The 69,672-nt window shown below is 43.4% G+C and overlaps 5 protein-coding genes and 1 long non-coding RNA gene across 7 annotated transcripts in view; 1 reads left to right on the forward strand and 5 right to left on the reverse strand.

The window, feature by feature from the left end:
• Positions 1–9,333: 9,333 nt before the first annotated feature.
• Positions 9,334–11,363, forward strand: LOC132572752 (uncharacterized). Its single transcript, XR_009555458.1, has 2 exons — positions 9,334–9,436; positions 10,818–11,363. It is a non-coding gene; the product is annotated as an uncharacterized LOC132572752 (long non-coding RNA).
• A 192-nt stretch (positions 11,364–11,555) lies between these two features.
• B4GALT7 (beta-1,4-galactosyltransferase 7) lies at positions 11,556–25,820 on the reverse strand. Its single transcript, XM_060240138.1, has 6 exons — positions 25,449–25,820; positions 23,390–23,740; positions 15,414–15,639; positions 15,036–15,119; positions 14,444–14,548; positions 11,556–12,550 (listed from the first exon to the last, which is right to left on the reverse strand). The coding sequence occupies exons 1-6, from the start codon at positions 25,493–25,495 to the stop codon at positions 12,395–12,397; spliced, it is 969 nt and encodes a 322-aa protein (XP_060096121.1). The 5' UTR covers positions 25,496–25,820; the 3' UTR covers positions 11,556–12,394.
• A 200-nt stretch (positions 25,821–26,020) lies between these two features.
• On the reverse strand, positions 26,021–36,129 carry TMED9 (transmembrane p24 trafficking protein 9). Its single transcript, XM_060240141.1, has 5 exons — positions 35,920–36,129; positions 35,529–35,629; positions 29,611–29,736; positions 29,332–29,478; positions 26,021–28,637 (listed from the first exon to the last, which is right to left on the reverse strand). Exons 1-5 carry the CDS (start codon positions 36,068–36,070, stop codon positions 28,488–28,490), a joined length of 675 nt encoding a protein of 224 aa, XP_060096124.1. The 5' UTR covers positions 36,071–36,129; the 3' UTR covers positions 26,021–28,487.
• Positions 36,130–38,515: 2,386 nt separating this feature from the next.
• LMAN2 (lectin, mannose binding 2) lies at positions 38,516–48,745 on the reverse strand. Its single transcript, XM_060240142.1, has 8 exons — positions 48,445–48,745; positions 47,402–47,520; positions 47,119–47,236; positions 45,822–45,901; positions 45,473–45,634; positions 45,090–45,204; positions 41,211–41,330; positions 38,516–39,469 (listed from the first exon to the last, which is right to left on the reverse strand). Exons 1-8 carry the CDS (start codon positions 48,590–48,592, stop codon positions 39,309–39,311), a joined length of 1,023 nt encoding a protein of 340 aa, XP_060096125.1. The 5' UTR covers positions 48,593–48,745; the 3' UTR covers positions 38,516–39,308.
• Positions 48,746–52,856: 4,111 nt separating this feature from the next.
• LOC132571506 (ADP-ribosylation factor-like protein 3) lies at positions 52,857–57,442 on the reverse strand. Its single transcript, XM_060238306.1, has 6 exons — positions 57,402–57,442; positions 56,723–56,866; positions 55,541–55,657; positions 55,095–55,145; positions 53,800–53,985; positions 52,857–53,397 (listed from the first exon to the last, which is right to left on the reverse strand). The coding sequence occupies exons 1-6, from the start codon at positions 57,417–57,419 to the stop codon at positions 53,347–53,349; spliced, it is 567 nt and encodes a 188-aa protein (XP_060094289.1). The 5' UTR covers positions 57,420–57,442; the 3' UTR covers positions 52,857–53,346.
• Positions 57,443–64,456: 7,014 nt separating this feature from the next.
• LOC132571507 (uncharacterized WD repeat-containing protein alr2800-like) overlaps positions 64,457–69,672 on the reverse strand; it is a 20,174-nt gene continuing 14,958 nt past the window's right edge. Inside the window, exons 10-17 of one of the 2 annotated variants that reach the window (XM_060238308.1) lie at positions 68,857–68,965; positions 67,030–67,108; positions 66,770–66,864; positions 66,420–66,544; positions 66,014–66,194; positions 65,461–65,573; positions 65,276–65,369; positions 64,457–64,656 (exon numbers count right to left, since the gene is read on the reverse strand). In XM_060238308.1, coding sequence (XP_060094291.1) covers positions 64,594–64,656; positions 65,276–65,369; positions 65,461–65,573; positions 66,014–66,194; positions 66,420–66,544; positions 66,770–66,864; positions 67,030–67,108; positions 68,857–68,965 — 859 coding nt within the window. In that variant the 3' untranslated portion in view covers positions 64,457–64,593. The remainder of the gene's footprint in view (positions 64,657–65,275; positions 65,370–65,460; positions 65,574–66,013; positions 66,195–66,419; positions 66,545–66,769; positions 66,865–67,029; positions 67,109–68,856; positions 68,966–69,672) is intronic. The other variant, XM_060238309.1, reaches the window with a different exon arrangement.

A 69,672-nucleotide genomic window follows, 5' to 3' on the forward strand; every position in this document is an offset into this window, starting at 1 on the left:
GAAGTCTGTTTTGTGGAATTCAATTTTTAACATAAGAAAATAGTTGGTCATATCAGAACCAAGCTAAACTTTTTATGGCTTTCAGGCACACTAGAATTCCTCCTGCCAGATCTGCCATGTGCCTTCCAGAAGCCTAATTTTCCAAAGGACCTATTCCTTGGTAGACGTACGTCCAAACTGGGCTCTTCAAGCCATTTCCCTGCCTTACCATTTCATTATGCTAATGATACGACAGCGAAAGCCTCTGAGTCAGTCTTGCTCCCTTCTAGCTGCATTCTGGTTTTTGTTACTTTCCATTCCTTCCCCAGCTGTCACAGGCTCATAAAGCTGGGATTGGGGGCGTGTTGTTAGGGAGTCTCTTGGCTGGGCATAATGGTTATACCTGGGAGAGATGCCAATGGTACCACAGTTCAGTTCAAAACAGGAAAACGGGCAAAGCACCTTCTGGCTTAATAATTACAAGCTGTGCTCCTAACACATGCTTTGTACTGGGTGTGTTCTCTTCCAGCTACACACACTTCAACCCTGTCCTGAATGTTACAAGACCATCCTTGCTCTTGAAGCCCAGACATCATCTTCTCTATGCGCTAGACATTTATTCCCTTGGACATACACCATGCAAGACCTCTCTTCAAACATTGCAGCCAGTAGATTGCTTTCTAACCCTCATACATACACACATTAAAGGTTTGTTTGTTTTTTTCGTGGGGAAACAAAGTTCTGGAACCTCTTCATGAAAACAAATGTATCAAAAAATGTTTAAAACTTAATGAAGGGCACATGTGTGTTTCTCCGTCTTTTCCCTCTTGAGAGGTCTGGCACCTCTTTTCCCAGAAAAAAAGCCCCGCACTCATTCAGCAATTTCATTCTTATCTATGTCATTTATTTTATGTATGTTGCCCACCAATAGCATATATACACCCTTCCATACATAGAAACAAGCCTTCTCAAATGTATACCCATTATTACTCTTCTCAGCTGTCATCAATCTTCTTACACCTCTAATAAATTTATATGTCCATGGATACATAATCCACTGTTCCACCCATAGTCTTTTTCCTCATGCTTTCTTACAGTCTCTGGAACTATCCAGTTTTAATCAGTAGATGCTAGCTCTTCCTCCCAGCTCATAATTGTATGGTTTTTATAGGGCTGGCTGTTCAGTATGTTTGGAAACACAATTTTCATTACATAGATAAACACACCCTCTCTGGACTGAAGACACCCTACTCTGGAATATATGTGTATCAAGAGAGAGTGCACTGTACTTAGTTTTGTCTGCTGTGTGATGCTTTGTCTAAACGGCAAATGTTTGTAGAGGAAAGGGCATATACTGTATATATATTCAGACATACACATAATAATATTTCCTGTTATATTGAATTTCTCTAGCAGTAATTGTAGGAGAAAACAGGTGTTATTCTTTCATTCATCTCTTATAAGTGCATGAAGAGCAAGTATGAACAAAATCAAACCGCATAGGAATGTCTGCTATCTCCAGCAATTCAGACTGGAATGATTTGGGGACCAGCAGGCATTTCCTAAATCCCAGTGTTCTGTTTATTTAATTGTTAGCACATCCTTTCTCAAAGAGGGATGTACATGGTTCTTCCTTCCTGCAACCATGTAAGTTAAGTTAGGCCAGGTGTTTGAATGTCCCAGGATCACCGACTGAGCTTCATGGCAGGAGGAGAATTTGAACCAGAATCTCCCCAGTCCTAAGGAGGTTTCACACATGTTGAGTGATGTATTTTCAATCCATTTTCAGTTCACTTTGCAACTGTTTTTTTACTGTGTGAAATGGCAAAATCCACTTGCAAACAATTGCTAAAGTGCATTGAAAGTTAATGTTTAGTATGTGTGAAAACACCCCTAATCTTACACTCTAGCTACAACATTGCATTCTGGTAATAATGTGTCTCTATTTGGGCTACTAGAGAAAAAGGGGTCATAGGTTTCTCCCATATCGTTCTACATTGTCAGGAACAGCCATTGTGTATTAGTTACATATTTCTGTTCTATTCGCCTCCAATGTGCAAAGTAATTGACATAAAGGCTTTTTGAAGGCTATAGATGGTGCAGAATGAACAGACAGGTTGCCAAGACCATATTATAAAACTGAATTCTACACTGGTTTTCTGTAGCTTAGATGCAAGACCAGATTAACAATTAAGCCAAGTAGGCACTGGCCTATGGGCCCTCACATCTTAAGGGCCCCGGGTCAGCTCCCCCCCCCCAGTTTTCCCCCTGCTTGCAGCCCTCAGAGCCTACATGTGCAGCCACCAACTGAGCTGCTCTTTGCCCAGTGTGCCTGCTGAAGCTGCTGCTAGCGTCATCACCAAGTTTGCCACTCTCTGCCTCTCTCTTGCAGCTTTGTCAAAATGTTTTTGAGAAGGTGCTTGCAGGCTGCAGTGCGGGCAATTGATGGAGGGGCAGGCACTCCAACTTTAGGACAATTTGCAAGGAGCCCTCCAAGATTTTGAATGCCTAGGGGCCTCCACAGGGTTTAATCCAGCACTGTTCAGATTTAATCTTTATAATGCTAGCCAAGCTTGGATCCAACATATCTCAAAAGCAGCTTCCTTCCCAGTGCTGCTCAAGTATGAAACTAGTATATTTATCTGGACTGAAAATCCTTAAGGAAAGAATGGATCATGATATGATGATACTACAACAGGGATGGCCAAACTGTGGCTCAGGAGCCACATATGGATCTTTTACACATATTTTGTGGCTCTCAAAGTCCCCACTGCCCTGTTGACAGGCTTGGAGAATGCATTTATCTTTCCATGTCAAGCCAGCTGGCAGCTTGGAAAATGCATTTAATGTTAAAGTTGCTTTCTGTCCACCACTCTCGCCCCATCTATTTTCCTTCCTTCCTTCCTTCTGAACATCAGATGTTCATGTCTTGAGAGGCTCTCAAGCATCTGACATTTATTCTATGTGGCTCTTACATTAAGCAAGTTTGGCCACCCCTGCTATACAACATAGTAAATCATGGACAACTCAGTTAGTTCTGGGAAATATGATTTCAAGATTCAGTTTTATTTAGTAGCTGAAGGAGGAAAAATGTAGCTGAAGGGTAAAAATGTTTGTAGCTTACAATGGATACAGAGAAGACAGGAGAGGACAAGTCTTTAAGAAGTGTGGTTTTGCAGAACATAATCTGATCACATATTTTAAGTTTTTTATTTTTATTTTTTGAAAGGCAGAACATGCTCTTAGCCAAATGTCCTGCACAGAGCATTACCAATTGATGGCACAATTGGTGGAACAATTTGAAATAGCTACTTGAACTCATTCGTTGAGATGAGTTGCGGAAAACTGCAGGTTACCTGTTAGACAAGTTGCTTCAGCTAGGCAAATTCTGAGCAAGATATTACCAGATCAGTAGGATAACTGTGGCAAATCCTTAAAGAGATAGGAGTACCAGCCCACCTCACATGTCTCCTGAGAAACCTGTATAAGGATCAAGAAGCAACAGTCAGAACGGAATATGGAACAACTAATTGGTTTAGAATAGGAAAAGGAGTTCGACAAGGATGTATATTGTCACCCTGTTTATTTAATTTATGTGCAGAGTACATCATGTGGAATGCTGGCCTGGATGAAGCAGAAACCGGAATTAAGATTGCCAGGAAAAACATCAACAACCTCAGATATGCAGATGATACCACTCTAAAGGCAGAAAGTGAGGAGGACCTAAAGAACTTCTTGTTGAGGATGAAAGAGAGCACAAAAGTAGGCTTGAAACTCAGCATCAAGAAAACTATGGCATCCGGCCCCATCACTCCTTGGCAAATAGAAGGGAAAGACATGGAAGTAGTGACAGACTTCACATTTCTGGTATCCAGGATCACTGCAGATGTTGACTGTAGCCATGAAATTCAAAGACGTTTGCTCCTTGGTAGGACAGCTATGGCGAACCTGGGCAGTATAATAAACAAGCAGAGACATCACCCTGCCAACAAAAGTCCATATAGTCAAAGCGATGATATTCCCAGTAGTAATGTATGGCTGTGAGAGCTGGACCATAAGGAAGGCCGAGTGCAGAAGAATAGATGCTTTTGAGCTATGGTGCTGGAGAAGAATCTTGAGAGTCCCTTGAACTGCAAGAAGATCAAATCAGTCAGTCCTAAGGGAAATCAACCCAGACTGTTCCCTGGAAGATCAGATGCTGAAACTGAAGCTCAAATACTTTGGCCACCAAATGAGAAGGGAGCACTCACTGGAGAAGATCCTGATTATAATATAGTGGGTTCTATACAGTAATGAGGCGAAGTGGTAGTGAACATAGCTCTTTTATTGAATACAGCATGGTATAGCGCTGCCTACAAAGACTAACTGCTAGGGCCGCGGGGACCCTCTATATATACACACCCAAAGTTCCTGCGCTGCCTGTGACTGGACCATTCTGACCAGCCGGGTGCTCTTGATTGGAGCAAGGCAGCAGGATTTGGATCCTGCTGCCTATTGTTCCCAAGTCCCCAAGCTCTGTCCTTCAGGCTCCAGTGAGTCAGGCAAGAACTCCATCTTATAGATACAATTCTAAGCACATATACAACACTGATGCTGGGAAAGACAGAGGGCAAAAGAAAGGGACGACGAAAGATGAGATGGCTGAACAGTGTTACTGATGTAACAAACACAAATTTGAGCAGACTTTGGAGGATGGTGGAAGACAGGAGGGGCCTGGCATGACTTTGTCCATGGAATCGCAAAGAGTTGGACTTGACTGTGCGACTGAACAACAACAGGATAGAAAGACTTCTTATGACCCAAGTATAATCATGGAGGTTCTTGATACATTATATTAAAAGTTTTATATATGGAAAACAAAATGACGAATGTTAGCAATCGTTGCAGTTCTGTCATGTTTCAGAGACTGTAGCTTGCCATCAAGGAGTCAATGCAGATTCCAGTAGCATAATGTATTTTTGTGTAGTAATTTCAGTTTTTAGCCATGACAGAGAAAATAGTAGTTATTACACTTCCAAGAAACAAGTCACTCTTCTTTAACAAAAACAAAAAACACTCGTTTGCTCCTTTCCCATTCCAAGGCACTTTTTATTTAGCTCCTATGGCTGAATCGAGAAAAAATGTTCTGTAATCTTATCCTTTCATTGAAAAGAGATTCTAATAATAATACAACAGCTCCTAGAGTGCACTTCTGTAGTTTATTGTGAATGTTGCCTTCGGAATTTTAAATTTTAGTTCCGTAAGATTTTTTCTTCCACCCCAAAGAGCCAATAGCCTTTCCCCTCCCGCCGGCTTCTAAATGTTCTCGAAACTGCAGCGCCTCCTAGAGTAACAAGTGATTTTTCTCCTCCAGTTGCTGTTTTACTGACAGTACTCGCGTTCAGCTATTGGTAAACGTCCTGGCCCCCAAAGTGTGAGTATGGCTCATCTGTCTGTTACGATTCAGTCTCATTGACATTACTTTAATTTTTGGCACTCTAGCTGGATATAACGCGTGTGTAAATACTCCGCTAACTAATCTGCAGGCTTCTTTCGTTTAACAATCCCCGACTGCACCTGACTGCAATGAAAAAAAAAGGATTCTAGGAGAGGAGGAGCTAAGAATAACTCCGCCCATCCTATCACCCGCGAGTACCGTTCCACACTATATACGCACTCTGTTGCTGAGGTATAAGATCGTGTTGTGTGAGAGCGGCCTACATGGATCTCAACGGAAATGAGGGATCCATAAAATCCTTCCCTAATATGACTGGGTAAAAGCTCGCCCTCTCTTGTGGAATAGCTAACTTGGACCTCTCTGCCCTTTCCTCCACCTCAAATAACCCCTCTATTCATTCTTATTAACATTTCCGTCCCTTCCCAGCCTTCTAAAGAACTCTAGGCTTCCCATATTTTTACCAGAATCCGTGAAATACCTTTGTATTGCTGCCAGTCAAAATAACACAAAAGACTGACAGCTTGTATAAACCCCTCATCTGATGCTGCAAAAATTAAGATGTTGAGGGAAAGGGCTGGAGGAACAGGGGAGGGGGAGAAGACTGACCAGCCCTGAAATTCACAGCTGAGCAGGAATGTGAGTGTGGATCTCCCTACTCAACTCGCAACACTATACTGGCTCTCCCACACTTCAGCCCCATGTTGCCAACCTCCAGGTAGGGCCTGAGGTTCTTTGGGAGTTGCAACTGATTTCCAGGCTACAGAGACCACTTCCCCTGAATAAAATGGCTGCTTTGGAAGATGGACTCTATGACATTATAACCTCACTGAAGTCCATACCTACCCGCCCCCCAACACTGCTGTCCCTAGGGTCAACCCCCAAATCTCTGAGAATTTTCCAACTCAGGGATGGCACTCTTAACAGCCAGCAAGAGCTGGATTTGTGCAAACTAAATAAACTACAGTTTAGGGCCTCAATTATGACTTTAAAAAAATATGACAGCAATCCTAAACCAAATTACTGCAGTCTGAAGTGAATGAATTTAGACAAGAGTAACACCATATAGGATTGCACTGTAAATGATTGATTTTGGAGCAGTAATTCTATAGGGCCTCTGTGCATAGGCCAGGCCTCAGCATGTCTCCGTCCATTCCTGCAGTCACCCTTCCTGCTGCTCTGCTCCTTTTTGTTTTCTCAAGAGAGACTTTCACATTGCTTCTGAATCTCATGTGCTGGGTGATTCACTTTAAGTCTCACTGAGAAAGGTGGACTATGTGACATAAATAAAAATAACACTTCTGTACCACCATCTCCTTTTCCTCCTATAGGCTACATGAGTTCTTCAGAGCATGATTGTGAGAAGAAATTAAAGTGCTGGGGGCATAGCGTTTGACCAGGCCCCGCCCCATCCATTCCAGGCCTTCTGTAGTCAATGTCTCTCTCCTGCCACTGAGGGTTCTAAATCCTGCCTGCCAACTTAAGTTTATATATCAGTTCTGTGGCTGCAGATGCTGCCAGGAAGAACTGGCCATGTCTTAGCCAGTTTTTTGCTGTCCATTTCATCCACAGAATAATGCTTACATCATACACTACATTAAATACTGAACACACCAACCAGTAATAATATTTCTCTCCCCAGAGAGATGGAGGATAGAGAAAATGAGCAGGAATGGCATCCTACTCACCTGCGTGTGACTGTCCTGCGGGCCTCCTCCCTGTGCTCAAAGCAAACTTCTAGCAATTCCTATGTTGTGATCCAGCTACAAAAGCAAAAGTTCAGGACCTCCATTGCATCACACAGCCTAAGTACCGAGTGGCATGAGGAATGTTTACAGCAGCTGCCCAGTGTGCTGGATGACTCAGAAGAGCACAGCCTCATCCTTACTGTCATGCACCAGTCCTTGCATCATTTCAGCCAGTTCCTGGGCAGAGTCTCCTTGCCTCTGGCCCAACTTTTCCAGGACAAAACACAGAGAAAAAATGAGTGAGCATAGTCAACCAGCCAGCACCACACTCATCCTGTTAAGAGTTAAGCTGTGGTCACCTATCCAAGCTGCAGGGCAGTGGAATATGGGAGAATGCAGCATAAAGGGATAACTTTATGTTATCTTTGCCTTAGCAAAGTGGCAGCAAAAATTAACAGGGGCACCGTAAAGCCAATGGACACAATGTCAGTGGTAACATACATTCTCACATGCTAAGATCTTAGAAGGAACCCCACATCTGCAAACAAAAAATAATACATACCTATTAAGATGGTATAAAAATGTACCTACTTGTGGCTTCAGCACTTTTCTTACTTTGCAACAGTATCTGGAATTTCTGTCAGGGACTGGGATACCAGTAGGCAGTAGAAGGAAATGTTCCAGGCCAGAATTCATGAGGAAGTATTCTGTCTTCCCAGCTGGCAGTGCCTCCTAGACTGAGGTCTGTTCTTTTAATTTACTGGGAATATTTAACACAAGTCACTACCAATGTTCCCTCTAAGCTGAGTTAGTGTGAGCTGGCTCACAGCTTTTTAGCCTCCAGCTCACACATTTTTGTCTTAGCTCAGGAGAAGCAGCTCCAAAACAAACTGATTTATGCACTAGCTCACAAAGAATTTTTGCTCACAAGCCTCCACAGCTTAGAGGGAGTATTGTTTAGTACTAGTAATTAAGTAATGCAAAAGTATTAGTATCTGCCCAAGTGCGGAATCCTGCAAGTTCCATCAACAGCAAAGCACCAGCCCCACTACTTTTGCCATTTGCACTGGGCAGGCAGCTGTTGTAGTGAATATCCTTGTACTAAGTTGTATCTTAACAGTGGTAGCTATCAACCAAGTAAGTAGATGGTCATCTGTAGGATCTTGCCAAATGATGGCAAGAACTTTTATCAAACATCTTCCCCTATTCAGAACTCTACAGGTGTGGTCAAATTGTTTTCAGCATTCAGCTGGACTCTGCAGATGATCAGTTAAACAACATTGTTTCATTCACACAATAGTCAGTTGCTAGCTGATAAATCAACATCAGCTTTCTTCCAGAGCATACGGTATCAAGAGGCTGAAATGTGATCCACCAAGAGTCAGGAAACATTCTGCAGGGGTAGCTGACAGGAGTTGACTACATGTGGCAGGGACCATTATTTTATGTCTAAGGTGGTTTGTGCTGCAATCTCGCCATGGGAAGAAAGAGAAGATGAGAGGTCAGTTCCAGCTGAACATTCAGTTCCAGCAGATCTCACCAAGCAACAAGACATCACTCAATTCTCATGGGACCTCATCTCTCTTCGCCAGATTCTGTGGCAGCAGAAAGGGCAGAAAGTACAAGGCATACAAAGAAACTCAGTCCCACTGGTATGTGGACAGCGCAAACACATTGCCAAGCCTTTTTCTTTAGGAAAGCCTATAGCTATGAGAACCCAGAAGCACTTAGGCTGCGTATCATGTGTCATATAAATTAATTTTGTTTTATCCACATGAATAAAACTTCATGAGACCTACATTGGTCAAAACAGATGTTCAGTTTATAAATTGTTCTCTTCCACTTCCTAACACATATCCCAGGCTAAAAAAGCATTCCTAGTATCACATTTGAACAGTCCTGGCCTGAGTCCAAAATACCTGTAGTCCTGGACTTAATGCAGTGCCAAGCTTCCCTTCCCACTAGAACCAAAAATGCTACTCAAGAGAGTACTACGGAACAATTTTCTAGAAAGCAGCCTCCCATGTAAGTAAAAGAGGAGTATGACTCCCTTTCTCACTTAGTTCAGGGAAACAGTTCTTTAATGAGGAAAATGAAGTAACCTAGACCATGATGTCTTGCTATACAGTGCAGCACTCAGTTGAAGCAGCAGTGATTCTATTTAAGGGTTGGTGTTTGAACAGCAGCATGTTTATCTCTGCTGTGCTATCCTCATGTGCTTTCTTTCCATAGACAAACAATGAAGATTCATCTTCTTCCAGCATGAATACTGAACTAGAGACCTCAGCAACGAAGTCTGGACCCAAGTTGGGGAGCGCCTTGACCATAGTAGCAGGTGAATTGCAACGCCTCTCTACACAATTACAGCTCCTTCCAAAGACCTCATTGACTAAAATCAGTTGAAAAAACCCTTCCTGTTGCTAATTTCTCCACGTGCGCGCGCGCGCGCGCACACACACACACACTTGAGCTCTTTCTGGTTTCATCCAGTTTTAAGGAACAGCAACTTTAGGTAGCTGCTCAGTGCCAAGAATGGTAACAGAGTTGTCAAACCCACCTATTAATTTCACATGCCCTTTTCCAGCATTCAAACAGGCAGCAGGCACCCATGTTCAGTAGCTGCTTAATTAGATTGTCATGCAATCCAACAAAGAACCCGGTAACTGAGGAGTTTAAAGCTTTTGGCCAGCCTCCTGCATTGGCTCCCACCAGCCTCTACCTGCTGTAGTAGTTTCCTCATAGCTGAACAATGAGATCAGAAAGATCACACTACCAGAGGGATGTGGTCGGCAGCTGGCAGGGGCTTGGGAAGAGTATTGCTCTGCTCCCTTGTGTTATTGTCTCATTCAGGTCTGTACCTACTTTTTGGTAGCTCTGTACATACGAGGAAGTCTAAGCAGTACTGTCCTGTGGTTGTACTATGCCTTGTTGTTTTCCAAACTCTCCATTTGCCCTGATCCTTGTATTCATAGGTAAGTATAATCGAAATATCTAACAGCCAAGAGCTAGCTCCCATACAGATAGGAAATCCACACAATGGGGCCAGCCATAGTTAAAACCTAGGCGTTTGCAAAGCTGAGGAAATGCCCCAAGAGCCTTTGGGGTTAGTGGGAAGAAGGGAAGTCAAAGCTGGAGCCAGGAAGGGGAGAAATGATTTTCTTCTCTCCTGCAACTCCTCATGGCACCTTTCCCCCATTATGCCCCCCCCAAAAAAAATCCCAAGGTTTTTGTTAAGGAACCTTCAATTTGGCAATCAGTAACATGCAGAGTAGCTACTTAAGTGTACAGTTTGAATAGCTGAAAAAACTGAAAGATCTGAATAGTGAGTAGACCAACAGGGAAAGATTAGGTTGAGAATGGGAGTCAGTAAGACCCAGAGACCTAGAAGCCAGGAGAAACAGGACATAACATTAGAAACAACACTGAAAATTACATTTGAATGCCACATATTCAACCATCTTGTATGATTTTCAAAAGTTTCTTTGTTCTTCAACATCAGGTTAAAAACTTGGGTTTAGTTTCCACATTCTACTGTGTACCAGAACAGGCCCCCAGGGACATCTCTGCCTTATGAGAATCTTTTTTCATGGGTTCTACAGAGCAGTAGCTGCTAAGACAATCCTCCCCCACAGTGGGGAAAGTCTTAAGTGGAAACTGCTTTGGGGGGGTCTAGGAAGTCACAACTGTGTATCCCTTGTGACTTTACTATCTTACAGCAGCTGTTGCTGGGAGAAAACCCACATCCACAACACAGCTGCAGAAGCTCGCATACGACTACAAGGAGCTTTAATCCGAAGCTATGCATTTGACAGCCTCTTCACCTTATGTAAGTCAATCAGAGCATCCGAGTACCTGGAACAGTTTGGTAGCATCTTTACCCAGCCTCCCAAGAAAAAATCGAAGCCACTGAAAGGAGAGAGGAGTCCAGAGGCAGCTGGTATTGCTATGGAGCCTTGGCAAGCATCTCTTCCTCCTCTGCATGCTGCAGGACCCAGTAAAATAACATCACAGGCACAGACCCTCCACCTTTCTGCAGTTAGCCTTCATCAGACCACCGGTTCCCCAAGTGCCACCTCTATGACCAGCCGCTTCCGTAGATGCCAGCTACAACTACATAGGAGCGGTCACTCCTGCCTTAGATGTTTTAGCTTTGGTTCCTGATATTGGAGTTTCAGCTCTGTCTCCAAACTCTCTTCCTGAAAAAGACTTATTGAAGTAGGAAGCTATGTACAAATTTATTATATTCAAACAATCTCTCTCTGTATGTTTATGTCTGCAACTGGTTTCTTTGGTGTTAAGGAGCTTCTGGCAAGATCAAGGGTTAATCATGGATCAGAAGACAGGTTTAACTTTGGATTTCAGAACGCTGCATTATTAGAAAAGGAAAACCAAGAGACTATGACACTTTATGTGACAATGCCAGCCTGCATACACTGACACATATTCCACTAATGTTGTCTTTTCAGTGTTCATTTGCTTTAATGCCCTTGTTGCAATAAGCCAACAGCCTTTACACAATTGAAGAGCCCAAATCCAAGTTCCTTTGTCACAGTGGGCTTCAGTAAGGGGGAAGGCATTTCCGCTCTTGGGAGGCAGGGTGTAAGACATCAAGAAGTGGTTCTGCAGGGGTGTAGGGAAGTTTCATGGCAGGAACCTAAGCAGAGTTTTGGCACACCAGAGAAGGGGAGTTTCACAGCAGAAACCTATGCAGATTTTGGCACACGAGAGAAGCAACCTTCTAGCGAGCTAACCAGATACAGATTCTCTAAGAGTTGTCACCCTTAGGTATCAGCCTGAGCAAAAAGGTGTTCAAAACAAGTTTTCAGCCTTTGTTCCCCCCCCACCCCCCACCCTGCCATTACTACCAAGGAACGGAAGCCCTGGCTGGCAGAGGCAGGATGATTCAGTCACAGTCCTGCTGCTTAGTCTTCAGTTTATTAAAGTGTAAGTAAACAAGTGAATTCTTCCAGCAAGGACTATACTGTCTTCGGGTAAGCTGAGGCAGCATCCTTCTAAATGGCAGACTGCACAGCGACTCAGCTGATTTATGCTCACCATCAACTCCACAGTCAGTATCACCTTACACTAGCCACACAGGACAGGCAATGCCCTGCATATGCCTGTCACCTGATGTGACTCCTCAGCCTTCTTTTTAACCATCTGATCCACAGGCATCAATGCCCTGCTGTTAGTTCCTGGGGTGGGGGGAACCTGTCTTCTGTGGGTTCAGCTGCAATCCTGGCAACCAGCTGCTGCTGCAGTAACATAGTAGGCAGTCTGTGCAGTGAGTGTCTCAGCCAAAGGCACACCAGGGTGTCTCACTGGAGTCACATTCAAGCAAGATGTTGAGGACTGTGGAGGGAGCTCCTGCCACACTCAACAGAGTACGTGATTCCACTCTGTACTGCAGGTTGGTCAGGCCTCCAGTACGATCCACCTTGAACTGCTCCTGAATGGAAACAAAAGTGCCATTATTATTCACAGAAATCTGGAGTAGATGGAAGGATGCCATTATAAAAATGCTAAAGGGAAAGGCTAAGAAAAATGCCAGAAGGAAAGTGTCATAAAGAACAGAAGCACAGGCTCAGAGCACAGGTATGGCATGTGGAGAAGGTTTACAGTTATCATAATCAAGGGCCCTAGAATTCTGCATTAAAAATCCATATTGGAGTTAGTTGTGCAAATCAAGTTTACATAAATTCACACTAATCAAATGAATGCATGAACTGGTTTTTGCAGGGCCTTTAGCAAACTTAGGACCTTTAGCACCTTTGTTGATGGTGTCTGAGGAATAACGGAAGAAATTGTACTGGGACTATTGCACTGAGTTAACATGTTCTGGCTATTGGAATCTCCTTGTAGACTTACCTTATAGCAGGGGGAACTGCTGTAATTTTTTTCATAACCAGAAGGATAAAAAACGGGGAAAGGAAGCAGAGATTCCTAGGATTCTACTTCTAGTTCTGGATCCCATGTTAAATGCCACTGTCCATGGATTGGATCCAATTACCTTTTTGATTGATGAAAAAGGGAAGAGGGAGAACCCCCACAGATCATTAAAAAAAGGTTATGCTGAAGACTATGGAACCTGCATAAACACAAGGCACGTGGGACAGGGTCTGTAGTAAAGAAGGAATTGACTGAGAGTAAGTAGAAAAACTGGTTGTGTGATACAGTCCAGAACCCCCGCTTCAAAATACTAAATAGGCAAATGCCTTCAACATATAAAGAAATCTGTATATATTTGTAAACTGCTGAGCCAAAATAGTAGGGACACAGGGTAGAGACACTTTGAGTGCTTCCACCCTGTAAAAATTAATCCAACCCACTTCCAGGAGACTTTTAGCAAAATACTTCATAGGAAATGAATTACTGTAGAAAGGTCCCTCTCCCAGCCCCCGTCAGCCTGTCTGAGCCTTTCCAATACCTGGAATCCAGGCAATGATTCCATTATGATCTGCTTTACAACCCCAGTCACCATTTCCCCCTTCAAATCAACCTTCCCTTTGGTGATAATCGTGTGTAGTGCAATCCTAAACTATAAGCCCAATGAAAACAATGGGCTTAGAAGGGTGTAATTTTGCCTAGGAGGGCACCCTAAATCATTTAGCCAGGTTGACCATGTGACAGTGTTGCTACTACTAAGAAGAGTCTGACTTGATATAAGGCTGCTCCATGTGGTGAGTGAACCTTCTGAGGGCAGAAAAGCAGGATATAAATTTTGTAAAATAAATGGTGCTGAAGCAGCAGCCAAAGAGAGCTGCAAACACTGGCCAATATAAATGAAAAAGATAAACATTTTTAGGATCTTTCGGGAAGCTTTTTATTCTCTCTTTTGTGCCAAAATTATTTACTCTGAGAACACTAAACTATTAATTTGCAAGAAAGATTCTCAGAGTCTACATAAACTCTGCAGTTAGAAATATGAGCCTGCATGTATGTACTTCATACACATGCAGTGTAGTGCATTTAAATTGTTTTGTAAAGTCTAAAGGAGAAAAAGCTAGTACACAGGAAATATTGGGAAGAAATTATAGAGGCAAAGGGATGGAACTGGAAATGACATTGCTTGATTTTCACCTATAGCCGTGAAAGACTGAAATGTGTGCTTTACTGTTACTGCTCAATATTGTTGTTGACAGTCTGGGTCTACATTAGAAGCTTTGTTCTGTAATTTTCAGAGCACACGTCTTGTGCCCTCTGGCTGCTTGCAAAAACCAGAACTGAGCAAAAAGAACTGCTAACTGAACAAACATCTTCAGGCAACAGTGCAAAGCATGCAACATTATTCCACAAACTCTACATCGTCTGTTCAGTGATGGGCCAGAAGAGAAATGCCCACCTGCTTCTGGGAAGCAATGCGCTTCTGATCTCTCTTGCGCCATGCTGGGTCATGCAGGTGTTGGAAGGTCTTATATCCACTTGTTATTCCTGAGGGCCGGAAGAGCTGAAATAAAATAGCAGAGCCCATGTATACCATTTGTTTGAGGACTGCATTCTAGTTGTATGCAGAAATCTCACTGCAGTGCAGAAGATCTATCTAAATAACATTCTTTTATGGCAGGGGTGGCCAAACTTGTTTAATAAAAGAGCCACATAGAATAAAGTCAGATGTTTGAGAGCTGCAAGGAAGGAAGGCAAATAGATGGGGGAGAGGTGGAAAGAAAGCAATGTTAAATGCATTCTCCAAGCTGCCAGCTGGCTTGGCCTGGAGAAGTGATTTAAAGAGACAAATATGTTCTCCAAGCTGGCCAATGAGGTGGTGGGCAGTTCAGGAGCCACACAATGTGTGTGAAAGAGCCACATGTGGCTCCCGAGCCACAGTTTGGCCACCTCTGCTATAAGGGAAGAGGTGAGTAGGTTCAGGGAGCCCTGAGGACCAAGTGCTGTCCCCGCCCTGACCCATTTCAGTGAGAGGCATGCAGCATTCTTACTTGAAGTCCAGCCCCTCTGATGCGACGGTAAAATTCATCATCCTCTCGGCCCCAGCCCCAGAAGCGGTTGGACATTCCATTGCACTGCAACAACAGCAAGGCTGCTGTTAACCATTTCACTTCAACACACACATTGTCTTCTTTACTAAGGCACAGCCAACATAATTATGTTAAGACTCTTGAAGATGCAGGGGGTGCTCTTTATGACTGAAGACAGTCAACACTGAGTATCAGGTCTAAACATTAAGCAAACAGGCTGACTCTCCCCAGTGCTGCTCTCTCCCCACCGCAAAAGAGATAAGCAACAGTCATTTTCCGAGCAAGAGCAAGAATTCCAGACACCGTCCCTCCAAGAAAAGGGAACAACTTGAGCCTCACCATTTGGTAGTGCTGCTTGGTGAGCAGTAGGATGCCACCCACATAGGTGCTGTAGTGGTAGAGAGGGTGAAGCTCAGGTGATGCCACGTGGAAAGGACCAGTGGCTGGGAAGCTGTAGTCCAATTCCTCGTTGAGAGGCAGCAAGTCCACATCATGCATAGCAATGTAGTCTGTGTCATTACCACTCTCCAGAAAGCCCACATTGATCAGAGATGCTCTATTAAACCTGCCCAAGACACCAGGGTAAGCAGATTAGCCCTAAACCAATGGACTCCCGTGTTTCAGGTGCAACATTCTAACCAGCTATTATTATGCATTAAAAGTATTTACCTAGGCATCCAGCCACTATTACAGCAAAAGTCTAGAATTCCATGCTAATCCTCAGCTTCCATAATTAGAACAAAATATGCAACTCTGCAAAAATCATTATCTGCACATATATTTTGTTTAATGCGCCCCCATAATCTCCCCATTTGGCCTTTTAGAATTTTACTTTTTTTCTAAGACTGGCATGATGCGGAGCCAAGAGATGAAGGATGCTAACTGACTGTCATTTTCACTAGTGACTCCAAACTGTTATGATAGATCCAGGTGGTATGATATTATTATAGATCTGAAGCAGTAGAACACATTTTGAGCCTAGTGGCACCTTTATGACCAACAAAGTCAAGGTGTGAGCTTTCATGTGAGGAAGTGTGGAGGCACATGAAAGCTCACATCTTGAATAAATCTTTGTTGGTCCTAAAGGTTCCACTGGGCTCTATTTTTATATAAAAGGTAGATGTAGTAGCAACCTTAGCCGTTGGTGGTCAGGCAGAAACGAGGCCACAGGCGAAATCAGGAATAAACAGCCGTTTATTTAACGTGTACACGGACCCCAGATCACACTGATGTTTAAACGAATCTGGAAGCCCCGACTTCAGGAAGGTCTACAGTTTTATGGTCACAGACAATCATTTCCAGTAAACAATTGCACAATTCCAGGAAAGGACCACCCCCATATCCCATACATCATTACAAGCATCATATTACTAAAGGAACAAGGAGGAGACAGGGAGGGTCTTTCCATACATGGCATTGATGTTGCTAACACTCTTGCAGCAATATCCTTCATCAAAAATGCATCTGCACCTTTGACTTGCTCCTGAGACATTTTCCAGGGTACATTTGCTCAATGCTTATTTTAGTGCTTAAGTTTCTAGTTCCTCTTTTAGGCAGCTGCAACAGAGCCGGTGGGTGAAGGATTAACTTCCTCTTTTGCTGCTCTATGCTTCTACAAGCTGGACACACTGCTAACTTCCCTTTTCTTACTTTCACAGTCTAGGAGGATTATTTCACAGAGGCATCTAGCAAGCACTTTTAAAATCTCTTTGTTTGACCTTTTGTTTTCTTGCCCTTGTGCCTAATTGATGGCTTTCAATTTACCTTATTTAATATCTTTTTATTTCAGCCCTGCTTCATAGATAATTCTAACTAAAAGTCAATAAATGCTTTTAGGCTTTTGCTGCAGTAAAAGGGCTCCAAGCACTTGATCATTTTAGCTACCCTTTTCTGTACCTCTTTCAGCTCTCTGTGTTTAGGTTGCTGTTTGTCTTTTTGAGATGAGGTGATAAGGTGGAACGGAAGGGTGATAAACGGCAAGCCTGGCATGTCCACTGAAGAATTGTAGAAGGCTAGAAAGAGTTAAGTGTGCACAGAAATTAATCTTATCTATATTTAAACAACAGCCTAAAGCTTCCACCCCTGCACTGATCTCCTGAACAATTTCTCCACAAATTCTATAATATGGGGAAATAGGGGGCTAATAACATAGGCTTATATACACATGACATTTTATTATAGTGGTGGCAAAGCCACAGTGCCTTCAGGGAAAAAGCGGCATGATCTTTAAATTCAATTATCCCTCCAGCAGAGTTAATTGCTGAATTTAGCTCTACGTCATGCACATGTTATACATGATAGATTGAAGGGGGTGGTATTAAGAAGAAAAGGTTACCCAGAGCAGCAGCTTTTTTTTAAAAAAATCATCTGTTCCTCAACTTTTGCATGTTTCTCACTGAAACAAAGCCATGTTAACATCATCCATGATGTGGCTGATCACTTAATAAAGTCACTTTATCACCTTCTCACCTATCAAGTACTACGTAAGTCCTCAACTTCCCCGGCCTGTAGACAGCTTATAAACAAACCATGCTTTTGCATACTTGGCCTATATGAACACCAACAACTTTTCAAAAGATCTGCTAGCAATTACATGAGAAGGGTACACTGTGAACAGGATGTGCCGCAACCAATCACCACTTCTGTCCTGCTTCCTGAGTTTGTCTTGCAAAAGCTTCTCTCTCTCCCTCCCCCACCTCTCAAACACTTTCCATGATAGGCACGTGCATATGATCTTTCACCCTGGCTATTTTAAATAGGTAGGACGTTAAAAACCCACTAAAATGGCCATGTGAACATGCAAGGATCCAAGTGCAATAACACAAATTCAACATAAATAAAATGGCCATGTGAACATGCAAGGATCCAAGTGCAATAACAAAAATTCAGCATCAATAAATTACAAAAAACAACAACAAATGGTATATCTGCAGTACTGGAAGAGGCAGAGTCAAAACTGAAACCTTAATGGAAGGAATTAGGAGAATTGGGAAGGTTACTTCCACACAGGGCTTTTGCCCAGGGTTGGCATCCATGCCAAAGTGGGTGTTTTTGACAGCATATACAAATGCTCAATAAGGCATTAGGCTGATCTAACTAACAGTCAGAGTGTCATTGGACTGTTGCTTGCTATACTGACTCACCTACCAGGGCTAACGATAACGATAAAATGACAGTTTTTGCAGTATTCACACAATGTATCTCCACCAGTTATCCACTTTTCATGTTTTCCCCAGCTTTGCTGCAACTTTCCCCAAACTTAGTTTGGTATGAGTTTTTTTTAAACAGATCACAGTCAAATCATATTTTTTATGCCACATAGATGGCAACGTGTATTTTTGCAGATCTTACACCCAATGGCACCATTTTCTTTCATCTGTCCTCCTGTGACAGATCCCCCCCATTGAGGGCTTTTGGGAGCTTGTTATTAAATTAGCAACTGACATTTTGATATCAATTTGATATTTTAAATTATGTACTCAATACTGACTTCTTCCTAAAGTGCTGAATGTTCCTTTTTCTCATGTATTTCAATTACTGCTATCTTATTTTGTCTAAAAGTCTAGGTGGAATGTATACATCCTTGAATAAACCAATAAATGAAACAACGATCTAGCTACTAGTTACTCAGAATCCCAACTTTCATTTAAAAAAATGTCCAGCTCTTTTTGTTGCATAGGTGTGCTGTTTCCTTTCTATCTTTATAAGATTTATAAGACCTAGTAGATAGTGATACCGTTATAACATTCTAGGTCTTAAAAAACAAAGCACAAAAAGCCCTCTGGTGGCAAGAAGCAAAATGTCAGCCGTAGGTGGCTGGTGAAAAGAAACTATGGAAAATTTCTGCATTCACAGTGGCAATGAAGGCTACACAAAGAATTGCCACTATGTGGAAGCAGCTAAAGTGAAACTCTGCAACATGAATACTGGAGCTGATTTCTAAATAATGCTAGCTTAAATTAAACCCAAGGCCTGCAAACTATGCCAGGTAGAATTGTAAGTAACGCTATATAAATCAAAGACTGGGATTCCAGCACCTTAAGAGACCAATAAGATTTTCAGGGTATAAATTCATTACAAAAGGGAGCTTTGACTTTCAAAAACATATACCCCCCAAATCTTAAAAAAAAAATTGGGGGGGGTATTTTATATGTACATTCATGGTTGACTTCTGGTGATCTCTACTAGGGCTTGGACATTCAGAGAGGTGGCCCTGGTATTCCTTGGAGATCTCCCATACAAGTAATTGCCAGGGTTGGCCCTGCTCAGCTTCTGAGATCTGATGAGATCAGGCTTGCCTGGGCTATCCAGGTCAGGGCTGTATACCCCCTCCAAATCTTGTTTATCTTTGAGGTGCTACTGGATTCAAATCTAGCTCTTCTACTACAGACCAACACGGCTACCATCCTGAAACGTTAAAAATACAGATTAAAAGAGTGGCAGAATTGTTAGCAACTGTCCCAACAGGGTATTGTTGAGGAAACTCAACTGTCCCAACAGGGTATTGTTGAGGAAACTAATGTTTTTGAATGAATTCCCACCTTGTTAGTCATATGCTCTCCTAAGTCTTAAAAAGGAAAAAGGCCAGCTCATATGCCAAATGAATCAAAAAGTTCTCAAGTGCCAGAAAACAAGATATACTGGCTGGGAATGCTGATAGAGCAGGGATGTCAAACATATGGCCTACATGCTAGATCCAGCTCCTGAAGGGCTCAGATCTATCCCACAAGAATCTTCCTTCTCCTGCTTCCTTTTCCAGGGCTGTTACTGCAGTCACATTATAGCTTACTTTTTTCCATAGCTCCCTCTTTGCTTCCTGTGTCTTGCCTCCCTCCCCTCCCGTACATGCACAGCTCCCTCAGTGGCTGCTTCTTGCTTTGAGTGGGAGAGATAAAAAACAAGCCCCGCCCCCTCACACACAAAGCTTCTGCTTCCTTTTCCAGGCCTGCTCCTCCTCTTTTGGTGAGGATGGAAGGGGAAGGAAAGGGACAGAGAAAACAAAGCTGGGGTTCCATGGCAGCTTTAAGACCAACAATGTTTTATTCCAGGTACAAGCACTCATGTGCACGCACACTTCTTCAGAGGGAGGGCAGGAGGATGGATGGATTCTTCTGGCAAGCACAATTTACATTGGACTGTTTTTCTCCTTTCCTATCTGGATTTTATTTCTTTCAAAAAGACCCTGATTAGGAATTAGAACACTTGGATTGGTCCTTATATCCTTGAGAGTAATTTCAGATGCCAGATGATAATAGCACACATTGGTAATGAGATAGGAAAACGAGCTTCAGTTCAGTCCAGGAGGATGCATTATCTTGAGCTTTTTTATCAATCGCAATTCAGGCTGAATTATTCAGCAGTCTTTCTTTCTAATCTCCCTTTGAGATTCCTTTGTAAGAGAACTGCTAAAAGGAGGAGACTGGATTTATATCTGCCCTATACTCAGAGTCTCAGAATGGTTTACAATCTCCTTTCCCTTCCTCTCCCATGACAGACACCCTGTGAGGTAGGGAGGGCTGAGAAAGCACTTTCAAGAACAGTGACTGACCCAAGATCATTCAGCAGGTGTATGTGGAGGACTGGGGAATCAAATGTGGTTCTCCCAGATTAGAGTCCACACTCCTAGCCACTAGACCAAACTGGTTCTTAGGTCAGCAACTGAACGTTGTAGTTTCTAATGTCACATTCATTTATTCTTTTCATCCTCCTGGGCTGAATCCTCCTGGATGGAATTGAGACGTAGGTTTCTGTCTCATTACCAATGCTGGTATCTCCACACCTACTACCCCGCTGAATATCACACCTAATCCAATCAAGCCTGCTATTGCCATTTGGCATCTGAAATCACCTTTATAGAGTTTATATCTCTGGTACCTTGCTACATTTTATGGCACATATGGTGACATTTATGTCAGATCCGGTCAGGGGTCATTTCATAGAAAAAGAGGTGCCAAACCTTATTAGTACAACTCATTTGCATATGCCACATACCTGACATCACCGGAAGGTGTACTAAATTATATCAGCTCAGCATCTACCTTAAAATGCTTCTTGAATTATAATTGTCATAATAAAACCTCACTCCCATCATACTTTTAAAATTACTTTCTCCTGTGTTGCCACAGTGGCATGATGAAGATTTCCATCTGTCTGCTTTTTATGTTTTGGTTGTTTTTCCATTTTTTGTGGGGAAAAAGTATTAGAAAGTTTGTCAAATCTTAAGAGTTCAGCAAAATTCTCACAGGGGGGTTGAACAATGGAGTCCAGAAGCAAGTATTTTTTGGGGGGGAGGGAGGAGAAAACACAATAAAATTTAGAGGTTCCAGAGCTCCATTCCTGTGAGTTCCTGCCCAAAATGAGGCCTGGATGCAATCTTCATAACAACTGAATTTGACACCTCTGTTCTAGAGGGACTGAATCTACTTGTTTTAGATGGAGAAAGGTTGGCTTTTTCATAGCATGTTAAAAGCTTGGCGGAGGTCATGGGCCCTGCCTTACTCTCTGAAAAGCAGATAGGCATGGCAGCCAAGAGCTGCATCTGATTCGCCAGCTTTTTTGTTACCTAGACTGAACTGACATGCCCATACCGATCCATGCTTCCGTAACTTCACAGCTGGATTACTGCAATGTGCTCTATATGTGGCTGCCCTTGAAGACAACTCAGAAACTACAACTGCCCAGAATGAGGCGGCTCAACTGATGTCAGGTGCTAGCTGCAGGGAACACATGTCACCCATTTTGAAACAGCTTCATCAGCTGCCAGTCTGTTTCCAAGTTCAATTCAAGGTGCTGTTTATGACCTTTAAAGCCCTTCACACCTCCTATCATATGTTCCTGTGTGCCAACTATAGCAATCAGGCAGCCATCTGTTGCCTGTGGCACCACTTAGGGTGGCCTGTCTGGCATCACCCAGAGCCCAGGTCTTTCCCACTGTGGCTTCAGATCTGTGGAATGGGCTCCCTGAACAGTGAGAGAATACCCTTCCTTGGAAATATTTAGGAGGTGCTTCAAGGTTTGCTTGTTTGCTAGGGCTTTTTAGGGGATTTGAATACCAGGCATCTTTTAAGTGGGGAGGGATTTGGGGCTTTTTAATATTATCTTCAGTTTTATTTGTGGATGTTTGAACTATTACTGTAAACCATCTTGCATCTCAAGGAAAGTCAGGATATCAATGTTTTAATGAATAAATGGCTATTACTCTTGATCTAAAGAAAGGAACACAAGTAGAGCCAGAGTAACAACACATTGGGGAATTATACATTTCTGAGACAGAAAAGAAAAGCAGGAAAGTTAGTTCTTTTAGGATGTCTAATAGAATCCAAGAAATGCTTCACTAAGAGTGACCAGAGACAGTGCTTCCTGTTCCTGTCCCAAAAATGTCACATTTACATAATTTATAGTTCACCATATTCTCAGATTCAATACAGATTATCAATTTTAGCAATTTAATAGGACTAGGAACTGAACAAAGCATAAGCATTCACCACAACATGTTGAATAACTGAAAACATAGTATCATGTTAGTAGAAGCACAGTACATTTTCCAGGGCCAATCTTTTGTGATGTAGCACTATTTCCATTATTAAAATGCCCTTATATGGTTTGTGAAATGTCAGGAACATGGCAGCATTCCTGACCTCATCAGGCAGGCATTACAAAGGGTGGGAGCCCCTACAGAGAAGGCACAGGTATGGATGGTTGCACATCAGTAGAGAGATAGCTGCAGAAGAATCTGCTCAGATGATCAAACTTGTTGCAGGACATAGGTGGAGAGGCAAATATGAGCAAGACTATGGACTTCATATGTGATAGCCAATAGCTTGAATAGAGCTTGGTAATCGATGGGCAGCTAACAGAGCAACTGCAGAATGGAGGTAACATGCATGGTCCACTTAGCCCCCAATAATAACCATGCTGCAGCATTTTGCACTACCTGAAGTCTCAGAGTCAATTTCAAGGGAAGACCTATGTAGTCCTGATGTCACCATGGCAAGAATACAGGTAGCCAGATTGGCTGAATCAAGGCAGAGGTAGCAATTTTCCAAGCTAAACCAAGCTGGAAAAAAAGGCTTCTCCAGCAGTAATTCTGGGTCTAGTATAACTCTAACCTCTTGACAGAATCAGCAAGGGTCAGCTGAACCCCATGAAAAATGGGGAGCATAATGTCATTTAAGACCTTTGACTTCTCAACCAACATTACTTACACAAAGTTGCTCTGAAAAAGGAACATCTCAATTCTAGGATAAAGAACAAGTTAGAACATGGAAGAAAAAATCATATGTACAGGGTTCAAGTTCACCCATACCTCACATTACCTGTAATGATCCACCTGGTTGAGTATGAAGATATGATGGCGGATTTTCTTCCTGCTGAGGAAGCGATGCATGTGGGGTACAAAGGCTAGCAGCTCTTCAAAGCGCTCACGGAAAGGCACCAACACGGCCAGCCGGTGGGGTCCCCATGAAGGGTCATCAGGAAGCTGAGGTAGAGGCTCAAGCACGCAGGGTTTTCCAGGTACTGTGGCCTGAACTCCTCGATTTCTGGGCATGTCTCCCGAGCAACTGAGCTGGAGCCACAACAGGGAGAGAAAACCCAGCAAAAGCACAATAAAGAAGAGTTGAAAGAGGGAGCATTTCCAAGGTAGAATGCCTAGCAGCTGGCAGGACCTGAAACAAAATTAGAACAAGGCAATACAGCAGAGTGAGACTGGATGAACTTCCCCAAAATATCAGACAAGGAGACAAGCTACTACAGAATTCCTCAGAATAAGTACAGCCTACCCATCTACGGTAGTTAGGGTTGCCAGGTCTGTGTTCAAAAATACCTGGAGACTTTGAGGGTGGATCTCGGAGACAGTGGGGTTTGGAGAGGGGAGGGCCTCAGCATGATACAATGCCATAGCAGCTATTTTGTCCAGGAGAGCTGATCTCTGCCAGCCAAAGATCAACTGCAAAAGCAAGAGATCTCCTGGAAGCTGGCAACCCTAAGTAGTTGATGTTCAGGCCTCTAATTTTGCCCACTCTTTGGCATCAAGAACTTCACCAAGGCTATTATTGTAATATGCAAATAAGTAGCCAGAACTGAATGGACGTGGAAAGATACCAATAATAATCTTTTATATATGCCTTAGAAGATTCCAAAGCGCTTCATATATCATTACTGTAACCCTTACGAAACCTTCCCTTACCGTGGATGTCAGACAGCAGCTAGTGTACCAAAGCCTGAAGTGATGTTTGACCTAGGAACATCATAATTTACATTCTTAATCATGTCTACCCCTTCATATTCAACAGAAATGGGATCCTTATACATGTGGCTAACGGTAGCTCTCCAGATGTTTTTTGCCTACAACTCCCATCAGCTCCAGCCATTGGCCATGCTGGCTGGGGCTGATGGGAGTTTTAGGCAAAAAAACATCTGGAGAGCTACTGTTGGCCACCCCTGAATAGGCTGTAGGGACTCATGCCTGCCTTTAAATCACATCCCTTGATCTGAAAACTCTCCTCCTAACCCCACCTGTGGCAAGTGCCTAGGGTTACTCAGACCAGAATTCCAGAATGAAAATGCTTAACTGGGAGGTGTCAAGACTCCCTTTCCCCCCAAGCCTGAACAGAGGTTTCCTCACTCACTGTAGGTACTAATAGCCAGTATGACTCACTCTTTACTAATTGACTAATTAGTTCCATGTATCATGTTTCACACTTCACCTTCCTTGATTAGGTTTAACCTTATGTCAGTCCCACTCTGGCCATTTTCAGCAGTTAGGAGTGGTCCTCACCCACTCTGAATTGATTGATTTCTCTTTAACTGTTTCAATTTGTTGTTTTTCCTTGTAACATCTCAAAAGACAGGGAAAGACTCAGAGATAACACTATCTATATTACTATTTTTTTAGCCAAAAGCCAGTGGAATTTAAATGCTAATGGAGAGGCTGGGGAAAAAGAAAGGTTCTAGCCACTTTTCCATTCCAGTTTTTCTGTTCCCTTCTCTCCACGGAGATGTTCCCCAGACTTTCTTCCCTGTAAAATTCACTCCGACATTGGCCTTCCCCCCTCCAACGCTCTGCAATGTTTTAATTCCTCCTGTAAGAATTCATGGCAGTAATTTACCTATGCAGAAAAAAGCGAAAAAAATGCACTCGTGACAGTTAGCACCCCTATCATTGGTTCTCTTGGCTTGTCACTTTAATGTACGACGGAACGGAGGTGGGGGTGAAGAGTAAGAAAGCATTTAAAACAAACTATTATCGAGCCGTGATAGAAACGGAACCGTTAGCGCTTCTCTCTACAACAGGATCGCCAGTCTTTTTCCCACCCTACCTTCTCGACTTCCCGTAGTTTTATTTTCTAATCCCCTCCCCGTGGATATATTTACCCGCTGCCCGCTCGACGATACATAGCTTTGCGTCTTGAGGGGAACATTCTGCTGCCTCCCCAGCGGGTTTCCCCGCCCGGCAGCGACACACAGCTTGCACACTAAGCTCGTCGACTGCTGTGTTCCTCCAGAAACGCTTCCCCCATTGGCTGTTCCGTCTCATTGTCGTTCCTAGGCTCAGTTCCTCTTAGCAGAAGCGTTTGAAAGGGCGGACTGTAATCCACGGAAGTTTATGTTGCAATAAATTTGTTATTTTAAGTGCTAGCAGGCTCCTTATTCTCACTACAACAGACTAATATGCCTACTTCTCTGTAGCAGACCAGCACATGGGCAGGCTGCAACGGTAATGGAAGAGGTCAGAGAAGCCTTTCTAAGGAGCTCTAGGATAGTGGTGGATAAGGGATTGAGTTGAATGAAAAATTAAAGCTGCAGGTAGCCTTGTGCATGTTTTAAAATAACCAGATTATGGATTTGTTTACATTTGCCAATTACTAAAACTTCAGTGCAGATGCCTTTTCATACTATGTTATAAAGTTGAAAATAACTTGCAGTGTAATAAAGCTACTACTCAATTTTTGAAGGAAAGATCATCTTTAATATTTTTTTAATTCTTTATTACAGTAACAACCAGGCTAAAATGGCCTCAAAATAAAATAAGCATGCCACCACCCTTGGGAACTAGACCTTTATTAATAACTGGACTCAAACTTTGTTCTGCTGCTTCAGACCAGCACAGCTACCCCACCTGAATCTATCTTTAGTTTCCAGACTCCCAGAGTTTGCAGTCCAACATTTTCACACACTTCATCTGTGCTTGAGAGACCTCTTGGTTTGTGTCCCAGGAGCAAAATCAAGGTCATTTCAGGGTCCTTGTGGTATGGCCAGGATACTAGAAGTCTGGATGGTGTAGTTTGTGACGCAGACCCAAGTTATCCAAAATGTGAAAGCCTTAAAACACACACACAGATACACAAACTCCAGGCAAACTTCATTTTCATACGATACTGGAACATCGTGCATTCACCTAATGAAGGAATCCTTAAAAACAGTCCTTCCTCCAAGCTCACCAAACTGTATTTCAAGATATATCTTAAAGCAAAAAAGTCAAACAAGTCCACTTTAATATGCTCAAAAATAATACTCAGATACTGAAAACTTGGCAAGTTTCACTACCTGAATTAGACTCATGGTGTTCAACAAGTAAGTGCATTTCAAAACTGATTCTTCTGGGTCTCACGTACATAAGTTTGGTGTAATTTAGGCTACAGAATTAACAGCATTTGTTTCTTGCAAGTAATCCCTGCCTTTACTGTTACTGTGCACTATACTTGGGCTTCAAAATAACTTACTTTCTTGCATGAATTTAAGGGAAGAGAATAAAGTTATCTGCTTACAAATTGAACCAGTTTATTTATAGACTGTGAAACTATGGAAAACAACATATTATTCCCTCACCTGCTACCGTTATTCTCAAGAAATGCAAATGAAAAAGTTTAAGGCTTATATAGCAAAGATACATGGAAAGGGCTTTTACCACATCAGTTACTTGTCCTGTTCTTGAGAGTATCACACATCCTGACAAATAACAGGCCAGGCAAGCTCTTCGCCAAGCTACTGGTTTAGGACAAATGCTTAAAACAGCGAAAATCACAAAAAATCCTTCACTATAGTTCTTTAAATACAGTACTTTTGCTTTCCTCCTCTTCCCCATTATAGTCACATATCTTGAGGAAGATGAATGAGAATACTTAGAATAATCTATGAATGTCATCTATACAGTACCAGTTTGCTGAATGCTTAGAAATCAATTAAAGGAGACAAATCCCAAGGAGACTTGAGTTGCAATATAAAGCAAACTTACTTGGAGGAGAGTCCCATTGAAAGCAACATTAGAACTGAGTTGTCAGAAAACAGAAAACAGGCATATCAATTGTTCCTGCTGTAAAAAATAGCATTTTGAAAAACAAAATTTACAACTACTTAGTAAGCTTATATTAGTGAGAAAATGAAGCACCCAGTCTGCCAGAAGAACAGTAGCTGTACTTGTACATGAAAAGCTCCTTTAATTCTAAAAAGCAATAGGAGGAAGACATAAGGAAAATCAAGTAAATTTTAATTCTTAGCGTCTCCTGATGAACATCCCAGTGATCACATTCCCTCTCTCCCTCCATCCCCAACACACAAGGTATTTTAGAAATAATCCCAAAATTGCTTCCAAGGATAGCATATAACCAGACAATTAGTCCGCATTCTGTTCACATTATGAATCCATAGGACAGAGGACCGTGAGTAGAAACTCCAGATTCCCTCATTTAGTACTTTCTTTTGGAGCAACATGCTGGTGGTGTCAAGAAGTCAGTCAGTAAAAGTGCAGGAGGACTCAAAACTAGCATCATTTTCTCAGCTTGGACATATTGAAATGCTGGCTAAAGAAAGCATCTCAAGTGCCCTACACAGAGGAGAGTCTAACTTAATGGTGGTGGTGAAAAGTGCCATCACACTGCAGCTGACATGATGACCCCCACAGGGTTTTCAAGGCAAGAGATGAACAGGGATAGTTTGCCATTGTGTGACTCTGCATAACAACCCTGGACTTCCTCAGTGGTATCCCACCCAAGTACTAACCAGGGCCAATCCTGTTTAGCTTCTGAGATTTGATGAGATCAGGTTAGCCTGGGCCATTCAGGTCAGGCCCTAACTTGGATAAGAAACCCTTTTAAAGTAGGAGAAACGCTGCACATAGGGTCTTCCCCATGAATCTCTCACATGGTATTAAAAAATTCAAGGTGCCTCAAGAGCAAGCAGTCCTCAACTGTCAGGAGAGAATACAACACCTTATAGGGGCCAACACTGCGCTGGAATCACAGGAGGCTGAGATATGGGAGCAGAGGAGGGAAAGAGGCAGAGAGAGGTAGATGACACGGATCCCGGTCAACAACATTCTTGAGGAAAGGATGACTGAGGAGAGAAGGACCAGTGCAAACACCTGAAGTGCTGGGAAATGTAAGATGCAGGCCTTTTGCTGACATCACCACTCTTTTATACCAGCTTCTTGGCCTCAAAGAAACTTTTGAGATGCCTCATCTGCCAAACTCCAATGGCTACAAGGATGAGGGTCTGGACAATGGACCACCAGAGAACCCGTTGGTTTGTGCTCTCACTGGTTTGCCGGAAACGCTCCTCTCGCCACTGAACAAAGAAAAAAAATAGTAATTCAGGATTCTGCCCTTTCCATTCATGATCAAAAGGAAGCATAGTGTGCTGGACATGGACTGAGGTAACCTGATTTTAAATTTCTCAGGCATGCAGCTCACTGAGTGACTTCGAAGCAGTCATTGTCTCTCAGCTTATTTTACCTCATATGACATACGAAGCTGCCTTCTACTGAATCTGACCCTTGGTCCCTCAAAGTCAGTATTGTCTACACAGACTGGCAGCGGCTCTCCAGGGTCTCAAGCTGAGGTTTTCACACCTATTTGCCTGGACCCTTTTTTGGAGATGCCAGGGATTGAACCTGGGACCTTCTGCTTACCAAGCAGATGCTCTACCACTGAGCCACCGTCCCTCCCCCAGGAGGTCCCAGGGTTGTTGTGATGATAAAAAGCAGAGGAAGAAATGAGACCACAGACGACGCTCTGAGCTCACTGGAGGAAGAGCAATATAATGATAGTAATAACAACAAATTGGCTATTTTCCCACCCTGACCTAATTCAGGAACACATCTGAATCAGGAAGGCACAGTACTGCCTGCACTCAAGAACTAGCGCCAAGGTCCTTCTAGAGAACTAATTTCCTGAACAAGCAGAATCATACAATGACATGTGCATTGATCACTTCCTAGCTTTACATTATAGCACAAAGAATACTGCTCAAGGCTTCTTACCCGCTGGTAGTTCTGCTCTTTCTGGATCTGCTCTATCTGTTCCAGAAGTTGGCGCACACGCAACTGTAGCTCACTTAGCTTGTCTTTGGCTGCAATCTCAGCATAGTCATTAGCATGCTCACCAACCTGGATGTCAAGGTGGACTCTCTGTAGTGAGATAAGAGAGAACAGTAAAAATTATTGGTATGCGTGTACTTATCAGGGCAAGATGCCTCATGAGCTGCTTGGCAAGTAAAACTGAGCGCACCTCAACCTCCACTCTCACATAGAGCCTCTTACCAGCATGCCTCCTGCAAAAAGGGAAAACTTGGTGGAATTGGAATGCAGGCAGATCTGATGGTCCCCAGGTGTGTGTGAAGTGAAGGTGAACCGGCCCTCTGAGCCATATTGTCGGGACAGCACCACCTGCAAACAGAATGTAATATTTTCATGCTAATTTACATAGATATGAAATCTTAGGAATCCACAAGCCCTTCATTTAATCTCCCATTCATTCTCTTCACATTTTACAGCAAGGGTGGAGCTATTACCAGCTGCTCATCCCCTCTAGCCCCTGGAAACTTAAAGGAAAACTCCCTCCTGGAAGGAAGCACTGGGGGAGAAATGGTTTCTACTGAAGGCAAAGCTTTTATCATCTGCCCCGCTTCTTCTCCTCCCAGGGCTATCCAAGTGGGGTCAGTCAGTGATACTGATCAGACACAGAGACCGAGACAACATACTAATCTTTGGTCTACCAGGAGAGGCACAGTAATTCACAGTAAATGAGCCAATTTGGTGCAGTGGTTAAGTGTGCGGACTTTTATCTGGGTGAACCGGGTTTGATTCCCCTCCACTTACAGCTGCTGGAATGGCCTTGGGTTAGTCACAGCTATTGTAGTTGTCCTTGAAAGGGCAGCTGCTGTGAGCCCTCTCAGCCCCACCCACCTCACAGGGTGTCTGTTGTGGGGGGAGAAGATATAGGAGATTATAAGCTGCTCTGAGTCTCTGATTCAGAGAGAAGGGTGGGGTATAAATCTGCAGCCGTCTTCTTCTCCCTAGAGATGACAAGCAGACCTGTTCTGTTTGATGCAGGATTCTTGTAACCTGCTTTGAGTCCTCACTGAATGGAGGAAAGTGAGATAAAAATACCCATATAAATAAGTCCCAATTCACGGTCCATGTTAGGGTTAAACATCAAGCAACAGTTTTGTGCCATGACTTTCAAACACTATAAAGCCTCTATCCCAGAGGCCTTCAACAAATCAGTCAAGATCCTTAGCTGGGCTGCAGGTCCTTCTCCAGAGCAACTTTTTTTTGAAGCTACTTTTGCTCCTACAGTCCATGTGTACAGAATAATGGCATTGTATCCCCTGCCTCTCTTAATGCACATGTTGAGAGGATTAGCAATTTTCTGAGGATATTTAATAGATTCAGGATAGTCAAAAGGAAATATTTCTTTACTTATTGAATTCACTGCCAGGAGGCATAGCAATGGTCACAAGCGTAGATAGCTTTAAAAGGAGATTAGACAGATTCAGGGAGCATAGGTCCATTAATGGGTTACTTGCCATGGCGACTAAAGGGAACTTCCATATTCAGAGTCAACAAACCTCTGAATACCAGCACTAGGAAACAACATTAGCTTCTGCACAACTGGTCCTCCAGAGTGACTGGCTGGCTGCTGTGTAAAACAGGATGCTGGACTAGATGGACCACTGATTTAACTGAACAGTACTCTTATATTCACACTGGTGGAAAGTCCTGGCTTTGGCACAGAAGATTATAATTCTATAACACTCTTCCTGTCAGTTGACAGCTTAGTGGGATCCATGCTGCCATCTGGGTGTTAAAACCTAAAGCAAAACAATGTAAGCACCATGTAAATAATGACTGCCAAATCCCAAATATACAAAATAATGGCATATTAATAGTGACACAAAATGTATTTGCAAAATGTCACAGATTTTCAAAAAATAATAGTCACAACAACCCTCTGTAAGCCTCTGTAAGTTCAAAACAGAGATTTGTTGTGACTATTGTTTGTTGCCCTCTCATGAATTGCTGCCTTGACGTGGAGAGAGGGCTTGCATTGAGGCTGTGGGCTATGCCATGCAGAGCCACCCAAGATGGACAGGCCACAGCTGAGAACCCAGACAAAATGCGATCCACTGGAGAAGGAAATGGCAAACCACTCCAGTATATGGCACTGGAAGATGAGCGGAGGGCAAGTCCATGTAACCACAGAAAGAGTGAAGCGGATGGGCCAAAGCCAAAAGGACGCTCAGCTGTGGATGTGTCTGATGGTGAAAGAACAGTCCAAAGCTGCAAAGAACAATACTGTATTGGAACGTGGAATGTAAGATCTATGAATCAAGGTAAGCAAACAAGAGATGGCAAGACTGAACATCAACATCTTGGGAATCAGCAAACTAAAATTGTCAGGAATGGGTGAATTCAGGATCACTACATCTATTACTGTGGGCAAGAGTCCCATAGAAGAAATGGTGTGGCTTTTATAGCTAACATGAGAGTGAGGAAGGCAGTAATGGGATACAATCTCAAAAATGACAGAACGATCTCAGTCTGTATTCAAGGCAAACCATTCAATATCACAGTAATCCAAGACTATGCCCCAACCACTGATGCAGAAGAGGCTGAAGTGGACCAATTCTATGAAGATCTACAACACCTTCTAGAATTAACATCCAAAAAAGATGTCCTCGTCATAGAGGACTGGAATGCCAAAGCAGGAAGTCAAAAGGTAACCAGAACAACTGACAAGTTTGGCCTTGGAGAACAAAAGGAAGCCAGGCAAAGGCTAATAGAATTTTGTCAAGAGAACAAGCTGATCATAGCGAACACCCTCTTCCAACAACCTAAAAGGCATCTCTACACATGGACATCACCAGATGGGCAACACAGAAATCAGACTGATTATATACTCTGGAGTCAAAGATGGAGAAGCTCCTTACAGTCAGCAAAAACAAGACCTGGAGCTGGCTGCGGCTCAGATCATGAGCTACTCACTGCAAAATTCAGGCTTAAACTGAAGAAAACTGGGGAAACCATTAAGCCATTCATGTTTGACCTTGAGCACATCCCTTATGAATATACAGTGGAGGTGAAGACTAGGTTTAAGGAACTAGAGTTGATAGACAGAGTGCCTGAAGAACTATGGACAGAGGTTCGTGACATTGTACAGAAGGCAGCAATCAGCACCATCCCAAAGAAAAAGAAATGCAAGAAAGCAAAGTGGCTGTCTGATGAGACTTTACAAATAGGAACAATTCACCCAACTGAATGCAGATTTCCAGAAAACAGCAAGGAGAGATAAGGAGGCCTTCCTGAAGGAACAATGCAAAGCAATAGACGAAAATAACAGAATGGGAAGGACAAGAGATCTCTTCAAGAAAACTGAAGAAATCAAGGGAACGTTTTGTGCAAAGATGGCCAGGATAAAGGACAAAAACGTAGGGACCTAACAGAAGCAGAAGAGATCAGGAAGAGGTGGCAAGAATACACAGAAGAATTATACAAGAAGGATCTCAATGTCCTGGACAACCATGACAGTGAAATCGCTGACCTTGAGCCAGACATTCTAGAGTGTGAAGTCAAATGGGCCTTAGAAAGCATTACTAACAACAAAGTGAGCGAAGATGACAGTATCCCAGTTGAGCTATTCAAAGTCCTAAAAGATGATGCTGTTAAAGTTATGCACACATTATGTCAACAAATCTGGAAAACGTAACAGGATTGGAAAAGATCAGTTTATATTCCAATCCCAAAGAAGGGTAATGCCAAGGAATGTTCAAACTATCGCACCATTGCACTCATTTCACATGCCAGCAAGGTCATGTTAAAGATCCTACAAGCTAGGCTTCAGCAGTATGTAGATCGGGAACTACCAGAAGTTCAAGCTGGGTTTCGGAGAGGTAGAGAAACTAGAGATCAAATTGCCAACATTTGCTGGATTATGGAGAAAGCACGGGAGTATCAGAAAATCATCTATTTCTGTTTCATTGACTACGCTAAAGCCTTTGATTGTGTGGATCACAACAAACTGTGACAAGTCCTTAAAGAGATGGGAGTACCAGACCACCTCACGTGTCTCCTGAGAAACCTATATAAGGGTCAAGAAGCAACTGTCAGAATGGGATATGGAACAATTGATTGGTTTAGAACAGGAAAAGGAGTTCGACAAGGATGTATTTATTACCCTGCTTATTTAATTTATGTGCAAAGTACCTCATGCGGAATGCTGGCCTGGATGAAGCAGAAGCCGGAATTAAGATTGCTGGGAAAAACATCAACAACCTCAGATATGCAGATGACACCATTCTAATGGCAGAAAGTGAGGAGGACCTAAAGAACCTCTTGTTGAGGGTGAAAGAGAGCACAAAAGTAGGCTTGAAACTCAGCATAAAAAAAACTAAGATCATGGCATCTGGCCCCATCACACCATGGCAAATAGAAGGGGAAGACATGGAAGTAGTGACAGTCTTCACATTTCTGGGATCCAAGATCATTGCAGATGGTGACTGTAGCCATGAAATGAAAAGACGTTTGCTCCTTGAGAGGACAGCTATGGCGAAACTGGGCAGTATAATAAAAAGTAGAGACATCACCCTGCCAACAAAAGTCCGTATAGTCAAAGCGATGGTATTCCCAGTAGTAATGTATGGCTGTGAGAGCTGGACCGTAAGGAAGGCCGAGCGCAGAAGAATAGATGCTTTTGAGCTGTGATGCTGGAGAAGAATCTTGAGAGTCCCTTGGACTGCAAGAAGATCAAATCAGTAAGTCCTAAGGGAAATCAACCCAGACTGTTCCCTGGAAGGTCAGATGCTGAAACTGAAGCTCAAATACTTTGGCCACCAAATGAGAAGGGAGAACTCACTGGAGAAGATCCTGATGCTGGGAAAAACAGAAGGCAAACGAAGAAGGGGATGGCAAAAGATGAGATGGCTGGACAGCATCACTAATGTAACAAACATGAATCTGAGCAGCCTTCGGAGGATGGTGGAAGACAGGAGGGGCTGGCATGACTTTGTCCATAGGGTCGCAAAGAGTTGGACTTGACTGTGCGACTGAACAACAACAACAACAACACTGTTTGTTGAAAATCTGTGACATTTTGAGAATACATTTTGTGTCACTATTAATTCATTAACATACCACTGTTTTGTATATTTGGGATTTGGCAGTTATATTTACATGGTACTTATGTTGTTTTAGCGGCCCCGTGGCGCAGAGTGGTAAAGCAGCAGTACTGCATTACTGTGGTCTGAACTCTCTGCTCACAACCTGAGTTTGATATCGGCGGAAGCTGGATTCAGGTAGCCGGCCCAAGGTTGACTCAGCCTTCCATCCTTCTGAGGTTGGTAAAATGAGTACCCAGCTTGCTGGGGGGAAAGTGTAAAAGACTGGGCAAACTACTCTGTAAAAAGTCTGCTGTGAAAACATTGTGAAAGCAACGTCACCCCAGAGTCGGAAATGAGTGGTGCTTGCACAGGGGACCTTTCCTTTCCTTTGTTGTTTTGCTTTTGGTTTGAATGTTTAGCACAGTGTCCCTTTAATTGTATTCTATCTGGGTGTTAAAGGCAGGTTCTGAGTCTGGAAAAGCAGAAAACCACAGCTCTAAAACTCTCAAAAGACTACATAACAGAAAGTATCAAATGACACACTGAAATATGCCCATCACTAAATTCTATAACAGATGCACACAGTTGTGGCAGAGAGATGGCTTCCCAGTTTACCACTATCATTAAATTACTACCTCAAAATCTATGCTTCTTTGGGAACAGGGGGGATGGCCTGAAGAGTAGCCAGCTGTGTACTGACAGTCATAACTGGCAGCTTATCATGGTGCAACAAACAAGCTGAAGACTGCAAGGCTTTCTGGTTCGAAGTACATGTTGTCATAAAAGGGAAGTCTCTGAATATCTTTAGTTGTCCGGACAACCAGCTCCAGAAGCATCTATAGTTACTCAAATATATTGCTTCCACACTGAATGGACAAACCACTGCATATTTAGCTCTATGATACCTCTCCCCCCCCACTGCATATTTAGCTCTACATCTTCTCCCCAAAACCAGACAATGCCTCAGTAAAAAGCAACCAAAGAAGAGAGTCTTTGGAACATTCTTTAATCCTCCTCCTTAAACACGTAACAGCCCTCAGAATGGAAAATGCTTCAGGACAAACTCTTGTGCCCGCATACCTTTTGATCAGGATCCTTCACTTCCACAAACATGCCTAAACCCGGAGTTGCAGGCAGGTACTCCTCCCTTTGCTTATCAAACAGCTGTGTTCGGTAATTCCCTGATGCAGAAGGGAGCAAAATGAGATAATAGGAAAGAACTTACCCCCACGGATTTCCAAGCGGGACCATCACTACAGAGCGCTTCTAGATACAGACTTCCCTCTCCCCCATCTTAACTAGCACTTCAGCTCACGCTTTCCGTTTAAGCAGCCCCTCAAGGCTTTATCCCACAACGTTATCCGAGGTCCCCAACCAGCCACCCCACTTAATGGCCCTTTCTAAGGCAAACCCGCCCGCCCCTCCACAACCCCATTCTCCTTGGACCGTCGTCTTCTGTCTCCCTACGCACCGATGACCATGGTCTCGTCCGGGATCTCCTCGATAAAGCACTTGCGTTCCGTCTCGCCCAAGTGGAAATAGAGACCCCATCCAGGAGACGTAATTCCGGACACTACCAAAAGCTGCAAGAGCACCCGCGACCAGCACCCAACAGCCGCCATCACGCTGCGCCTTCACACCAACCCCTCCTACACACTCCAGCCCTCAAGCCACGTAATTGCTATAAAGAAGGCTCACTCTCGTCCAGCGAAACTACAAATCCCAGCAGCCTTCTGAACGGAAATGCCTGACAGCAGGGAACTGGACGGCTCAAATAGAGGCGGCATCGCGTGATAGGTTTAGCAGCGAGAGCGTGAAGACGGAAAGCGAGTGTATATTCGCCACGCCAACTTTGTCGGCCACTTTCGTGGCGAATGAGACTCGCTTTCAGCTGGGCGCTTCCTTAAGCTCTTTTACCCGCTGTCTAGCGTTAGAACTTATGATTCCGCCCAAGTCAGTGTTTGTCTTCTATTTAAAACCCTTAACGACGAAGAGCAAAGAATAAAAAATGAAAACCTCTTAGCTACTGGAGAATTATCCGTAATGGAGACTAGGGTTGCCAATCCCCTAGTGGCGGCAGGGGATCCCCTGGTTTGGAGACCCTCCCCCCCACTTCAGGGTCATCAGAAAGGCGGGGGGGGGGGGAGGAAGTCTGCTGGGTACTCCATTCCCTATGGAGACCAATTCCTATAGGGTATAACGGAGAATTGATCCGCGGGTATCTGGGGCTGGTGGCTGTTTTTTGAGGCAGAGACACCAAATTTGCAGCATAGCATCCAGTGCCTCTCCTCAAAATACACCCTAAATTTCAAAAAGACTGGACTAAGGGGCCCAATTCTACGAGACCCAAAAGAAAGTGCCCCTATCCTTCATTATTTCTAAATGGAGGGAAGGCATTTAAAAGGTGTGTGGTCCCTTTAAATGCAATTGCCAGAACTCCCTTTGGAGTTCAAGCTTGTCACAACCTTGCTCCTGGCTCCACCCCCAAAGTCCCCAGATATTTCTTGAATTGAACTTGGCAACCCTAATGGAGACAGACACAAGTCTTTCACACAAGGACTGGATAATATGGTTTCCCTGTTTCTAGTGCAGCTTTGGCTGCAGATAAAGTGCAGCAGCAGCAATGGGGCTTCCACATGACAGGTGTCCCTGACCCAATTCCCCAAAGGTGGCCACCCCATCCCCTAGAGGGCCAGGACTTTTGCTTTAAAAAAAAACCCTGATAGAATATTATATCAATAAACGATTGTAATAATAGGTGTAGCAGATTATCTAAATTCCTGTGTTTAGTTTTTTAAAAAGTTTCTTGTACCTTAACTTCTGAATATATACCTTTTTTCTTTTTATCTCCACAAGGGAAGGTCTAGAGATTTAGTTTTTAAAAAAATGAAAGCTGAGAATTCAGAGAACCTGCTATACCTATTATTCAATGGTATATTGATACAATATTCAATTCTCATGCCCAGTTGCCCTATTTCCCAAATTGCTCACTGGTCCTATGGCTTCCAAGCCCTACAGCAAGCCATACCATTGCATACTTTATTTCAACCTCTCTGGTAGAAGCTGATACCATTAGACCTAGTGGGGCTACTCTATACCACTACAGGTCTGTTTTATATTATGCAACAGTTTGAAGACTCTCATTAAGACTTTGTACATGCTACTTAAAATAAGTTGATTTGTTGTCCCACATTCTTCTTTCCTGCTCCCAATATGATAATATACGCCTTAGGTTTCTAGACCCAATTCTGCTCAATATGACAAGTTGCTCAGATACTGCAAAGGTATGCTGTCTTCTGAATGATTTGTCATCTGAAATAACTGAAAAGATTACTTTATTCTTGAGTCTGGTAATCAAGGATTGATTGTCCAATGTATAGCTGTATAAAAGGTAAAGGTAGTCCCCTGTGCAAGCACCAGTCGTTTTCGACTCTGGGGTGTTGCTTTCACGTTTTCACGGCAGACTTTTTATGGGGTGGTTTGCCATTGCCTTTCCCAGTCATTTACACTTTCTCCCCAGCAAGCTGGGTACTCATTTTACCGACCTCGGAAGGATGGAATGCTGAGTCAACCTGGAGCTGGCTACCTGAACCAGCTTCCGCTGGAATAGAACTCAGGTCGTGAGCAGAAGGCTCCGACTGCAGTACTGCAGCTTTGCCACTATGCGCCATGTGGCTCTTATATGACTGGTTTATTTTGTTATTTCTGTATCTCTTTTTTGCCTTATTATTAATCTGATATATGCCAATAAAGGCTTGTGTTTGTTTGTGACCAATTTGAAGATCATTCTACTCAAGTGGGAATTTAAGGCCAAAGCTGCTCTCTCTTTTCCAGGAATGTAAAGAAAAAGTAACTCAGTTGTTGTTAAGCAAAATAAAGTGCATTAGAATACAACAATGAATTGTGGAACTTTCTGATTGAATCTCATCAATGAACACAAGTTTGCATTATGCTGAAGTCCAGCAAGGGTTTAAGCCCCTGAACTATTACATCAAAGGGTCCACATATAGCTACACTTGACCCCCTCTCCCTTCCTTTCACCTCCCCAAATTAAGACAGACCAGCAGTTCAAGTCAGTTCTCCACTTTATTCATATAGCTTTTCTTCCACTAATCACCTTGCACACACAGCCTTGACAGAGTACAATCTTGTCACTGGAATGACTATGCTTAGTGAGAAGGATCAGTCTCTCTGTGATCAAGTTGTGGCACATATTTCACAGTGACTGGGGAAAATTCAAGCCCCCTCTCTCCCAAAACAAAGCAGTCACAGTTTCCATCACCAAAAGGGAATTAATCAAATCTGATGGTCACTAATTGTTTTGGTGTACATTAGTCTCACCATCTGCTATACAGAAATGGCCAATACTGAAAGTTCCAGGGCCAATGAGACAACAAAATACATTCACTTCAAAACACCCACCTTGGACTAGGTTTATAAGCCAGACAACAAAATCTCCCCAGCACATTGGCAGGACTAGGGAAATACTACCTCCATCAGTGAAGCATCCAGTGGATCCTAGCTGGCAAGCAGAACCATGCCACACAGAGAAGAAACATCTGCCACTTCTAAGCTCTAACCACAGGGTTGTAGTCTTTTTTTTAAAGTGGGGCTGATGTTCTGAACAGCATTCTAACAGAGGAGGTAAATGGGCTCCCAAGTAGGATTCCATACTGCATTCTTGATTGTTTGCCACAGGTTGTCTGGTTAGTGCAGCCAGGGGAAAAGACCCAAGATATGAAAATAATCCATATATTTCTCCGAAAAAGAGCCTTTTAGAAATGAGTCTGTGCAATTCCCCCTCCCACCCTCCCCTGTAAAAAATGCTCCAAAGTGCCCAGAACGTAGGCCAGCTTTCTACTAGTAAAATCGTTTGTTCCGCTCCTGCCGTTTCTGGAAGACCACAGCACCCACCACAGCACACACAATGATGCCCAGCAGAGCACAGAGTAGCAAAAGGAACACCTTCCAGCCTGTCAAAGGCCCACTACGAAAGTTTCCTGTTGGATCATCCACATTATCTAAAGAGGGGAAAGAGCAAAAAAAAAAGCACTTAGAGAATGAGACTTTTACAGCACGTACACTCAATGTGAAATGATCTAAGACTTCTTAAACCATAAGAAGCTAGAGAACCATAATGAGATTCAGCTGACCCTCACCAACAGAGCTGGGCTCTTGGTGATGTACAACATGTCCTAAAAACAATATACAAGTTAAAACCAACACAGCAAATTAATTAAAAGATGGCGCCCTATATATTTTTCTACAATCTGGACTACCAAGGTGTCATACTGTGAGGGGGGTAGCCTACAAAGTGTTGGGGGGGAGGGAGGTGCCAGCCAAATAACAAACCATTGCTGCCCTCAACCAAAGGCTTATCAGAATATCATCGCCCTGCAGAACTGCATAAGATTCCGCAGGGCCCTGATGTCATTTGGCAGAAAGTTTCACCAGAGACCAGACTAACGTAATATACTCTACATTGTCTGCCCTTAGAGTCAACTGAGAAACTCCAGCTGGTACAGAATGCCACAGCTAAGTTATTATTGGGAACCAGGTGCAGTATGCATATTACAGCTATTCTGCAGGCACTCCATTGGCTGCCCATCAATTACTGGGTTCAAGTCAGTGCTAGTTATTACGTACATAGCCCTTAACATAGGCCTGGACCTTCTATCTCCAGAACCACTTCCTGCCATGCTGTCACAACAGCTTTGCACACCTGAGCAAAACTTTCTAAAGGTCTCATCCTACAAATAGGTATAAACAACAGCTGCCTGCACCTGAGTTGTCTCTGTTGTACCCCTGCCTTATGATGTGGAACAACTTGTATTGTTCCCCGGAGTGTGTAAAACTAAAAACCAGAAGGGCATTTTTATAAAGGAAATAGTATAATGGAATTTAGTGTAATGGAACGAGAGCCCTGTGGTGCAGAGTGGCAAAGCCGCAGTACTGCAGTCCTAAGCTCTACTCACTACCTGAGTTCGATCCCTGTGGAGGCTGGGTTCAGGTAGCCGGCTCGAGGTTGACTCAGCCTTCCAGGGTTGGTAAAATGAGTACCCAGCTTACTTGGGGGAAAGTGTTGATGACTGGGGAAGGCAATGGCAAACCACCCCGTAAAAAGTCTGCCGTGAAAACGTTGTGAAAGCAACATCATCCCAGAGTCGGAAACGACTGGTGCTTGCACAGTGGACTACCTTTTTATAATGGAATAGTTCAAGAGGGTACTTTTATAAAGGGAGTTTGATTATAATCCATTACACTTTTTATTACATATATTGGTTTTGCTGCCTTGTCTTCTGCTTTAGTAATCCATTCTCCACATAGCATATGGTATGTAATGTCTTAGACAGGGTTTTTTTATCTGTATTGCCTTCTAATTTTGTAATTTGCCTTGCGTCTCAGTGAGAAAAGAGGACTATAAAGTCAATAAACGAAGTAAATAAGTAAATCTACATCACAGGATTAAATTAAAAAAGCAATGTACCACACATACAATCCAAACACAAGTTTCCTTAGAAGGTTAACTGAATTCAGTAAGTCAGATTAATAGAAAGTATGTTTAGGATTGCAGCTGCTTCGCTGACCGCAGAGAGCATTGCGTAGCAGAAGACAGCTACATTTTCACCTCAGTCTTTCAAGCCAAACATTGAGCACTAACCCAAGAGATTTCATCTGGACTGAAGAAATAGGGGAATGCTCACTTGTATTGGAAGGTGATTTCCAAAATGATTCAGAGCATGAAGAGACTATAGAACTCACCTTTGGGTGACTTGAGGAAACTAACACTGGGTTCAATCTTTGTCCAGTCAATATTTTCTTCTTCTGGTGGATGATCCACCATCAGCTGGAACAACTTCATTGAGATGATGTCATGATTGTCTAGAAAACAAAAAGTCAAATTGCAGTGTTGCAGTTAAATGCTTGTCTGGTCCTTCGGTTCTGAGTCTGAGGGCTCGGCCTATAGCTGGGCAGAAGCTCAGCCAGCACAGAGGAAAGACCACCTTGACCACTGGAAGCCTCCCCTCCCTTTCCTGTAGTTTTTTTTTTCTCTTTTTGTATACTCCATGAGGGATTGCCATAAGGCACCTACAAGCTTCATGGCACTTAATTATTAATTATTGTTAACTACATGGAGTTCACTTTGGGGAGAAGAGTGGTACGTAAATATGGTAACTAAAGAAATTTATGGTTTTGGATTTTTTAGCTATCAAGTTGAAGCTGACATGGCAACCACACAGGGCTTTCAAGGCAAGAGATGGACAGAGGTGGTTTGCCATTGCCTGCCTCCATGTTTGGCAGTCTTCTATCCAGGTACTAATCAAGGATGACCCTGCTTGGCTTCTGATGAGATTGGGCTAGCCTGGGCCATTCAGGTCAGGGCTGTTTACCATAGTCTATGGCATCCAAGGTGTCTACCAACACCTTTGTAAAAGCCCTTGGTGGGTGCCAGGACAGTGAGCAGCGCCAAATGGAACTTTTGCCCACCAGGGCTTTCATTGGCTGTAGAGATTTTTAAATATATTGCTTTAGCACCAGCTGCCACTACAGCACAAGAATCTTCACTGCGTGACTTAAGGTAAACTGTGTGTAAGCAAGAAAATATTTAAGAACAGTATGGTCTTTTAAAAAGGCATCCTATTAAACATAGCTTCTGCATAACATTACTCCCTAACAGTTATGGTTGGCTCCACTTCCTGCAGCAGCCATTTTGTGGATCCACCCACCACCCTGCATCAGAATTCCAAAGATGCCTGCAGTCTCAAAAAGGCTGGGTACCCCTGCTCTATTTCATCTCCTTAACCATTTCGTCTCCTTAACAATAGAGCTGGGTACCCCTGCTCTATTTCATCTCCTTAAAATTTGAGGCTATTGTAATATGCTCCACAGGGGATTATCCTTGAAGACAACTTAGAAACTTCAGCTGGTGCAAAGTACCACAGCTTCCTATCAGAAACTAGGCAAAGTGATTATATTGTATCCCTTGTTCAACAGTTCCATTGTTTACTGCTCAGTTTACAAGTTTAAGCCAAGATGTTGGCTACTAGTATGGATGGGCCTGAACTGGGGAAACTGAGCTTCATCCCTGTTTATAAGCTCACATGAGCAACGAATTTCCCTGTTTACCAAACCAGATCAGTTCGTGAGGTTCAGGGGTAGGGTTGCCAGATCTGACTCAGGAAATATCTGGGGTCTTTGGGGGTAGAGCCAGGAGCCAGGGTGTGACAAGCATATTGAACTCCAAAGGGACTACACACCTTTTAAATGCCTTCTCTCCATTTAGAAATAATGAAGGATAGTGGTACCTTCTTTTGGGTCTCATAGAATTGGGCCCCTTAGTTCAATCTTTCTGAAATTTAGGGGGTATTTTGAGGAGAGGCACTGTATGCTATGTGGAAAATGTGGTGCCTCTATCTTAAAAAACACTCCCCCCAGAGCCCAGATACACACAGATCAATTCTCTATTATGCCCTATGGGAATCAGTCTCTATATGTGTATAATGGAGTGACCAGCAGACATTTCCCTTCCCTGCTTTCTGATAATCCTGAAGTGGGTGGAGGACCTCCAAACTGGGGGATCCCCTGCCCCCACCCAGGGATTGGCCTGCCTCCTTTTTGCTGGTGGCAGCTCCCTGAGGCCAGAAGAGTGGAAGGGTGGGGGGAAAGATCTTACAAAAGCCATTTAAAGGAAACATTTAAATGGCCTTTGCAAGTAGGCACCAGGTGCAAGTAAAGACCAAATGCTTGGAAGCAAGGGGGGGGGGAATGAAAGGTATCACTGAAATGTCTTGCATTTCAGTGATCCCACTCACTCCCCCTCATGTCCCAACACAAACCTCTGAAACCACGTGGAGGGCCGTGGATAGGTACAGGCACAAACTGGCGATGTCTGTCACAAAATTAGGTTTGTGCCCATCCCTAGTTATTACCTACAAAGTTCTTCAACTTTGGACCTACGTATCTGCAGTACCATGTCTCCTGGTATGCTTTACTGAGGTCACACTATCCATCCAAGCAGAACCCTCTGAAGGTTCCATTCAGCAAGAGGTAAAATCAATGGCTGCCCATACTCCAGTATTCTCATGAATGGTTCCTACCTGGTGCAATAGATTACCCAATGAGAGCAGGGAGGCCCCATATTGTTATTTCACACAAAACATAAAATAGAGTTATTTAGGATGATATTTTAATAAAGGAGGGGTGCTATTATTTTAATGTCTGCTGGAAGCCTATTAATGGCTTCTTCTTTTTTTGCTAGTTTTTAGCTTTTGTACATCTACCTTAATCACCTAAGAAAGACCCCTTTAAATGATTACATTAAATAACAGTTTAGACCTGTGAAGATATACATTTTCCTTTGAGGGTTTAAACTGAGCAAAACCTTCACTTTAAAGTTTTTTGTCTTGCCAGAGTATGGAGTGGAGCTCTATTGCTTGCCAGCCTCACCCACCAAGCCTTTAAAAATGCAAATGGTAGGCCTGGCCTGATCTGGTCCATTGGAGGGAAAAGAGAGATGATAACATTTGTGAGCATGAGGGTCTCTTTTGTGCTGATTCCTAAGGGCAGACAGAGCTCTCACCTGGGTTCTACTGGAGATGCCCATTGCCATGTGCAGGACTGCAGGCTTAACCAGAGATTCCAAGGTAATGGAAACCCTTTAGAACTGCTGTAAGGTTTTAAGATAAAGAGTCTGCCTTAGATTAACATCCACTAGCCTAGGGTATGTAAAGATGGAGGGAATGTGCTTTACACTTTTCTTCTGAATCCCTAACTCAGTCTGTTGCTGTGCAGAGTATGCATATGTGGACATGTTCTTTTAAATAAATGCTCTGTAACTTTTAATGCTGGTAGCGGTCCTCTGTACCAAAGAGACCTCCATTGTTCCAGGCGTGTTATTTTAAAAGGAGCAGCTGGAAGAAGAAATGGGGTAGTGAGTAGGAAACTGGCTACTCCCACAGTGGTGCACAAGGCAGGATGCTGTCCCTATGGTAACCAGATGCTCAGGGGTGGCACCAACCACTAGGCTGCCTATAGTGGCATCCTGCCACAGGGGGCACCAGCTGGGGCAGATTCCTGCAGGCTGGGAAGAAGCTCCAGTCCGGAAATAAGTCCAGTAGCATGGGAAGCTACAACTAGCCTAACAGCCCAGCAGTGGCACCAGGGGCCAAGGAGGGAATCGGAAAGGAGTGCTACTGAACTTGCAAGGGAAGTGCCTGGAGGCGGGGTGGGCGGTGGCAGGGAAGAGGAAGGGGCTGAGTGGGGGCAGCAGGGCAGGGGCAGGTGCCTTGCTTGGGCCGCCAAAAACCCTGATGCTGCTGCTGCAGATACTGGGTAGTGGGAGACACAGGTGAGGCAAGGGCTTAGAACAGCAGTGCCAGGAAAGAAAGCAGGGAGCCTTAGTCCCCTTAGTAGGCAATTCCTACAAAGCCAGATGGTGGCAGTGGTTAAACCATGAAAGGGAGAGTAAAGCCAAGTAAGTGGTACAATGGACTGCCACTGGTGCCCAGACACCTCAAAGGGCAATGGGGCCTGCCAATCAGAGTGCAGCTGTTCCATCACAACACCACAGAACACTTTATCTGGATTCCCACATCCAAGCAAAGTAGCCAGTTTCACTTCAGTAGCAAAAAAACCTCTCACCAGATAGATCTCCTGTACCAGCAGATGCCCCAAAAAAGTAACCAGTGGGCAGCCGGACTCCTGCAACATCAAAGCAGTTTTTCCATTCATTTTTGTCTTCAACATCAGTCATCACCTGCAAAGTAAGTGTAATCTTGGATGTGAGTATCAATCAAGCTCTTGTTTTCAGCCACCTAAAAAAAGGTCAACACAGCTCAAAACAAAATGGACGCAATTAACTATATCGTATAAGCTAATAGTCTTGAAAATTCAGCACCACTCCACTTCATACACCTCAGTGATTACGAAAGTAGTAATAATGAGTCAGCTTGTTCATACACACTCATTGTGAAACTCCATAGGCATACAGCTAAAGGAACTCATGAACATAAATGTCAACTTACAGTCAGGCGCCCCCGAGAATAGCGCACAGCCAAAAATGTGTCGTGGTTCTGATTACGAAGATCAGCTGTGCAGCCTGCCAGCTCTGTCCAACGGCCATCTTTACTATGATCATAAGACAGGGATCCATTGTTTACCATGGCAGAAATGTATGGGAATACACGCTGCATAAGAAAGAAAATATAGTTCAAAAGCTGTGTGTATATGGGTCTTATCCTAAATATTTCAGAAACCTACACAAAGGAGCTCGTCCTTGCACTCCACTTGTATGTTCCTACTAGCTAATACCAGAACTGAGACTTAGCTTACAAACAGAAATAGCTCTCAGGGCAGGTTCTTAGAACTACTAACCTCAGTAGCCTCATCATTTGGATATGTGTCCAGGAAAATAGCCAACCCATGGAAGTTATCTTTGCTGCCAAAGATAGGGCCTAAGGGAACAAAGGCAGAATAAGATGAAAAGAGAACTTGCATTACTGTACCATGAGACAGCCAGATTTACCAAGTTAATGGGCAGAACACTTAAGATCACATTCTTATTACTTGTCTTCATCTGTGAAGATATGCCATCTAACCCACAGTCTTACTTGTCTACATCTGTGAAGATATGCCATCTAACCCACCTATACATGCAATGCAAAATTAAATCATATTCAGGATTAAATCATATCCAGGTTTTCTGCCCTCCAGTCGGCTTACAATTGGGGTGTACCACTGAGGAGCTAGCTATCTCCATGCAGCACAACACAGACACTGCCAGGAAAATGGGAGGCCCACTAGAATGCTCACAGCTATTGGAACTCGCATGTATTTGGGGGAAAGCACTGGGCCTGCCTGTCCAGTTTTATCAAGGAATTAACAGGCAGCCAATGCCTGTCATTTTGCAAGTGGGCTGGCAGAGCTGAAGGCATGGCTTGGATAAATTATGAACCCCATTCCACTCCAATTCTGAGGCCTTTCAGGGTCTCTACAAAATATTCAGTTATCATTCCAGTCTGCACCAATATCGTCCCATTATTGTCTGGTCCATCATTGGTTAAAAGTAGCTCACCCCCTGGGTCAACCAGACAGCCTTTTATCATCTAATTTAGCCATCCAGTTATAAGCGCTTGGATACTGCCATCTTTTTAAGAAAGAACATCCTCCATTTTCAAACTTGCAAAGAAAACAACTGATGTGAAGAATACTCTGTCCGACTTTTGGAACAGCAACTCTTGTAGAAAGTATTTAGAATTCATATATCTTCTCAGCTGTGAATGTACTAAGTGAGGCTGGAAGCAAGTTCTTATGACAACCTCCATTTCACTAACAAAACAAGAATATCAATAACCAATCTCAAGGGAGTTTGTTAGAACAAATGAAATAAAAATAAAGGATTCATATGCTAAATTTTCTTTAGCAGTGACTGATATACACCACAAAAAATAGTCAAACAACTGATAAGCAAGTTCTGACTACTTTAGAATGTGGGCAACACTTTCTTCCAAGGTTATTAACAATTTTCTGCAATCCTAGCCTAGCATTTAAACTATACTACTGCAAATTATATAGACTTATGGAAAACTCTTACATATTAACTTTCTTCCTATATTTAAAAAAACTCCACATCTGGGAAAAAGCTGTCACCAACTTATTGTGATCAAAGTACCTGGAGTAAGGCGCTCCCGGGTATACCATAGAGCAAATCCATCCCCATGTAGATTTTTTTTCCCTTCGCCATGGATCTTGAACTGGACATGCAGCTCCCAATCCTTCAGGAAGCAGGGCTGAAAAACAGAACATAGCAACATTTGGAGACGGCATCATACGACCCTTCAAATGGAAAACTCAAACACTTTTAGTAACTGTAAACAATCTTCTTTCCAGTAGAACATTAAAAAAGAGTCGCGTTTCACTTCCACCATTTCCTTCCACATAACAACTACACTCACCACTCGGTTCCAGATCGAACCCTCCTTGCTGCGTTCATCAGGAGTCAGTCGAATATACTGGCTAGTCAGCATTGTGCTCCCTTGAAAATCCCAGAGAGGCATTGAACTGGAGCCAACCCCTAAAACACAGAGGATACTAGTGATATACTTTCAAAAGAGAAATATTAATTTATCATTAAAATCACACTGGTAGCCAGGATTCTCCTTCTTGGATACTATTCAGCAGAAGTAAATCTATTGTAAATTTATGAGAATTTGGAACTCACCAGTTTATAACAAGTTATTTTTACTGAGTAACCCAGATTTTCTTCTGACTCTAAACAGTTCTGAATCTATTTCTGTCTAATGTATACAAAATTTGCCTTAGGTCCTTACATGCTTAGGGGAAAGACAGGCATATTTTCAGTAAATAATAAAAACAGAGCCTCTTCTCCTATTCTTTTTTTATTAGCACTCATTTGATTAATACTGATTTTTTGTATTCACAGTGCAATCTAATAGCAGAGAGTCCAGTAACATCGTTTAGTCAAGCAAATTTTATTGTAGCTTTTGAGCAACACAGCTCTCTTCATCAGTCTGTCATTATCACCATTTTCTTTCCACAAAGCCAAGAATTCCTGCTACCAACACTGCCCTGCACAACTCTTCACACAGGAGCAGGTAAACAGCCTCAAGATTACAGCCTAAAAATCCACCACTACCCCATTTTACTTGAAGCTTGATGAAGAACTCTGGAGAATGCAAGACTGTAGACTGTACTGTGTCATTTTGGATGGTCTGGGTAAGGACTTTATTTTCTGAAATATACTATCCTGGAGATTTAAAGGGACCTTCTTACTGTGCTTTGAACTTGCTAGATATCCTTAGGAAGAAATGTGTGTAGGACAGCCGGTAAGTGTCCTCCGTGGCCCACGGTTTTCCTCCCTACTTACTAAAACGATAGTGCCATCTCCTCCTTCAGGCTCAGGATAAGAAGGGATGAGAAGTAGGTCAAGAGAAGGGAGGGGGGATCACCAGAGTCAGCGCCTGCCCACCGCACGCACCCTGGTAGGGCTTGATAAGCGAATGCTCCCGCTTCAGATGCTCGCTATTCCCGTCTGTGAGCTCTGCGACTCCTGGAGGCGCCGACAAGGCCAGGAGGAGGTGAAGAAGGAGCAGGAGCGACAACCACGGCGGCGGTAGCAGCACCATCCTGGGCGCTTGACTCCGAGCAGATCTACTACCACCACCTCCCGGACCCACTATACTCCTACCCCTCTTCTTCCTACTTCCGGTTAGTCCTTGACCCGGATGTAAACACCGAGCAAACTGAAACCAGAAACACTAGAAGGCTTTTCTGGCTGATCTCTATCACCGAAACCTTGCCTTTGACACTTTAGAAATAGGACAAGACTGAAGTAACATATGCCCTTCTGATTTCCGGCTTCGTGTAGAGCTCCGCAAATCTTTTGTAAGAGGAGTAAAACGTGTCTGCACACAAGTGGCTGACTGGGACAGGATTGCTATAAACCACTGCGTCCCAGTTGCAGCTCGTCCATTGTAATGTATAGGGCAGGAGGAAACAGCGGAGTTGTTTCAAAACTGATTCAGCGTTTTCGTCTCACCACTCCCCTCAGTCTGTACTAGTAAGAACATTAGCTTCGTTTACCCTCTTATAGGAATTATTTAAAATATTAAGTATATAAAATATACTGTATGGTTCATTTCTCCTATCCTAAAGAAGGAAGCATAAACAATACGTGGAGAGCCGAGCCAATCAGGACGAGGTATGTCATTCATTTCGTCCAATAATAGGAGAAGAATTCGTTGGACGCAAATGTGAAGCCTTGTGTTCTCGCGTTGCAAGAGGTTGTAGGCGGGGAATATAGACTATTACTGGATACAGTATGTATATTGTTTTACAGTGTACAATATCCTGAGCAAGAGAGGTGCCTCCCGCAATGCATTTGCAACCGAAATTAGCAATTTTTAATTGCAGTTTGGCGAAAGAGAAAGCAGATAAGTGTCTTTTTGGGGTTACAGAACAGCATTGAGAGTCCAGCTGAATAGCTGTGTTAGTCTACAGTAGCAAAATAAAGCAAGATGGAATCTAGTTAAAGAATAACGGCACATTCTTTCAACCATAAACTTTCATGAGTCTGAGAGCTCACTTCCTCAGCTTGGAATTTTTTCTGTCTCTCTGGTGCTGCGGTAACCATTTACATATATCCAAGCCACAAGTAATGTTGCCAGCCTCCAGGTGGGGGCTGGAGATCTGCTATTTAGAACTGATCTCCAGGTGGCAGAGATCAGTTCTCCTGGAGAAAATGTCCACCTTAGAAAGTAGACTTTATGACATTAGACCCCATTGAAGTCCCTGTCCTCCTCAGGCTGCCCCCACAAATTCTCCAGGTATTTCCTAACCCAGAGTTGGCAACCCTGTTACAGAGATCAGTTGCCCTGGAGAAAATGACTGCTATGGATTGTGGAGTCTGGCATTATACCTTGCTGAAATTCTGCTCCCCAAGCTCAACAATCCCTGGGCTTCACCCCCAAATCTCCAGGAATTTCCCAACCCAGAGTTGCCAACCCTAATGTGACTCCCCTTAACCAGAGAGTTTCAGAGTGAGAGCCTGAAGAATTCCTGTTGTGCTATAAACCATCCCAACCTATTTCCTTATATTTTTATACAATAATAATTACATTGGAAAGATTCTGGGTAATTTGGTAGTCTTCTAAAGTGTTTTAGAAACTGAGCAGGTCCTATTCCTGGGCACTCATAAAATGAAGTTAATGAATCTCACAGTGCAATCCTAAACAGGATTACATCCTTCTTAGCGTTTTACTTTAATATGCTAAGAAGGGTGTAACTGCTTAGGACTGCAGGGTACATCCAACATTGAGTTCCTGCCCCTCGGGCCCCCCCTCATTCTTCTGCTTTCTGTTTTCCTCCTTGTTATTTTATTAATGTTTTCTTGGGAGGATGGGTGGGTGAAAGGAAGCATTATAAGTCTCTTCTTGAAGTGCAAATTTCTTGCTCTATCAGTCTTTCTGTAATCCAGATCCTGATGAACATTGTGTTTGATACTAACCTTGTGTTTGTATTCTTGGAAAACAACTCTTGAGTAAATTTCTTATTACAGAAATATTTGTACATTTACATTAGTGAATGTATGGGGGGCAGCTCCATGCCCATTGGCCCCATGTTCAGACTCCATACAGTGATCAGAACTTCTGCCCAAGACACACACTTGTATACCCCCAATATTTGCTCTACACTTGGAAACTGTTCTTTCCATTTTTGCAGGTATGGATTGTATATGCAGAGGCTTCATGCAGTGTGGCGTATACACAAAGGTCTTTTCACAAGTGAACATTTAGTATGGAATCAGCAGATAACCCCCAGTGTATTTATTTGTTCCCTATTTGATTATCTGTGTAGGCCTTCTGTGTCCAGCTCCATTCAGATATTTTTCTGCTGCTGTATAGTTAATAATCTTGGGTAACAGTCTGAGCCAATTTTATTTATGCTGTCTTTCTTACCAGGGACTTGCATGGTCCAAACAGCACTACACAGATATCTGAATTATTGTTGGCAGGGCTTTTTGTTTTGTTGAAAAGACCCAGCAGGAACTCATTTGCATATTAGGCTACACCCCCTGACATCACCATTGTTCCACACAGGGCTTTTTGTAGAAAAAGCCCAGCAGGAACTTATTTGCATATTAGGCCATACCCCTTAACACTAAGCCAGCTGGAACTGCGTTCCTGTGCGTTCCTGCTCAAAAAAAGCCCTGACTGTTGGCTTTTATATTTTCAACCAGAGAAAAGCCAATGGTTGTGCTTTTTCACCATGTCCTGAAATCCCCCCATCCTTTTAAAAACAGGACATTTAGCTTGAATGGGGAAGAACTCTAGGGAACTCAAATATTTTTGGGTTACCAGTCTCCAGGTGGAGCCTAGAGATCTCAGCTTTTACAACTGCTCTCCAGCTGGCAGAGATCGCCTTCCCTGGAGCAAATGGCTGCTTTGAAGGGTGGACTCTATGGCATTGTACAATGCTAAGGCCCCTTCCCTTCCCTCCCCTCCCCTCCCCTCACCCCACCCCCTCCCGGATCCACCCCCAAAGTCTCCAGGTATTTTCCAACACAGACCTGGCAACCCTGTTGCTACTTTTCAACAGTTTTAATTGATCTGAATCGGTGTTATGCTACTGTTGTTTTCTGAATTTCATTCCCTCAATGAACCAGTGCAGGTGCTTTCAGTTTTAATCCAAATAATGTTGTTTTGTATATGACACAGATGAGGCAAATGTTGGCATCTTTTCCCATGGTCTAATGTTTCTCTCCTTCTCTCTTGAATTCTCTTAACTCACCACCAGCTCTTAAATGGATTATTCGCCTCTCAAGTGATGGTCCTCATTTGATCCTATCATCCTGCTATTGGCAATCTGCACAGGACAACCTATCAAACCAAAGTTTTGATCCACTAGTAATAGCTCAAAAATGGATACCAGTCTGGAGACTACAGCCCATTGTATTGGAGGAAAAAAAATCTTCCTCTGCTATATTTCAGGACCAGCCCTAGTAGGAGATCCTTGGTCAGCAAGGGCATGCTTTTGAGAAAGGAGGCCTAAATGGACAACATTCCAGGGGTTCCTATCCTGTAGGTTCATGGAGCTCAGCAGGTCATGTAATTTGCTATCTTTATTTACTCCATCTATACCCCATCTTTCTCCCAAATGGGAACCCAAAGAGGCTTGTGCTGTTCTCCATTTTATCTTCATAACATCCCTGTGAGGTTAGGCTGAGAGTGTGTGATTGGCCCAAGGTAATCTTGCAAGCTTCCAGGCATGCAAAAAAAGAATGTATTTACTCCCCTAGAGGTTCCTGCAGCAGTCAGTCACATGACAGAAAGGATTAAGCATACTATGGAGTATTGGTTTTTGCTTGTCAGTTTGTTTTCTATTTGTTTTTCTGGCTAAGTTTGGATATCAGAAGAAATCATACAACTGTTTAGCCTTAGAGACTTCTTAGTATCACTAGGTTAATTTATAGTTGGTAAATGAAAAAGAGAGTGTAAATGCAAATTGCAAAGGCCATGAGTTTTAAATTTCAGTTTAAAGTCCCGTGACTCTTGTGGCACTGCAAATGTTATGTAAAGCAGATTTATTCATTTATTTCATTTTAATTTTGCCCTTCCTCTAAGGAGCTTAGGATATTGTTCATAGATCCCTCCCACTTTTTTATGCATACATGGTCCTCTTCCCACTTTATCTTGACAAGAACTGTGTGAGGTAGGTTAGGTAGAATGGGCCAGGGTCACCCACTGGATTTCATAGAGAGTGCTGATTTGATTCTAGGTCTTTCCAGTCCAATACTGTGATTGCTGGCTCCAGCAAAGGAATGAACACCCAAGTTATGTCCAGGAGCTGACACTATCAGGGTGCTTGCAAAGTCAACATTCAATGTATGTCCAATGACAATATTCTTTTTATGCTTCTTGTTTACACTGGTATTTTCATTGCTTCATGTATGAATTTGGTTACAATCACACTTTCTAGATGGCTCTCAAAATTAATTCCAGTTTTTCTTCCCAGGTTGGGCATACCTCTTGGAGATCTGGTTTCTCAGAGCCATCCCATAGACTGTCCAGTACTTAAGTGTCTCAAACAGACCCTTATGTCCATGTAAAATATGCAGTCTCTTTGATGCATTAACCATGACAAACAAGATGGTTCTTTGCTGGTGGGGTCAGCCATTTCAGAAAACAGGAACTGTTTTGTGGAATTTAACTGGAGAATGTAGTTGGAATAGAGATGCTGCACTGCACTGAGTATTTAGATATGGTAAAGGCAAGTTCTTTTCTTACCCTGGAATCTTGGCTCAGATCTGGATGGTACATCTGCAGTGAATCTTTTGCACCTTTGGGACTGAGCCTGTGGCCTATGGATCCTGTACTCAGAGCTATAATTTCTTCTGACTTGAGATCTGGCTACACATCCAGTTCATTCCATCCTAGAAAGATAAAAGTGAGCAATAGCTATTACTGGGCCCTGATTCCAGCACTGAACATTTCCTGCTCTAAAACCGTTGCCAGATCACCTGACCTGGATAGCCCAGGCAAGCCTGATCTCAGATCTTGGAAGCTAAGCAAGGTCAACTGTGGTTAGTATTTGGATGGGACTTCCTTGAAATACCCAGTCAAGAGAACAGGGGCAGGCTGTATTCAGCCACCTCTCTGAATATCCTCCAGGCCCCCAATAGGGGGTCAGTCAACAGAGGTTGATATGATTTCCAGATGTGTACACACATACACAATCATTTAAAAAAAATAAAATAAAACTATTGCCAGCTCTAAAAACATTATAGAGTCCTTTGACAACTCCTTTATGTATATATACGCAGAAAATGTTGTACCTGGACTCCTTCACCAGATATGGCTGAACATGCTTGGATTTGCCATGGCCGGTCTCGATAGGTGTGCAGGCGCAGTCCTTCAGCAATGTCTGCTGCAAGGGATGCTGTTGCCAGATCCTGCTTGTTAGCAAATACCAGCAAAGGGACACCAATGAGATTGTCCTCTTCCACTAATTCTGACAGTTCCTGGTAAACAAACACACACACAATGTTTTTCCAGATGATTCCCAATTCAAGATAACAATGGCATGTATCCTACCATTCCACCAAACAAAGTTTGAACCCCTCCTCCAGTGCTTCTGCCAACTTGAGTTGTTCTTCCTTCAATGGAAGAGCTACTCAAGGTGGAAGCAGACTTCTTAGGCTGGAGAACTTCCTGCAACCTAAGGTAAGATGCACACCAGTAGCATCAGATAAAAGTAGCATAAATTTAAACAATCAAACAATTAAAATAAACATAAGATGGTAAGAAAACCAACAGTAACAAAATAGGCAGGCAACAAATGACAAAAATGTTCATGTTATTAAAGAAGAGTAGCCATGTTTGTCTGTCTGTAACAGCAGAAAAAAGTAGCACTTTCAAGACTAAATTTGTGGCAGGGTAGGAGCTTTCATGAGTCACCATTTGATATGTGAGAAAGTGAGCAGTGTTTCACAAAAGCTCCTACCCTGTCATGTTATTAGTGTGACACATTCTGTGCAAAGCTGCCTTTGAAGATGCTTTGGAATCTTCAGGTGGTCTAGAATGTGGCTGCTAGATTATTGATTGGGTCACCCTATTCTGTTCATAGAACATCAATACTTCAGCACCTGCACTGGCTTCCAATCAATTCCCAGTGTCAGCTTAAAGTGCTGATTTTGATCTGTAAGCCCTAAACGGTATGGGACCACCTTCCCTGTGTGACTGCCTCTTCCAGAATGACCCCCCTCATCTCCTTAGATCATCATAGCAGGACCTTCCACAGGTGCCCGGTCTGCAGATTGCCTGCCTGTCAACCACCAGGGCAAGGGCACTTTCAGTGGCTGCCCCCTCTCTCTGGAAGGTCCCATCTCATAGTTTCTCTATGAGAGCAGAGTAAAAGAAGTGTGAGATTAAAGCACCAACCAAGAACTCTGAAAACTTATTTCTGCTATTAGATTGGGTAACTCTAGATGGTATTTTTACCCTCAGTATTTTCAGTTTATTACCCTGGTTGTACAGTTCTGTACAGTCTAACCGGTGGGGGGAAATCCTGTAGAAGGTCCTGCTGTAGGATGGAGTTATGAGACTGGATGAAGCAGTCTGCCTATCCTACCTGCCCAGTCTCTTCAAAGCGTTTCTGGTCAGCACTGTCAATAACATAGATCTGCAATCAGAAAAAAGAGAGTCACCTACTGCCTACCATAACTCTTTATTGGTCCCAGGTCCTTTTCATCAACTTCTATCCATAAACAGCTAATACTACTAGAGATTAAATCTTATACAGGGCTCACTTAAGATGGCTCTTTTTTGTCAGAGAGAGAAAGAGATTGAGAGAATCTAAGTAGAATAGTAGCAAAAACAGTAATAATTAAATAACTGATGGTTGATTGTTCTATACTTTTACTTACTTACTTACTATAATGCTATCCCAGAGACAGCAACATTAAGCACATTAGCTTAAATTGCTTTATTTGCTGGGGATTGACCTTATCCTAGATTTCACGGCTTCTTCATGTACTACTGAGGTAGTTGGGGTAGGGGAATGGTTGCCATGCTCACCAATATGTCCGTGCTGACCAGATACTTCTTCCAATAGGCCCGGATGGCCCTCTGCCCCCCTATGTCCCAAACACTAAGCTTGAAACCATGAGAGTGAACACTCTTGATGTTGAACCCCTGTGAAGATGAATAGGGGAAAGATGGTACAGGAAAACATGACAATTACTGTGTGTGACCATAGTATCGTACAGTAAGGGGACAAAATGTCTAAGACTCAAATGACATTAAATATAAACAAATATAATGATGGCCTGCTAAAGCTGGAAACACTACTTTTGGTGGAGGCATTCAGAAGTGAAGAAGTATGTTTGAAGGTCTTAGCTCTGTGGCTTAGAGCAGCCTGTGCCAATTCCAGTTTATGAAATTCCTGGACATTTGACGGTAGTATTTGGAGGGACAGAGTTTAGCCAGGAAGTTCAGCAGGGATGAGATGCCAAGCTGGCATTTCTTCCAGGTGAACTGATCTCTGTAGTCTGGAGGTCAGCAGTAATTCTGAGATCATTTCAGGTCCTGTCTTCCAGTCATAACCCTGCTGCTTCTTTGTTCCCAGTCATCCTCAGAAATGCGTGTATATCATGTGTAGTCTGAGCATTTGAACACTGAGGAAAAAATATTCATTACAAGCTATTGTGCGTATTTTTTGGTGGCTGTTGCCAAAGTAGATTCAGGAGGAAACATAGCAGAGAAGGTGCGAGGGAATCGTGTGGTGCTTGCAACACACACCAACACCCCACCACACTTTTCTTCATTACAACTTGTAGGGAGTTTGCATACAATGTGCGATTGGGCTCTAAAGATACTTAAAAATTCACATGAGAAATATTTTAATAAATCTTTTAATAAAGTATATTAATTTCAAAAGTAAATTCAGTCTTTCCCACTCTCCTGTCCTAATGGCTGAGCTACAGGTCTATCACAATTAAAGCTAAGAGCCGCTACATTATAGGGAGGGGGACTGATTGGCTTGGCATATAATGGCTAAGGTATTGTTGCTGGCATGTCCTTAGAATGTTTCAGTTCTACATGTTTGAGGTAAAAGTAGTTGTAACAGCTGTAGCAAGGGTATTGGTTAGAATCTTGCTTGCCAACCAGCTTCTTTAAGTCTCTGCGCAATTGGTTACCCAACAGCTGAACGCCCCAACACAACCCCTCAACACTTATTCTCTCTGCTGTGGTGCTTACCTGTGTGGGGGTGATGGTGTCTACCTCTTCTGATGCCAAACACTTCAGCAGAGTGGTCTTGCCAGCATTGTCCAGCCCCAGCAGTACAATCCGCAAGTCTTGCTCTTCACAACCTTTAAGCTTTTGGATGACTGACAGAAGCCCCTGTGGTGTGAAAAAAGGGTTCATGGACAGGGCCCTTTATTCATGAGGTCAAGAAAAAAGTGACAGGGCACAGCATTCTATGGAAGCACAACGGAGTGCTCCTGTGTCTGCTGCGGGGATGGGGGGGGTATACCCCCATCCAAGCTAGACTTTTAGAACCTTCTTCTGACCTGTCATTTGGTTCCTCAAGACTTCAGAGTTGACCGTGAGCTCCAGGGCCCTAGCAAAACATATACAATTTTAGCTCTACTTTTGTGACTATGTTGCTCTGATCTCAGTATCTTTTCCTGCTTTTTTTTCACATGGAAACAATTCTACCAGCTCGCTCCACTAGTCCTAGGAATCCCTTCTGTTGCTTATGATTGTCTATTACAGATTACTCTGTAATGCTGACAGGTCTTTTCCCTGAAACTGGAGGACAGGAATTACTTCTAGGGAGCAGGTTGGCAGCAAGCTCCAGTGGCTGACTAGCTACACTGTAAATATAGCTTGCCATCTCAAGCTATTTGCTGCTGGGTCAGAAGAATCTACTTACATTTTGCACTTCACCCATGATCAGGCCCTCCTCTGCAGGTCCAGACGAGGAAGCTCCCTGTACTAGCAACTGGGTCCTTGCTGTGTGACTGACATGCCTGGCTCCAGCTAGGGGAGGAAGAGGATTATGACTCCAGGATTAGCTTGTGTTTCTCCATTTACCTAGGGTATTAATAATACCCTATGTAAATCCCTTCTGCCAGCTGTCACCCCAGCCAGACCAGACCTCCCTGTTGAATCTATAGGTTAAGATATCATGTCGGCCCAGCCAGTGATCAACATCCACCTGGGAACTACAGAGATTTTGCTTGGACAGCTGTTGTCAATGAGGATTTGAATCTTTTCCCCTGAACAGCTTGAGTGAAAACAATCTCCATCCTGAAGACTTGCCCACGTTGGATATGGTCCCTGCAAAAATGGAAAGGGCCTACTATAACAAAATAATCAGATGGAATCTAGGTTCAGAAACTTATTTAGGAATTTCTGCCAGCACTACTTCCACCTTTCCTGGGTTTAGTTGATTTATTTATTATCCTTCCTTTCCTTCAAGGAGCTCAAGGCAACTTACTTGGTCTCCTTCTTCCCCTATTTCAAGTCTTATCTTCATCGCTTGGAATGTGTGCAATTATTTTAAAGTTTTATGCGGTTCCCTTAATTGGTAGGTACAGCTTCCATAGAGAGGATATAACTTCCATTATTTCCTTCTTGTAGAGTCCCTGTGTGTAGTATAAAAATCAAGGATTGGGGCAACCATACAAATCCACCAATAAAAAATGTATGGCATCTGATTCCCCCCACCCCCCTAAAAAAACACTTTGGGGCATGTACCATTAGACTATCTGCTCTCTTTGAGCTGAATGTATTTGTTGCTTCAGTTTTTGCCTCTTAATTGTGACCATCACTTTTTATTTACAGCTTAGATAAAGTATTTCACAACAGTTTCTAGCCCATCAGCAGAGCAGGATCTCTTTTTTGGCTTCTGTGTCATGGGAAGGATAAGGGTTCTGATCAGACCAGCATTAGTTACATCAGAGCCTGTTCACAGCCACCCCTCTTCTGCTCATGCCTCTCTTTGCATCCATCAACCCACATGCTTCCCCCAACCCCCCTCACAAGCCTTCTCACTGCCCACGTTCACATATGCCCACACCAGCCACATCCCTTTTCCTTTGCTGAGCAGTGTATAAGGCTGGGAGCATGGATGGTGGAATGCTTGCAAGCAAGCAGGTGAGATTAGGGCATGCAAATCTATGGCAGTGGAACACAGCAGAAGCCCTAGGCCTTGGCAGCTACCCCACCACAGGCTAGGGTGTGCTGTTACCAGCCCTGAGTCGAATGCCATTTAGTTCCCTCTCTTGGCTGTTTGTGGTACATGTAGCTTCTGTAATGTTAAATGCCCTTTTCCCTACACCAATTCGCACTGCTTTGTACTTTTAAAAGTGTGTATGTGTTACGGCATGTGCTAGAGAGATGCTGTGTGCCTAGCATCTGAGCTCTGTGTAAAGTCTGAGTTCTGCATAATTTGTGTGTGTGGCAGGGAGGGAAGCTGTGCACCATGCAGGTTGTTACATGCTGCTATGATTAACTGCTGACTAGGCTGGCATCCTAAATTGCATAAGCACTTAAAGGGGTGGGGAGGAAGGGGGGTATTGTTTCCACTTCAGGGCCTGAAATTCCACTGATCAGTGAGTTGTCCAAAGTTATCAGCAGTGAGCCATGATTGGTAGGAACCAGTTTCTGATAATATTGAAACTTTCTCCTACAACAGGCCAATCAAAACACCATCTCTGTGCTGAGCCAAGGTACACATGAGGCATTGGTCCTCCTAAAGGAGGTAAAACAAAGCACCTTTTTTGTGCAGCAGAACTTTTATTGGACCTCCAACCTGGGAAAAGGCTACAACAAGCAGAAATGTGCAACTGGAGTAATATTGGAAGCACAAAGTACAAAACGGTGCTGATGGCTAACTCAGAGCAAAGGAGCACACAGACACATCCATTGCCACTGGTTGCCTGGCATGCTTTCTTTACTCAAAGAAAAACGTTAAAGAAAGGCATGGGAGAAATGGGGGGAAGTAATGGATTACATCCAGGTCCAAAATTCTGGCATAAGGTTTCTCAATTGTGTGGGAGTACTACCATAAGTTGTAAATTTCCAAAGTTGTTTTTTAAGAAAACAGATTGTTCTGTGTTCTCATAGTGTTGTCATGGAAAGTGTGCTTGGTGCTTAATTTCTAAAAGAACTTGCCAGAGTTCAGGCTTGCCATCTGCCTGGCAAGAAAGGACTAAAATGTTCTCTGTACATGCTCAGAGGTACTTTTATCATTCCACATGTTGTTTAAAGAAGAAGCACAAACAAAGGTGGTGCCACAGTGATTAAAAAATGTATGGGGGTTGTAAGACCAACAGTATCTGCAACACCTAGGAATGCAACCAGCCTTTCTCATTGCAACAGGGGTCTTTAATGGCTACAAATCACCCAGTGGGCCAGCTCCATTAGAATCCATCCAGGCAGCAAGAGATAGTGCAGCTGATAACAAGTTAATACAAAAAAGCAGGTTTATCATACACCTGCAGAACTATCCAGGCAGAGGCACAAATGGAGCTATCGGGAATAGAATCCCATCGCTTTCCACCATCAAAGTAGGGTTGCCAACCTCCAGGTGGTGGCTAGAGAACTCCTGGAATTACAAATGATCTGCAGGTGATGGAGATCAGTTCTCCTGGAGAAAATGGCTGCTTTGGAAGGTGGACTCTATGGCATTATACTGTCTCCCCTCCCCAAACCCTGCTTTCATCAGGCCCTACCCCAGAAATCTCCAAATATTTTTCAGCCCAAAGCTGGCAACCCTATAACCAAGGGGATGTTAGTGTATGAGTCCTCAGTCCACAGCATGGATGCAGCATGGAGCAGCAGGTGGATCTACAGTGACAGCTTCTGACAGCTCAGGTCAGAGCAACCTTGGAAGAAGGCCGGTTGAAGCTGGACTGTATCTGGGGAAAGCACCTGCTGGAGTCAGCATTTGTGTGGACTGCCGTGATTGGCTGACCATTGTATATATGGACTGCAGTGCCAGACAGTATTTCTCTCTGGTGAGAGTGAATTCCTGGCGAAGCACTTTGTCCCTCAGTATAGTATATGTTATTCACCGCACCAAGTTGTTTGTATATAGTTGTAAATACACTATTTTACACTAGGTGCTGGTGTAAGGCTCAATTTCTTTCCTCGCGTCGACTTGGTGGCAGTTCCCTGTTTTTGCACTCTGCACATGAACCACTGACAGGGGAACCAAATTTAATAAGTAATACAGTTGTCTTAGATAACACTTCTCACTCTTAACAGTACAGATGAATACTGGGTCACATATGTTTCTAAGACCTTATATGACATTCTGCTTTCTTTGACCAATTGGTTGCCATAGGCATGCACTGCTCCTCAATTGCTTTGCAATCAGCCCTCTCTCAGCAGGAAACTCTTTGAACAGGAGAGCACTGGAAGCCAAAACGTAGCCCACACACACACACACACACACAAAAGTGCAAACTGGTGCCTGGAGGCAGTTTTGGACAAGATGGGAGTGCTACTGGTAAACAAAGTCTGACCCAGGATTTAAGGTGTCACTTGTTTTTGATTGGGTTTCACTCCCTTTAAATGAACAGGTTCATCGTTGGAGGGGAAAATTGGGCCCAGATGTATTGTTGGATAATTGGGATATAAATTGTGTAAAAAAATACATAATTCTCAAACAATATATATTTTATATTTTAAATGTATTATTAGATTTCTGAATCACCCATCCCTACCATAGCAGGGCTCTGGGCAATGTACAACAGAAATTAAAAAAAAATTAAGCATAAATAAGCAATAAAAATAACAATTATTTAGTCTAAAAGCAGATGGTGAAAATCTGTCATTACAACTGCAGACTGCCAGACACTTTGCAGGTGGTGGTGGGGGAGGGGTGAAAGCAAGGTGAACAAGGAGAGCAGAAGAGGGTGCCAACCTAGAAGGTAACCATCGCTGTCCTCAACCGAAAGCCTGGCGGAACAGGCCCTGTAGAATTGCAAAAGATCCCACAGGGCCCTGAGGGTATTCAGCAAAGAGCTTCCTAGCTCAGATGTTTTCAAGGTAAGTGGGAATAACTGTTGGCAGCAGCAGTAATCAGACTGAACTTTACAAAGAAATGTCATAGGCTGAACCTCCTCCATATGTCTTCTGATTCCACTGTTTACAGTGTATGCCTTTTTGTGCAGCAGAACTTTTATTGGTCCTACAACCTGGAAAACTGAGATCCCATTTGATGCACCCAATCCATGAATGTGCATGCCACGGTAAATGGTTAGTCTTTAAAGTGCCACAACTTCCTTTTCTGGTTTTTCTGCAACATATTCACACAATGACTCTTCAGGAAAGCGTAAATGCACTTTTTGGTTTTGCTTCTTGGGCCTATGTGTTTGTAAATGCCAGTTTGGCCTACTCAAGCCCACCTAGGATCCCATCCTGACACACACAAGAGATTTTTCTCTATTTATACCACTGCCTGGCAACCAAGAGGGAACTAAAATAGACTTCACAGGGAGAGTTGCACTCCCTATAGCTTTGTCACAGCACAGGATTTAGTCTGGTCACGAAGCTTTCATCGCTCTCTAGCTAAAGATAGTGTATTCAGTTCAATAGGCATTATTAACAGCACCTATTTCATGTACCTTAAGGACAGTAACACATGATTCCATACTGATACTTTTGGGGGGGGGGGCTGTCAAGTCACAGCAGACTTATGTGCAACCTATAGGGTTTTCAAGGCAATAAATATAGGTGGTTTGTTGTTGCCTGCCTCTGCAGAGCAACCCTTGACTTCCTTGGTGGTCTCCCATCCGAATAGTAAACAGGGCTAGCCTTGCTTAGGTTTCAAGATCCGATGAAATCAGGCTATCATGGGCTATCATCACACAGATATTTTGGATGTAAGCACAGTAATAGTTGCAAGAGTCATAAATAATTGCCAAACTACAGCTAGCAGGGCCACATTCTCTATAGCATTTCATCTGCAAACATTTTAGACTCTCCATATCCCAGGGCAAGGGTTATTATAACATGCCTACATCTCCATAATCTATATGCATGTGGCCCTGGTTCTTCAGAGCTATTCTATCCAGCCTTTTTTCTTCTGCAGTGAAAAAGCAATTATTTGGATGACATCCTGAACTTCTGGTGAACAGATGGCTGTATCCCGCTCCTTTAGAAACCCTGAAGCCAAATATTTAATGTTGGGGAACAGAATATATGTTTTCATGTTTTCCAGGTAGTGTGAGGGCAGCATTAAAATATCAATTTCTTTTTGAAAGAAAAGGGACTTGCAGAGTTTTATAACGTTCTGTTTATTTGCAGGTATGCAATTAGACGTGCAGAAGTAGCCATGCGGCATTAAAGTCGGAACATCAATACAAAACAGAAGGCTGTAGCCTGGTTGATACTTATCTGCCAGCCAATCCCAGAAACTTAAAATTTTTCTCTTTCTCTGTCAGAGGAAAGAGATTTACTTATTAAAACATTTATACCCCACCTTTCTTCTTGATTCAAATGATGGGTCTGGACTGGAGACCAATTCCTACAAGGAAAGGCTGAAGGAGCTGGATATGTTTAGCCTGGAGAGGAGAGGACTGAGAGGTGATATTTATCCTGTGGAATAATCACACAGATTTTTGCATAGTTCTCCTCGGCTATTAAATGCCCTTTATACCCTGGAGGGACTTGAAGGGCTGTCATACAGAGGATGGTGCAGAATTATTTTCTGTTGCCCCAGGTCAGACTAGAACCAATGGGTTGAAATTAAATCAGAAGAGTTTCCAACTAAACATTAGGAAGAACTTCCTGACAGAACAGTTCCTCAGTGGAACAGGCTTCCTCAGGAGGTGGTGGGTTCTCCTTTGGAGGTTTTTAAACAGAGGCTAGATGGCCATCTGACAGCAATGCTGATTCTGTGAACTTGGGCAGATCATGAGTAGGAGGGCAGGAAGGGTTGCATCAGTGCTTAGTTCTCATGGCTCTTTCTTACATACCCAGGGAAATGCTATTTGCCACTCCAGGGGTCAGGCAGCATTTTTTCTGCGGGCCAGTTTGGCCAGGGATCCTGGAAGGTTCTCCCCCCTCCCATCTTCTGCGTGTGGAGCAGGGGCTACTTGGTGTGTGTGGGGGGAAAGTACTTGTGAGTTTCCTGCATTGTTCAGGAGGCTGATGACCCTGCAGGTCATCTAGTCCAGCTCTGTGATTCTATGGAAACATTACAAGTTAAAATCAAATAAAATTTAAAATCCCAGATCTCTCTCTCCCCCTTTAAAAGATGTCTGCTGCTCATCTATCAAAAAACCCTGGCAAACCAACAAGCCTTACAGCACTTTCTAAAGACTTCCAGTTAACAGGCTCCCTGTACTTCTTCAGGGAGCCCATTCCAAGGATTAGGAGCTACAATGGAAAAGTCCTTTTGAGTGGCCCTTCCTTCAATTAGGTTCTGCCCTTTCAGCTCCCCCCCCCCCCCAATACCTCAGTCATAGAATTGCCAGCTCTGGGCTGAGACTTTCCTGAAGATATAGGGGGCGGAGCCTGGGGAGAGTGGAGTTTGGGGAGGCGAGGCAGTCATCAGGTATGTGATGCCATAGAGTCTACCTGCCACAGCTACCATTTTCTCCAGGAGAATTGATCTCTGTTGCCTGGAGATAAGTTGTAATTCTGGGATAACTCCAGACCTCACCTGGAGGTTGGCAATTCTGCCTGCCAGTATGTTTAGGGAGGCATCTGGCAGCATGCTCTAGGGAACTCACAGGCTGAATAAGCAAGCAACAGCAACATTTACTATTCAGTATATATAATTCACTCTCACTGAAAAATTTGGGTTTTCACAAAATGTCGCTTTCATTTTTTACATAGATTGCCATGGGGAAAAAAGGAGGAAGGACAGGCAGCTGGGCAGGTGCTGGAAGCGAAGGAAGGGACAGGAAGCATCATAGCAAAGAAGTTACACATTTGACCACTGAATGTCCCTTCCAGACATTTTTGTTTGTTTCTGAACATTTTGCACGGCCCACTCATGTATTTTCAAGCTTTCAGGTGTAATAACAAAGCTGAGTTTCTTAACTTCCAGGTTCCTGTTAACATGCAGCATAAGAATAAAGTCAGCACCTAACCAGAGTCATCAGTTAGTCCCCCTGATGGTAGGCCTTCCACATGCACACTGTGCCATCCAATGAGACAGACACATACTGCAAGGAAACAGAGAAGTGATAAAGTGAGGGGCCAAGAGTGATGGTATATGGCTTTCTTCAAGGATTGGATGCATTCATGCAGCACACTGGGAGTGCTTCCGTCAGCCATGGAAAATTCTTGGGCACATTTTTGGTTTGTCAGGGAATGCCTTAAAAACATGTACCAGCTGCAGCAGCTTAGAAAACAGGCTAGGGAGGGAACAGACATTTCTTCCCTCTGAACTTAAAACCAATCCAGAAAAGAGAAAACTCAGTTCAGTCTGACCGACGTCTGTACTCTCACCTTGGTTGTGGAAGGAGTGGTAGCATGACAAAATGCACTTGTTTATACAGGAATAATTTGGTGTGGGACAAGCCTGTGCCAGTGCCACCATGCTCAGTAAAGCGGACATGACCCCACTGTATAATGACATTATATCAACATGCACTCAGCCCTCTGATGGGGGAAGATGACTGGTAGACACAGGGTGAGCATACACTACATGTAGACCACGTGGCTTGAATATGCGTCAGGGCTACTGCCTTTCAATAATACTCAATGCTAAAAGTGGTAAAACACTCAACCTCAGATCCACTGATCTTTTCCCCCACAGGGTGGTGCCACTGTCCATAGTACCTGTTCCATTTCCGGGACATGGATGACACCCTTGATGGAGTCTTGATGCCCTGTGTGACTTTGTACCTGCACCCCAGAGTTTGGGTCATAAACTCTACAAAGAAAAGAAAACAGAGCCATAAACCCATCCATGGGTCTCCTGTCCTCTCATCCTCCCTCCCCCAGCTGCATTGTCCCAGAGCTACCTGATGGTATCATGGACCCCAGCAACAATGCAGCCATTGGCCTGGTCGATGCAAAGGCAAGTGATTCCTCTGGGCGCTTTCAGGTCCTTCAAGCAGCATCCACCATCTTCACTCTGCATGTACCACAGACAGAGCTTCGATCATCCATGCCACTCCCAAGGAATACTTTCTAGTCAATTCCTAACTGTTCTATGACAGGCCTATTTACTACATCTCAGATTTGGCAAAATATGGTCAGTTTACCATAGTTTACCAGTAGTTGAAGGTAAATTATTTTCTTACTTCCTGCCAGCCTAACAGTATCTATCTATTATACTTTTATTCTGCCCTTCCTCCAAGGAGGTCAGGGTGGCATGCACATAAGTCCCTTTCTCCATTTTATTCTCAAAGTAATCGTGTGGGGTAGGGTTAAGCTAACAGAGACTGGCCCAAGGTCATCCAACGAAAATGGTCATGGTTGAGCAGTAGACTTTAAGCCTTGGTGTCTACAGTCCTGGCCTAGCTCTCTAACCTTGATCCCACACACATACTCACAACTTGATGAAGCCCTTACCCAGAGATGAATGGAGCCATCTTCAGAACCACTGACCCACTTATCCTCCAATGGATGCCAAACCAAGGCTACAGCACTAGCTTGGTGCCCAAGTTCAGCCAGAAGAACCAGATTGATACAGTGAGGATTGAAGGCACAGATAAAAATCCTGCCAGTGCTAAAAGATAAAGCAAATTCTCTCCTGGTAGAACCAGGAGAGTGTGGATTGTAAATGTCAGAATGGTAACACGAGTGAAAAGTTCTGAGCCCAAACTCAGCAGCAATGGTTCTTGTACTTAATATTGATTCTGAGCCAAGAGGCAGATTCTGTTACATTCCTCCCAACAGGGACCCTCAAAGGAGGAAACTGCAGCCCATGAGCATGCTCTGGCTGTGCCACTTGTTAGAGGCAGACAGACTCACCCACCTCTTTGGGGAGTAGGCCATATCAAGGATGGGCCCATTGTTCCCAGGTATACTGGAAAACTCGTTTTGCAAGGAGTGGTTCTGTAGATCCCAGAGACACAGCCTTCCATCCCATCCCCCACTGAGCTACAATGAAAAGCAACAAGGTGATGCTGTTATTCAGCATTTTCCTCCCTCCCCAAAGTTGTATATTTTGCCCACCCACATATTCTGCCCACAGCATGGACCACGAGAGCTGTTCCTGTGCCTGTGGCCTTCTAGTTGCCCTCTCCCACCTGTTCCTTCTGCCCAGAGACAGGAGTGAGTCTGTCTCCTGCCACCTCTAAAAAGGTTGTTTTCTTGTTCACTTACTAAGTAGGGGAAACAGATGGTGGTGTCAGTGCCTGCCAAGGTGAGTGCTGTCACCATGCCTGTGTGCCCACACAGCACAGTTCTGCAGGCAAAACCTATTTAGAGAAATATTGGCAAGAGAGATAGTCACAGGATATGGAGGGTGGGGAAGGAAGAAGAGAAACTCTTTAAGCACCCAGAAAAGTCTTCTGGATATGGCTGAGGTGACTTTATCCCACTAAAGTATGCCTAGTCAAACCACTCAAACCAAATTTGTTCACCTGCTACACACTTGCTTGAAGGGTCCTGAACCATCTCATCTTGGGCACAGGGTGGTGCTGGGGTTCTGGAGTCTTGGTCCTATAGAAAAGGCATTATTGCAGTATGCAAGACAATATCAGACACTTAAGGGAGTCTTTTAAATCGTTCTCTGCGATAAACAAGACATCTTTAGCCGCTAGGTTCTCAAGCAAAATCTATCTCAATTATAAAAGCATGCTTAACTCTTTGGCCCTCATTCCAAGAATCCTGGGAATTATCAGCACCTTCATAAAACAGCAGTATCCAGGAGAAGTACCTTTGAGAACAGCCACAACAATTTAATAGTTGAAGACACCTGGTACATACCCCTCAAAAAGGGATGAGTGCATCGCAGATAGCAGTAGGAGGAGCCCAGAAATTTTCATCCTAATCCACCAATTGGAGCGAATGAAAACTTCTGTATTTTTCAACTTTCTTTAAGAGAGGTATCAGCATCTGATTAACATCTGGCCTTCATATTCTCAGAGAAAGTGTCATTTTTTCCCTGTTCCTCTATGCCAGTAGCCTATTTCTGCTCAACACCATTTAATTCAGTTCAGTCTGTGACACAACCTGTATTCCATTAATGCTCTAGAGGCGGCATAATGGGGATTGCCATCATGCTCTGAACATATTTTCCCCCCTCTCCTTTTTATTTTGTACTGAACATCCAGCCTGCTGAAGATTTGTGAGGAACTCAAAAGCTTATGCACTGTTTTGTGACATGTTAGTTGTCACAGATAACAAAAGTACTACAAGACTTTTGATGCTGCCTTTCTCCCCTTGTCATTCAAGACTGCCCAAGATTACTGAAGGTGGAACAGAGAATGGAGTTTCCCAGGCATGAACCTGTACCAGGAATGGACTAGCCTACCATGTGTCTCTGATCCCATGCCATAGTTCACCATCAGCTAAAAAGGGTAAAGGTAGTCCCCTGTGCAAGCACCAGTCATTTTCAACTGTGGGGTGACGTCGCTTTCACAACGTTTTCATGGCAGACTTTTTACGGGGTGGTTTGCCATTGCCTTCCTCAATCATCTACACTTTCCCCCCAGAAAGCTGGGTACTCATTTTACCTACCTCGGAAGGATGGAAGGCTGAGTCAACCTGGAGTTGGCTACCTGAACCAGCTTCCGCTGGGATCGGGGCTGGTACTAGGCTTTCTGGTGCCCTAGTCGAATCACTCACTAACGCCCCTCCCATTATTAAAAAATAGGGAAATTGAAGAGTGTCAAACTTGAAACTTTTCACATTTTTAATTTACTGATGTTTAATTTAAATTTTTTTTTTAAAAAAATGTGATGTTATAAAAAAAATGTGAGAATAAGTGCTTGCCAGCCATGTCAGGAAGGATGAGGTGGGAGGCCAAGTCACACATCAGGGAGAGGGGGGTGGCTTGGCTTTGTTGTGGGCAGCTTGGTGATGGGAGAGGACAAGGTGACAGCGGTCAGGAGCCAGAGTCATACGTCAGGGAGGGGGCACCCAGTGGTGCCCCCTAGGCCAGGTGGCAACCTAGGTGACTGCCTACTTTGCCTACTCCCATGCACCGGCCCTGGCTGGGATCGAACTCAGGTCGTGAGCAGAGGGCTCCGACTCCAGTACTGCAGCTTTACCACTCTGAGCCACGGGGCTCTTTTTTTACAGTCAAAGTACCCTCTTAAATCCTTCAATTAAATGCATGTGAGTGGCTGACATAAATTTCCTGTCAGCAAATGTCACTCTCACCTTGCAGAAGACTTACAAGGGGACAACTTTTGCCTTCCTCCTTCCAGTCACTGGAGATGTTTGGGGTACAGTTTTACTCTCACCTGACCAGGGGATTTGGTGTCTGGGATGAAGCTCTCAAACTCCCAGAGATAAATGTTTCCATTCGTTGCAGACACCACCAGAATATCCAGCTCCTCGGCGAAGACAGCCCTGCCAAAGGTCCATGGTTTTATTATTGAGGCAACATCCAACTTAAAGGTTCACCCCTAATTTCATAGGGGGAAAAAACAGACAAAAAAGCCAGTGGGGAAAATAGAGGATATTTTATTGAATAAGTTAAAAGTTCCCTATGCTTTCTCACTGAAAGACTAGCAGATTCCACTGAGGAAGCTTTGTGTGAAACGTGTAGGGAATATTTTTCTTTTACAATAAAATATCCTTCATCTGCACCACCAGCTCTTTTGTCTATTTTTTCTCTGTAATGGGTACAGCCCTTTTGTTGTCTCTTCACTCCTAATTTCATGACAACACACCATTTCCTTCTACTGTCTCCAATATATTTTGGCAAATTCTGAGGATTCAGTTTTTAGATACAGTAATATTTTATCTCTTTTGAAAAGGTTCATCTTCTGAATGCCAAGTCCAGTCCTATCTATCAACTGAGTACATTTCTACTCTTCCCTTCCTCCATGGAGCTCATGGTAGCATGCATGATTCTCCTCTTCTCCATTTCATCCTCAGAACCCTGTGAGGTAAACAGTGTATGTGTGTATATAAAATTTTTTGCCACTGTGTGACACAGAGTGTTGGACTTGATGGGCCGTTGGCCTGATCCAACATGGCTTCTCTTATGTTCTTATGTTCTTAGATTGAGTGGCTGGCTCTAGGATGCCCAGTGACCTTTGGGCTAAGGGGGA

The sequence above is a fragment of the Heteronotia binoei genome, chromosome 5 (assembly GCF_032191835.1).
Source record: "Heteronotia binoei isolate CCM8104 ecotype False Entrance Well chromosome 5, APGP_CSIRO_Hbin_v1, whole genome shotgun sequence".
Taxonomy (NCBI): Eukaryota; Metazoa; Chordata; class Lepidosauria; order Squamata; family Gekkonidae; genus Heteronotia; species Heteronotia binoei.

What these genes read in the sequence shown, in the direction of transcription:
- TMED9 (XM_060240141.1), bottom strand. Translation starts at nt 36,070, where the DNA reads ATGGCGGCTGTTGGGTGCTGGTCGCGGGTGCTCTTGCAGCTTTTGGTA. An exon ending in GGACGAGACCATGGTCATCG is followed by an intron (nt 35,630 to 35,919) that starts GTGCGTAGGGAG and finishes CTTCTGCATCAG; the next exon opens with GGAATTACCGAACACAGCTG. An exon ending in AAGAGCAGAACTACCAGCGG is followed by an intron (nt 28,638 to 29,331) that starts GTAAGAAGCCTT and finishes TTCTTTGTTCAG; the next exon opens with TGGCGAGAGGAGCGTTTCCG.
- B4GALT7 (XM_060240138.1), bottom strand. Translation starts at nt 25,495, where the DNA reads ATGTTCCCCTCAAGACGCAAAGCTATGTATCGTCGAGCGGGCAGCGG. An exon ending in AACCAGGTGGATCATTACAG is followed by an intron (nt 15,640 to 23,389) that starts GTAATGTGAGGT and finishes TGTCTTGGGCAG; the next exon opens with GTTTAATAGAGCATCTCTGA. An exon ending in GCATTGCTTCCCAGAAGCAG is followed by an intron (nt 12,551 to 14,443) that starts GTGGGCATTTCT and finishes GTTTCCATTCAG; the next exon opens with GAGCAGTTCAAGGTGGATCG.
- LOC132571506 (XM_060238306.1), bottom strand. An exon ending in ACACCATCACCCCCACACAG is followed by an intron (nt 55,658 to 56,722) that starts GTAAGCACCACA and finishes TCATCTTCACAG; the next exon opens with GGGTTCAACATCAAGAGTGT. An exon ending in TATCTGGTGAAGGAGTCCAG is followed by an intron (nt 53,398 to 53,799) that starts GTACAACATTTT and finishes TTATCTTTCTAG; the next exon opens with GATGGAATGAACTGGATGTG.
- LMAN2 (XM_060240142.1), bottom strand. Translation starts at nt 48,592, where the DNA reads ATGGTGCTGCTACCGCCGCCGTGGTTGTCGCTCCTGCTCCTTCTTCAC. An exon ending in CCGGGAGCGCCTTACTCCAG is followed by an intron (nt 45,902 to 47,118) that starts GTACTTTGATCA and finishes TTGTTCCCTTAG; the next exon opens with GCCCTATCTTTGGCAGCAAA. An exon ending in ATTCTCGGGGGCGCCTGACT is followed by an intron (nt 45,205 to 45,472) that starts GTAAGTTGACAT and finishes CTTACTTTGCAG; the next exon opens with GTGATGACTGATGTTGAAGA.